Below are 72089 nucleotides of genomic sequence, written 5' to 3'. Positions count from 1 at the left end.
CATTTTCCTTGAAGGTCCGCATTTTGATGTGTCAATCGTGCCAATATTTTTCGCGTTCCTTCTGAACCTGCTGACGGAATCTAGCTAAAAATATGTCTTCCTCGAGCTCCATTAGCTGCGCGAGCCTTTCTTCTAAGGCTCCAGAGTCCACCATTCCTATGAAAGTCATGATGCATAGACTAGGCATGATAGCTTCGATGCCATGGACCAACCTAAAAGGTGTCTGGCCAGTAAGCTTTTTACAAGTAGTTTTGTATGCCCATAACACTACTGGTATGCGCACGTCCCAATCATTCTATTGCGTGTTGCAAACCTTTGTCAGTGTATTCTCCAATATCTTATTAAAAGCCTCAACCATTCCATTGGCCTAAGGATGATATGGCATACTCTTATGATGGTAAACCTGGAACTCATCTATCAGTGCGCTGATCGTTTCATTGAGAAATGCGTACTGCGATCACTCATCAGTACCTTTGGGAAACCAAACCTGGTAAACACATATTCAAATTGAAACTTTTTTGTTGTTACCCTAGTACAATCCTTCATAGGATGTGCCTCCACCCATCTGGTTAAATATTTGGTCATGGTAATGATACACCGCGCACCTGTCTTCTTGCCTGGAGGTTGAATCGGTCCTACAAAATCAATTGCCCATTTCTCAAATGGATGCAATGACACCTACGGATTCAAAGTCATCTCATCCCTCCATGATGGCCTGCCTATTCTCTGAAATGCATCGCATGCCCTACAATAGGCTTTAGAATCCTTATGCACCATCGGCCACCACAACCCAGCACACAAAATCTTTTGCGTTGTTGCTTTCCCTGCATAATGCGCAGTTCCTCCATGAGCTTCAGTGAGGATACTAGTACGTTCAAAATCAGGCACATAATGTCAAAGTATCTCATCCGATCCCATCCTATACAAATTCCCTACAATTACAAAGAAATCTTCCTCACCACCAATTCTTTCCTTTGTTGACTGGTGTATCCTTCTGGAGCCGTTCCTGTGGTCAAGAAATGGATAATATCTGTGAAGTGATTATCCACTACGTGCACCGTGAAGAGTTGTTTGTTAGGCAACCATTCCTCCAAATTGGTAGGTTCTTCTCCCGTTTCAATGCGCAACAGATGGTCTGGCCCTGCATTCAATCTTCCTGGCCTCACAATTACTTCAAAATCATATTCTTGAAACAACAACATCCATCTGCATATTTTCCCCGCTAACATAGGCTTATTAACTAGATATTTTAATGCAAAATGGTTTGTCTACATCTTGAAATGTCTGCCTAGTAGGTAATGTCTGAACTTCTGGAGTGTGTACACCATAGCCAAGCCTTCACACTTTGTCGTCGAATAATTCTTTTCAGTCTTTGACAACTTCCTTCTTGCAAACTCTATAGGGTGATCCAACTCTCCTTCACCGGCCTATGTCAGCACTACTCCTCCAGCACCCATCTCTAGACAATATCAATGCACTCACTGACAACTTCTTTCTTCAATTTAGGAATGGACTAGGATCAACGCGGTGACCATTTTCTCCTTTAATACATCCAGGTTGCACTGACATTCTTCATCCCAACAGAATGTAGCATCCTTCTTCAATAGATTTTCCATAGGTGCAGCAATCTGAGCATAACTTTTGATAGTACTCAGTGTGGCCCAGTGTTGTGCACAACTGTTTAACACTTCTTAGCACATCCAAATTAATTATTACTGTGGTCTTAGCAAGGTCCACCATAATTCCTTTCCTGCATACCACATGACCCAACAAGATTCTGAAAGGGATGCAGAACAAGCATTTCTTTATGTTTAGTGCAATCTGATACCTTTGGCATGTATCCAACATCAAGCGCAAATAGGCTAAATGGCACTTTACTAGTCCAAACATTGTCTAATCATCAAAATATACCTCTAAGAACTTGTGAATAAATTCTTTGAACGCCGCAGTGACTATGCGCGAGAAGATCGTTGCACATTCTTAAACCAAAAGGCATCACTGTATACTAAAAACATCCCCATTCTATCATGAAGGTGGTTTTACTCCTGTCTTCAGGCGCAATCTTAATCTAATGGTACCCAGAGAATCCATCAGTGAATGAATAGGCCTCCTACCCTCCAACATTATCCAGTACCTCATCTGTGAAAGGTGTTGGAAAAGGATCATGAACGCAATCATCGTTAAGCTTCCTAAGATTTACGCAAATCCTTATTTCATCTTTCTGATTCTTTTCTTGAACAACCATTGGACTCACCCAATAAGATTCCTCCACTGGTTCAATAATACCTACTGCAAGCATATTGTCCAACTCCAAGCAGACCTTTTCCTTGTATTTGGGATTAAGGCAATATGGCCTTTGCTTAACGGGCTTCGCATCCGGTTTCAAAGTTATTTTCATCACTCCCAAATCTCCTATGATGCCTTTTAAGTCAAAACATTTGGTAGGAAATAAGTCTTGATATTTACGGAGCAACTAAGAAACCTTATCTATTGTGGCATCGTCCTAGTAATCTCCAATCTTCGTAAACTTTGGCCCTGCCTCTGTGTCAATGTTCACTTGTCTAGTCTTCAACGGTGCGGTGATGTTTGGATTCTCCATCAGCAGTCCCTCAAGTTCGCGGTGGCATTCAACCTCTGGGATGTTAATATTCCTTGGATCCTCATCATCTTCTTCAATGGTCATATTATATCACTCTAGCGCATGGCATAGCTGGGTGATCCAATCTCATTGAATCAATTCTAAAGGATCCTGCAGTATTCTAAAGATTGTTGCCATAACCATTTGTAATGCTTCGTCGATGCTTTCAAACGCATCATCAAAGCTGAAGGTCATCAAAAATACTTCTTTTAAGATGTCCCACTTCGCGGTACTGTGGTGGAAATCTGTTTCCAGGTACCAATTCATAGGAATGATGTCCAAAGTATGACAGAAAATATGCACCCACTCTGGCTGCGGTTCCGTTCCATAAACCTTAGTGAATTTTACTAAATGATCGTGCAGATCATTTCTTCCATCATATTTTTCAGTTAACCGACATTTCTGTGACCAAACCACAATCACATCATTCTTCTCTACTTACACCATTCATCAAAATTTTCTTTACGCATACCCCACCACCGTGCAGGTGTAGCGCGCAAGTGCCAAATCCAGTGCTTGGAAGTGCTATTGCTCTAGTACTTCCCTTTCAAATGCATCCAGAAATTTATCTACATAGTTAAACCATCATAATAAGGTAAAATTGTTACCTTCGATGATACATAACGTAGTGATTTAGTCATCATATTAAAGCGCAACATAGATACTTCGTGCAACCTATTCTGCCAGTGTTCCAATTCCTCATCAGAATCTGATGTACTGGAACTTTCGAGGTCACTTGCAATACATTCATCTACTGTCGGATTAACCCAATCTCAGTTTTGCACTATGATGTTATAGATCTGGTCCAAATCATCATCGCTTTCTTCATAGTCGCGGACTGATTCAGTATAGTGTGGTCCTTCTGCAGGGTCCAATGGTACTACTACGCGGAGCGATTTCCTTTCAAACGACATCGTCTGCTTCTTCAAATTGATTGCCCCATTCATGTCGATATCCCAATCAATTTCCAGGAGCGCGGGGTATGGATTTATGTCATCAACAATCTCTATCACTTCAAAATCAGCCAACGCACTCACACCTTCTATATCTACAGTCACTCCATGCAATCTCCCCATAGGGATAATCTTTTGTTGATTTTTCATTCTCAATTGAATCGGAAAGCACTGCAACGCAGGTCTCCCCATTCTTTCCCATGTCTATTTAGGCAAAACATTTTCATCCGACCCTAGATCCAAAATAACTTGATCCATTTCGTACTCTCTTATTTACGCAGTAAGCCTCATCTCGTGCACTATTCTCATCTTGTATTTGCCTATCTCTCTGACTGTGCGGTGTCCTTCAGGAGCACCTTTCTTACCGACACACTTATTTATGAGTTCTTGTATCCCTTTTGCAGCCTCGTTGTCATGCAACAACTTCATACAAGTCTCTAAGAAAGTGGTAACCATGGAGGGGTCAACTTCTTCAGATAGCTTGTCTTGACTTCCTGAGGTAGAGGTCTTAGCGAAGCTTTTCTTTGCTTCCATGAATGTTTCCTTCACATGCTCCAGATCAAACCCAACCTCCTTTTCTGGAGCCTTGTGAACCCACTCACTTTCTTCAAGTTGCTTTCCTTTATCATCACCAGTTATCATTCTACTTTGCAGCACAATATTCACATTGGGATCCTCTTCGTGGGGCTCGACCCTCATCATCTGTAGATTCTGGGTAGGTTGATGAGGGTGCGCCTTGTTCTCCTACATCTTAGCTATTAGTATAGGGAATTCTTCTATTGTGTGGTCAAATGAGTGTAGTACCAGCATGATGGGTTTGTATGGCTCGTACATTCTTGCGCATAGTGTCCTGGCACTCCACAATTATAGAAAATAACTTGTCCTCGACCTCTACTAGGTCCTCCTCCTCCTCGGCCTCGTCTGTGCCCTGATATCCTCTGTGCGCTCCTCCAACGCCTTGATCTAGAGGTCGAGTTTCTATTTTCATTTGATATGCAGGCATTCTCTCCATCATCAATTCATAGCTATGACAGTTATGCTCATTGTGGCCCACCGATTTACAGAAATTGTAGAATAATTGTTGCAGAATTTGTACAAATTTCTATAGCAAATGAAATTTTTCCATTACATGTTTTCTAGCTACCTAACAGATAGTGCACCACAGCACAGGCCCTATACTTGGTCCCAAGAAAGCCTCCTGTCTCAGGGGCATTGGCACTCCCCCTGCAATATAATTCACAAAAATAGGGCTGTGATCTTTATCATGCCCCTAGCCTTTACATTTTAGGAACCAAAACTTCTTCGCACACCTCTGGCCGAGCGAATTTTTCCTTCTTCAAGCTTTGCAACTCCAAGTAGAGGTTTTGCAAATCTACATGGATCTGTTGAACTCCCAAAGCAGTGTCCTGGATAGGTGTCTCATGTAATCTCATCATGATCTCCAGTGCTTCTGCCCAAGTCCCTATCTTTTGCTTTGACAAAACAACCCTTAGGTGGGATAGGAGTGAAGCAACAAACCATTCATGGTGTTGACTATTTGCGCGATTCATGTTAGCTTCATGGATCTGGCAATTCAGTCTCTGATCCAGCTCCCAAGGTGTTTCGCCAGGACTCATCATGATTTCCTGAATGTAACAACTGATTGTGATTCAGACTTGGGCCTATCAAATTCCTTATTCAGAGTAGTCTGAGTGTCCGCTAACAATGCCAATGGGTTATCGTTGTAGTACTTAATGTACCATGTCAATGCATGATCTTGTAGAGAAGTAACAACTGTGCCTTATTTATATGATCATTTGTAATATTTTGTGCCATCCATACAACCTTCACAATGAACCAAAACTAATCTGGGTCCTCACTTCCCAAGCCCTTGAAAACGGGCAACTTCATGGTATTCGATGTATTGAATGGTGTCATAGGTGGAGGTGATGTGGGTGAAGGTGTATGTTGTGGAGGTGAAGGTGGAGGTGGTGTGAGCGGATGAGGTATTCGTGGAAAACCCTACTTTATCAACTGCACAGTGCTTCACAATGAGGCCTATACCATTCCTTCATCGTCACTCGAAGGAGGCTCTATCAATGGACTGTATTCAGGACCAGCACTTTCTTGATTTCTAAATATTTGTGCACTTTGTGTAGATCCAAACATCAAGGCAGTGGCATAACCCACTTTTCACACAAGAGCATTTTAATCCAAGTATTAAAGGATTTTAAATACTTACCTCGTAGTCCTTTGAAAAAGCGTTGCTCTACTTCACTGTAGCTAACTGAGGTATCGACCACAAATTCTATCACAAATCCTCCTATGACTCGATCCAGTGATTGACAACGTGCATGATCTTATCTTCAAAAGCTTCCAACCTTCACACTAGCTTCGGGTCCACACTATTAGACCGTGAAGCCTCCACCTTCCTTGGTTGTTTGCAAATCTAGCAATCCACTCATACAGCTCGATCGGGAAGGTGCAGAAGAAAATTTTATGTATTTATATGTATAGATACATGTCCAACCACTGTTCTTTTGTCAGGCGTGGATTTTATTTCTCTTGTGTCGCGAATTCGTGGATCTTTCTATCCAAACATTTCTCAATTTATTTCTTTTTCGGATTCCAGTGATGCGACATCACACATCCCCTTATGTAGATCTCGGTCCCAACAATAGAACCATTTGTTGGCTTAGTGGGTCCTGAACTAGGTTCAGAGTTAGTTGCACCAAACAAAACCCTACACTACTGGCGCTTTCGGCATCAATCCGTGGAGTGTGGACTGAAGTCTCACCCAAATCAGTATGGGGGGGATGCTGGAACCAAGTTTTCGCACCTAGAGATCAGTGTGATCTCGTTTTATGCCCTAAATCTGCCTTCACGCAAATCGATAAGACTTTATGGCTTATTGATATAACTCCCTTTAATCAGCCTCTAGACCTCTGCAAAGGTCTACAACTGTCTTTCACGGACCTTGAACAGACTAATATGCTACTTACACACCTTAAAGATTACTCTTGAACTAGTAATTACTTAGATCGGCTTAAGTGTTTGATAATTGCAGCAGACAACAAGGTAATCTTTGTGTAAACAGTTAACATCAATTGTGTTCATATAACAGTATAAATCGTGTAAAGTTGCACATCAGTACATCATTATTTTATAAACCCATCATTCATCACAACATAAAGGGTATTCATATAAAACAGAAGTAAAGAGATAAACACATGCATTTCTGCAACAATTTTCTTTATTAATATGTAGTTCAGCTTACAAACTCAAGAATTCCCTATGCACTCAGCTGCATGGGTCCGTGCACTCAGCTGTGGACTCTACTCGAGGCCTCTGCACACACAGTTGTAGAGCCTTTCTTCCTACTCAACTCTGCTAACTCTCTAGACTTCTCTGATAGACAAACTTCATTACTTTCCTTAGACATCCTAAGACACACCTATTTATACAATCCCATTGTCTGCGAACCATGGGTAGATCCTCAAAAGGCCAACTCAACTTACATAAAGAAGGGTAAAAAACTTTATGTTTCTTTAACTAACCATGCACTGCACAACCACCATTTGTGAAGACTTTACATCTTTATACAACAAAACTTGGGCTTTTGCCCCAAAATTGATCCTAAGGGACCCATCCCAACAATGGGTGTAATAGGTTTAATTGGTAATCGAACTATAACTAATATAGACTATCAAAGTTGAATCCATTAACTCTCCAATGCATTGATATTTTCTATTATTTTACATGCACACCAATAATTAATATTCAAATTTATTTGATGCCTTGTTCTTATATTTATTTTTTAGAAATTAAAATTTGATGGCTTCCTTAAATTTTTCCTTGACATTAGTTCTATCCCCATCATAGCAAACCTGAATGCCACAAAAAATAATGCTTGCAAAATCTAGTTGGCTCACTACCTATGCTAGTGCAGTCTTCTATTAAGATAATTTTAGGTCCAAGTCCAGGGGTATTTGAGTCCTAAGTGACTTTAAAAGAACAAATAGAAGGAATTGCTAGTCATAATTGGCCTGTTTCATCAATGGGGGCTTTCCTGGATGGTAAAAGTGGGGCACTGTTACTACCCTAATGAATTGCCTAACATAGTACAAAGCCCAAGAGTTCATTATGCATACCAACATGGCATTTTGTGTAGATAAAGCATGGTTAAAGTGCTAGATTAATTTAACAAAATAAATATGCCTCAACAACGTCCATTAATCAAATGTAACTTGTTTGTTGTGTAAATAATCTATGTAATTTTGTGCACTAAACAGGTAAGCATGACTTCTCTATTTCATAAACTAGGCCTTAGTTATTTGACATAATTCCCTAACAAAGGGTACATCCAACCATTGTCTAGTGGCAAGTTTGAACACCATGTTCAACAATGATTAGCAGGGATCAAAAACTATTAGTCTCACAAACTGTGCTCGCACAATCTTTCATTCAATTGTTTTCAGGTTCAAAGCCGAGTGTGACTTTGATATGAGAGGTACCCTCAAAAGAGGCTGCTAGTTAAAGCAGCTTGCTGGGTCAGTGAAAACAAGGTATTGTTATTACCCCACAGAGGCTCAAGTCATCCTACAACATTTCTGTTCAATGACAGCCATGGTTCTGGTTCACTACCTAGGATTGCTTCCACTTCTTTATCTGGGTTTTTGTTGGGGGTCAGGTACAAGTTTTTGGTAAAAATGTAGGAATAGATAGCCTCTCAGTTGAAGGATCACAATACTGTAATCTGACAACATGAATTTGTACTCTCCTAGACTGGGGTAAGTCGAAATTGTAAGATAAAACACTACCCAAAGAAATACCCCATTTGTAATACAGATCCTGTATGAAATTTTATAGTTTGAACAATAATTTAGTCTCTTTTATATCAAAGTCTGTTGATTAAAATGGAAAGAATATTTTATGGTTATTTAACAATAGAATGGAATTGGGTAGAATATCTGATGTGGCATTATCGGATGAGAACAAGAGCATGATGGATGTAATTGGCCATGCCTGATTTGAAGATGAGTTTGAAGGCAACGCTAGAGGAAGTTCTCAATGATGAGAGCTAGGACATAATGGAGGTTGCTTTGAGTCTCGTCTAGGAGACCACACCTATTCATATACTGCAACAGGGCTTCTCCTTTGAATATCTAGAGAGGGTTTTTCTTGTCCAGCGTCAGAAGCATACGTGAAACATTTCATATGTGGCTCAGTGTGTATTGAACCCTCTAAAGTTTTCTCTTGTTTCACCGCCCTTTTTGTCCCACCAATTTAAAATCTGCATCCAACTGCTCCTTCATGTAGGGCCCCAGGGCTTCTTGAACGTCTTCCCATATGAAAACATTTGAACAAATATACAAAATTAAAACATAAAAACAAAATGTTATGAAAGGAAAGGTGAATGAGGAATGAGGAACAAATATTGTTGAGTATTTATTAATTCTTTATTTCATGAATATGCATGATTGTTAAGTTTATTCACCTTTTATTTCATGAGTATGTGTGATTGTTAAGTTTATTCACCTTGTTTCCATCACTTATATTCCTATTGTGTTATTCCTTTCCAAAGAAAAATAAGCTCTCCTTGAAGGTTAATGATATAATGTGTTTTCTCATTCCATTGTAATAACACTCTAACCATGAAAATATTTGCATGTTGTGCACTATGTATTGCTAAATCCAATGATTGAATTATTACATTGTGAAGTGTTGAATAATATAGTATATTGATTGTATTTTCGATATTTTCTTATATGTTTTCATTTGAAATATGATATAACAAACCTACGGAAGTATAGGTATCATTGAAGAAAATGAAACAGAGATTTGGTTTATAGACAAATACTTGAACATTTAGAAATATCACGAGTGAAAGATTGCATTGTCTTCCCAATAAAATATTTTTCAAATTCACTAACCAATGAGTGATATTTTTGTAGCATCTTTAATTCTTTTGAGTTATCCTTTGTTGCAATAGTGTGTCAAAGTTTTTGATTATTTTCTCATAGATAAGATAGTTCACTAATGTCCTACAAATTTCGAATATAGTGTTAATATCTCATGACCTTGACAACCAGTGACGCATCTTCCATATCATCCCTCAATTTGAACCTATCACTTTGAAATATTTTCTCTACCTTGGTGTTAAGACTTTCACAGAATTTGTAACAAAGTGTTATCTCTTATGATATATGTAAGTGTTGACAATTTCTAGAACTTGATGTTCCTTTTTATAAATTATTTTGAGAAACACACTATCAGATAGCAAGTTGCAACAAATAATAGAGTTCCTACAGTTTATATGCCAAGTTTGAGATGTAAGTGCTTTGCAAATGCCACCCAATGTACGAAATACGCATTGTGAAAAATTAGAAGACCATTAAATCTTCTTCAAATATGAATGTCTAGCTAGCTATAAGGGAACTTATTGAACTTTATGAGGCTTGATTGAATGTCATTACACCTACAGAAAGCCAACAGATAGGACTTTTCAAATATACTTAGGCCCAACCCTTACTGCATGTGACACCCCTCTTCATAGACCACATCATTAATATAGATTGATTAGGGATGATAAGAAAATTTGTTGGGAAATTAAACTATCTTAAGAATCTGAAACAATAGAGTTGTATTCAAAAAGGCCAAAGCAGGGGGAAACCAACCATTCAACAAGCACCATGCTCTAATGCATCCACTAGATTAAACATAGCAATCAATCACTTTACTTTGCTGCTTGCAATAGATACATGGCCTTGACAACTGGTGACACATCTTCCATATCATCCCTCAATTTGAACCTATCACTTTGAAATATTTTCTCTCCCTTGGTATTAAGACTTTCACAGAATTTGTAATAATGTGTTATCTCTTATGATTTATGTAAGTTTCGACAATTTCCAGAACTCAATGTTCCTTTTTATAGATTATTTTGAGAAACACATGATGTGGTGGCAAGGTGAACCACATAATAGAGTTCTTGTTGTTTGTATGCCAAGTTTGAGATGTAGGTACTTTGCAAATGCCACCCAATGCTTTCACTTCACCCATCCCTTTTTTACATGCCATTCTAGTGGCCTAGACCACACATATGGACACTAGTGGATGGCTTAATAATGGTGAATATTAATTGTTCTACATTTTGACTTTTTTCGTTGGAATTTGACTATATAATTTTGATCAATATTCTGATTTTTCATTGTTTAAAATGTGATTTTTAATACATAAATGGATTTTGCACTCCGAAATACCTAAGTCACTCATATTGTTGTAGTGTACCAATCACTTATCGCTCCAAGGTTTGGAAACTTCTCACTGTTTTTGCAAAATTGTTGGTTTTGGCATTTCATCAAACAATTTGACTATTTGCTCTGTCTTTCTAATGTGGGCTTCAACTTATATTTTGGCATTTTTGACATGTAATGGCATTGCAAATACAAGATAAATAAAATCAAACAATAATAAAACAACACAACAGTAGTTTGCACAAAGATAATGGCCAAGTCTTTGTTATAAACCAATGCATTACAAGTTGTCCTCTTTTTTTTGTATGGATGTGGAAATATGGGCTATTGTAGATGACTATTATTGGTCCAAATCACAACCAAACTTGGAATAAAGTCATGTACCTCAATTCTCTACCACTTTCCATCCGTAAAACACAAGTATGTTCCTCCAACAATAGGTACCTTAGTTTTATTTGCAAATAGTGAGAAGCATGTGCTGATTTCCACTCTATTTCATATTTCCATGGCCCTCCAAAATCTTCTTTAGCCCTCATCTCATGAAATATTATTGATACCAGTTGGTGCAAACCTATCTCTTCTTCAAAGTGATCCCCTTTTTATGCTAAGGAAACCCCTCTAACTCGCTATTATTAACCAGGGACAGCTATAGCCTATAAGTTCACCCTCCTACCATAGCAACTCGACCCATATAGAAGATATAAACGATGTTAACATTCAGTAAATAACACATAGACATTCACCTTCTAAAACTTGACTAATACACTTTTCTTAGAGGGTAAAATCAATCCACAATTTATTCTTAGCAACATTAGTCAATACATCCAAGAGAATGTTCCTCTTTTGATGAACTTGTGTGCCATCCTTGATGGGATTTTACCCTTGTAAAACCTCTGTAATGAATCCCAGAGAATTCTTAGTGACTTACGTCCTCTAAGACAATGAGAACCAGTCTGCACTAAATTATGTTTCTTAATATTTCCTTCAGCAATTGTTGGGGACTAAACACCCTCAATGTAGCCTCCAATATCCCTTGCCATAATACATTTTGACCGTTATTTAACCGTAGGGAATTTCAGACACCAATAGAAGGAGAAGTGAACCCCAAAATCTCTAGAATTTCACTATTCAAATATTCCATTAAAAATATATCTCGTGGAACATTTATTTGTGGAAGAATTCAAGAGATTATTACCGTAGTGAGTCCCATGTTGGTCCTCAGTTTTGGTCAATTTTTGCTTAAGGAAACTTACTTAATCCTTATATTTTCCATCCATTTTCTATCACATCCATCTCATTTTGATGTATTTTATGCATATTCAAATATTTAATTTTAATTTTGCAATTTCTAGAAGTTTTTATGAAAATTGAGTTTCAAGTGCAATTTTGGACAGAATCCAAAATTCCCGTAATAGCTATGTGGATGACATATTTGTAGGAAACTTGGGCTCGAGTTGGATGCATGGATGGAAAGCTTGGTAACTAGGACTAAACTAATTCCACTTGGTTAAGTCAAAACAAGCTTTATTAGGCCCAGTCAAGGTTGGTCAAATATAACTAGTCACCCAGAAAATCCCTAGGAAATAGGGCAGTTTTGTGATTTCATGGGATTGTCCATATTTCGTGGGATGGATTGAATGAATTCAACTTAGATATATGGATATGAATAGTTATTATTGTTAGAGGGACTTTATATCATTTTGTTTCACAGATTTCTATTTAAGCCAAGACTTTGAAGGCTTATGATATGTGATTTTTATATAGCTCTATGCTGAGACATTTGAATATTGGAGATTAATTAGAAGAACTTGTTCTACTTTCATTTTGTTGTTCATTAGTGTGGATGAGTGCTTGAATTTTCAGCATTTGATAACAGCCTCAAGTGTGCAAGGCAAGGGTGGAGGGCCCCCACTCCAAGCTAAGTACACTTCATTGTTAAACTAGCTTAATTTTCATGAACTAGTTGCTTTAGATTTGTTTATTTGTTTTGTTTCAGATCTTCTTATTTGAATTAATGTGTGATGATTGTTGAATGGATACTAGTTTAATTCTAATCTACATATGAAGGGACACACAAGAATTTAAGCTAAATTCCCCTTCTATTTGATCTTGAACTAAAACTGAATTTGATTCTCCTTTTCTTATTTGAAGTTATTTATGCATTTCTGGTTTGAAGCAATGGTGATTACGGTATAGTAGAATTGTGAAGAAGGACAATCTCATCCTCCTTAGTTAGGAGCCTCTTATTTTACATCTTCTGCATCATAAACCATTGTTAATTATTTCTTTTAGATTTCTCTTCATGAAAGTAGTATTGTAGGGAAGGACAACCTGGTTCTCCTATGTTAGGAGCCTCATCCTTCACATATTACATAAGTGAATTAGAAATTGTTAAAATAGGTTTATATTTGTACTATGTACTTTCTTAACTCTCCAAATTTTATCTTCTAATCTTGGCTACATCTGATATCCATATACTGTAGACTTACCTCCAAGTTTTACAAACCCGGATTGATAAATACTTGTGTTAATTTATGTTAATAAATTAGCCCAACATTTTGGCACCGTTGCCAGGGAGGCAATTATCAACATACTCAAATAGAAGATAAACAAAAACACTAAAAATTTAGTAGGTATACATTTCTCTTAGTTATGTTTTTTTATGCCTAGAAATAGAGATCCTAAAAGTAAATTCCCAAAACAAAACCCCCAACAATAAATAAATAAAATAACTACAAAATCCATTTGCCAGACAAGATCTAAAAAATATGTTAAAGAATAGGTTACAACACTACTCCATTCTTCAACATTCTTTCTCATAAAATCTTTATGATCAAGTAAATTTTCATGTCCAAAAATTCATTAAAGTATATTTTTCAAATTTGGATGTGAGTTTACTCATGATCTTGTTACAAAAATGGATGTATTGGAAATTCTCTTATACTTGAGAGAATGAATTATTTTTCTAAAATAGAATATGATAGAATAGAATAAATAAACAAGTCAAATGAATTCAAAATAAGACTTCCATACTAAATTTGTTTCAAACTGTCATGAATATTTATTCAAATCATTGTTCAATATTCATTTGAAAGGACTACATGGAAAAATGCAGTAAGAACAATCCTATTTTGGGTAACCATATAGGATCATTTTGAAATCATGGTTTTTTTTACGTATCCCTTGAAATGTAGTTTTAGAATCCATTTTGAAGTTTTCAATATATATCACAAATAAAAATGTGATCAAAATCAAAACTAGGTCTCAAGTGAAATGTTGAGGACAGAGTTAGTACAGCCTATATTTTAGGTGTCTAATGGAAACATTTTTATCTGAAATTCATAGGGAAAATAGCCCTTGGAATCTAGTTTGAAAATCAATTTGAATCACTTCAATCAGATATCATATGAAAAAGTTATTCTTGAAATACTAATTATTTGTCAAAAAACCTGCATGGTGACAATTCTAGGTCATGACTGTTCATTGTCATATTTAACATACCAAATCATCTTCTTTTCAAAAACAGTTTATATGGGAGATTTATATTCAATTTTAGTTTAAGGCACAATTTGAATCATCCCATTTTGAGGTGAAATGAAAAAGATATGCCACATTTAATGACTGCATGTCTTCAAACCAGCATAGTAAAACTCTGCCTCCTAGGCCTATTCATCACCAATTTTGTGATATCAAGAATAAGAATTTTTAAAACCTGTTTATACTGAAAAGATAAAAATGAATATACTTTAATCTCCAAGTGGAATCACATTGATCCGATATTTATTGAAGAAGTTACACTTCAAATAGTGACTATTGGTCTAGTTAAAAATTGACAAACAACTCTATCAAACATGGCACTCCTTATAATTTTTACCAGATCATTTTAAGCCATTTTGAAAACCTATTTATATTGGCGGTAGCCAAATGAATTCACTTCAACGTGGCTTTGGAATCACTCTAATTGGATATCAAATGAATATTTTGTAAACAAAATACCATTACGAGGTCTAGGTTGGCCACCATTCCTCAAGGGTAAATAAATGCATTTTGTTTGTATATCATCTTTGGACTTGTTTTCTAGGCAATGCTTGCAATGATTTACATATTTATTGGAAGAAGAGAGACTGTACACCTCTCTTCCTCCATCATCTAATATCATATTGCAGGCAAGTGCTATGCTTTTGCAGGTCATAGGAAGAATGAAGGAGTGAACTCCATGGATGAAGTACTTCTCAAAGTAAATTTTAAATCATATTTAAGAATATGAATACAAATGTTTAAGTCAAAGTGAAGTGAAAATAAACCTGATGTTGTGTTCAGCCAATGAAACTCAAACTCTTGAAGATTGTCTTTAGTTATTGACCAACAACACAAACAAACCCTACAACATGATCGAGATCGAGGCAAAAAGACATGAAGCTAATCATCAGAAGAAGAAGTTAAGTTTTTTTTTTTTTTACCATGAAAGTCACATCCATTTCCAAATAAGTCTTTCATAAGCCATATTTTTCATGATTACGTCCATCATCCATATTGTATGTTAAGCTCCGCAATCATGCACGTTGAAGTCCAAACTTATTATTTATCCATTTAATACTAAATCATGACTTCAATATAACCTGCTTTCATAATATTTTCATAATTCCCTACTCCATTACACCCCACCCCCATCCAGAAAAGGAAAAAAAAAATAAAAAAATAGAAAAGATCATAAATAATAAAAGAGTTTGGTTGTGAAAATCTAGGAAACTGGTACAACACAAACTCGAATTCATATTGGAAAACCATCTTGTTTGGCCAATATGAATTCTCTATTTTGTTTTACCATTTCTTCAGTTTGAGTTTGAAGGAATCATCCTCCAGAATAAATAGGACTTGGAGACAAGTCTTCCCATCAATAAGGGGGAAGGTCACAAAAAGAAACTTAATTGTGCAGCTGATTTGACAACAGAACTTGTATTGTTGGCAGTTGGGACCTGAAATGTTAGCAAAAGCATGTATATATTACATAAAATAATGTACATGACAGAAGGGACCTGAGTTATTATGAATCAATTACAGAGGGATCTAAACGACATCGACAATCAATGGACTAGAATCAATGATGCTAGAACAGAAGGAAGAAATAAATTCTATATTTCAATCTATCTAAGACATTTGATCAGAGGACATCATCCAATATTGTCAGGGAGTACAAGTATTGTGAGTACAAAATTTTGCTCTTGCAAATTCGAAATTTTTAGAAATTTTTAGAGCTTGTTAAAATTAAGTTAATACCTGAATGCATATTTTATATTCATTACATTACCCTTATCCTATACCTATTATTTTATACCCATTATCCTAAGTATCATTTTACATTTACCTATGAACATCCTATATTTAATTCCTACATTCCATATTCATTTCATAACCCTAACATTCCGTAACCCTAAGTATTTTTCCTCAAAGAAAAAGGGATCAAATGGAATAAGTTGAAACCTACACAACCATATAAACATTAGTCCTATGGAAAAAAATTTAAGCATGACCTAAAAAATGGTAATTTTAAAATTAAGAAAATACATTGCTATAAATAGGAAACATGCGCATTATGAAAAGCCATTTAACAAATCAAATTGAAATGATTTATGTTATAGGGGGTGTAAGGTTATCAAAAGTGCAATACGATGGGGTGTATGGTTCATATGGTGGAAATACAATGCAAAGTGATGAATGATAAATGCAAACAGCTGTAGGTAATGGCGAAAGTGAAAAACAAAACCATTATTCAGACAACCAATGTGGAAATCAAAACATAGTATATGTGCTAGTCATAGTATATATGTTATATGGTATTGAGGGTTGGTTGCAAGACACCCACAACAAAATTGAAGGGTGGCTTAAAATAAATCAAACATAACCTGAGCTAAAGTCATGAATGCAAACAATAGACTAGATGGTGTTGACAGCATGGTGAAAATAATTATACACAGTTCCATTCAGTAGTTCAATGGTTATGCACGGTATCCAGTCAAAAGGACAGCAACTAAAAAATGAAACTGTCAAATATACATTCAAACTAACAGAGAAAACCCTGTTTGTTTATCGCTAAAGAGCTCCACCATTGTTGAAGCTCAGAACCATAAATTTCTTTTCCATCATAGCCGTTGGAGGCTCAGCGAGAATGGTAGAAGTTGTGAGCCATTAGCATATGGTCAAAGCAAGTAAAAAAACCTGTTTGACAGAAGAAACAAACCGAGGAAGGAGAAAGAGATATAACGTCGAGGAATTGGAGAGATAAGTAGGGTTAGCTGGGAAGATTAACAGAGAAGGAGGCGTTTAACAAAAATCTCATGAAGATCCAAGGTAAGAAAGAAACTTGATCTATTTTCTTTAATGCAATAGACAGTTTAGAGGAAGAGTCGGGATTTTTCATCGAGATTATGGATAGTCTGTGATTTGTTTAAAGTTTGTTTATGCCACCAGTCAACAAACGGAGGTGTTAAAACGCAGATAATTAGGCCACACTCAAAGAGATCTCAACACTTCTCTAACACATCAAGTAAATCGATTTAACTTCTCCATGAAATCGCCGAGTTTATTAAATGAAACAAAGTGTTTGCATAGTGAGATTGATTGCTTGCATGGTGACATATCTTCAGATTAACTGCATAGTGGGTTTGGTTGCACAAATAATGCAAAGTGATATAGCTTCAGGTTAATGAATGAGTTGTTAGTTGTAAGGTGGAGAAAATCAAAATAAATCATGACTGACAGATCTCAGTTCTCCACAAGATAGAGTGTTTATTATGGTTGACTGCATGTTGAAATAATGAATGAGAATTTTTGAGTGAAGTTTTGAAAGCATGTAGTTGTAAAAACGCATAGTCGAGAAGCCTAAAAACTACACCTGTACATGTGTTTTTATGAACAAACAATATGACAAGAAACTGAGATTTAGTTTGAATTACATGATGACAGTTGCAAAACACACAGGAAATTAATTTCTTCCCTAAATCTGATTTTCTGAAGAAGCAGTAAACTCAGAAAATTGATTTCAATATTGAAAAAGCCAATGGATAAATTCAGAAAATCGATTTCATTTTTTTTAAAAGTGAGAGTGGCAGTAATTTTTTCAGAAGATTGATTTCAAGACAAAGAAGGTAATAAAATTTTTCTTCATTCTTAGAATTTTCAATTTGATTTCAATTTCCGAAGAGACAAAGGTTAATTGTTCATTTCTCCAACATTCAATTTCTGAAGAGACGATCTTTGGTAATGTCACGTGTAGAATGATGTAAGTCCCCAGATTCAATTCTGAATAGATATATGGTGGTGATAATTAGTAAAAATTGGAAGCAGTTGTTCAGAACTTTTCAAATTTCATTTTCAGAATTCAGGGGCAGTGATTCAGAGGTCATTTTCTGAAGGAAGAGATGGTATTTTCCAAAACATTAATAGAGGTTTTTTTCTTCCAGTCATCAAAATAGAGCTTTTTATGTGAATCAAAACGTCCAATTCTAAAATTCGAAATTTTTAAGAAGTCACTATTTTCATTGCTTTTTCTGGGCAAATGAAAATGAAATTTTAAAAACGAAAACATGAGTTTTCTTCAGAACGAGCCTAGTTAGGCTCCACGTGGGCAGTTTTCTCAAATTCATTTCTATTTGGGATATTTTTATGGTTCTTTCAACCCCTATTTTGTAAATTGCGTGGGAAATTGATAAAGTCAACTCTGAGCTTAATGGCTCTCCTGGTTTGGTTAATGGAAGACCATATGATGATGGATGGATAGAAAAAAGTACACTTGAATAATGTTGCAAACATGGAATCATTGTTGGATGTAGATCAATATACGACAATCTGTGAAAAGGGGGGACTCTAGGCATTAAGCAGCGACTTCTCTCTTTGATGAACCATAATGATTTTTGGAAGTCCTCTGATTCATTGTTTCAGTGGGTTAGAGTCCAGAATTAAAGAATATTGACTTGAGAATGTTTTTCTCAGAGAAGAGTTTGTTAAAAAATCTTCAAAATCAATTTTAAGGACAGAGAATTTTATATTTCTAAAATTGATTTTGAGAACAGAGATTAATTTAAAAAAAATCAATTTTGAAGGATAAAGAGCAGTATTTAAAAAAAAAAAGGAGCATTTTTTATTTCAAAATTTAAGTATCTTTGAAGGCAAAATAAGATTTGATTTGCAAGTATGGTGTTAATTAAAAGCAGAGAAGGTTAAAATTCGATTTTTGAAACAAATATGGGTTTGATTTTAAAAGTTGAAGGCATAGATATCCTTTTACAGGTAGCTCAAGAGAAAACTTCATCTTCAAGGATCAAAGCCATAGGTACATCAGCAGGCTAGTCAGCATATAGAAGTAAAAGGTCAAAAGGAAGAAACAAGCATGAGGACATGCTTGAATATCAGTAAGGGGGAGATGTTGGCCCTCAATTTTGGTCTATTTTTGCTTAAGGAAACTTAATCCTTATATTTTCCATCCATTTTCCATCACATCCATCTCATTTTGATGTATTTTATGAATATTCAGGTATTTAATTTTAATTTTGCAATTTCTAGAAGTTTTTATGAAAATTGAGTTTCAAGTGTAATTTTGGACAGAATACAAAATTCCCGTAATAGCTATGTGGATGACATATTTGCAGGACACTTGGGCTCAAGCTGGATGCATGGATGGAAATCTTGGGAACTAGGACTGAACTAATTCCACTTCGTTCGGTCTGGTCAAGGTTGGTCAAACATGACTAGTCACCCAGAAAATCCCTAGGAAATAGGGCAGTTATGTGATTTCATGGGATTGTCCATATTTCTTGGGATGGATTGAATAAATTCGACTTAGATAGATGGATATGAATAGATAAGATTGCTAAAGGAACTTTATATCAGTTTTTTTCACAAACTTCTATTTAAGCCAAGACTTTGAAGGCTTATGATATGTAATTTTTATATAACTTTATGCTGAGACATTTGAATATTGGAGATTAATTAGAAGAACTTGTTCTACTTTCATTTTTCTATTCATTAGTGTGGATGAGTGCTCGAAGTTTCAGCATTTGATAATAGCCTCAAATGTGCAAGGCGAGGGTGGAGGGCCCCCACTCCAAGCTAAGTACACTTCATTGTTAAACTAGCTTAAGTTTCATGAACTAGTTGCTTTAGATTTGCTTATTTGAATTAATGTTGATGGTTGTTGAATGGATATTGTTTAATTCTAATCTACATATGAAGGGACACACAGGAATTTAAGTTAAATTCCCCTTCTATTTGATCTTGAACTAAAATTGAATTTCATTTTCCTTTTGTTATTTGAAGTTATTTATGCATTTCTGATTTGAAGCAATGGTGATTACGGTATAGTAGAATTGTGAAGAAGGACAATCTCGTCCTCCTTATTTAGGAGCCTCTTCTTTTACATCTTCTACATCATAAACCATTGTTAATTAGTTCTTTTAGATTTCTCTTCATGAAAGTAGTATTATAGGGAAGGACAACCTGGTTCTCTTATGTTAGGAGCCTCATCCCTCACATATTACATAAGTGAATTATAAATTGTTAAAATAGGTTTATATTTGTAACATGTACTTCCTTAACTCTTCAAATTTTATCTTCTAAGCTTGGCTACATCTGATATCCATATACTGTGGACTTGCCTCCAAGTTTTACAAACTCGGATTGATAATTCAATACTTGTGTTAATTTATGTTAATAAATTAGCCCAACATCCCAAATCCTCCCTAGTCTGCATCAATGTGAAATTTTTATTCTACAACAATGCATCTTGTCACCCATCATTTTGTGGGTGATATTCCCAGGAGAAATTTTTTCTCCATAATGAGTCTTAGTTGACAGCCCCTTTATGCCTCCTACTAGCTCGTTGTCTCATTTCTCTACCACCTGAGCCAACCATGTGGTCCCTCCCCCACCTGTATTGATCATATGTTTGAAGGTGGGCCTCCCGAATTTAAAGGTATGTCTTGCTATTTGATAATTGAATATTGGGTTTAGTTAACGTGGATACCTCTGGGTATGGATTGATGGGGGGTGTTGTAGCCTATACTGTGATTTAAATTTTCAATATTATTTAAAATTAAAAAAAAGAATGAAATAATTTTGAAAATCAAAAGAAAATTTGAAAATTTGAAATATTAGTTGCACTAACAGTGGTATTGAAGGTGTTATGAAAGTGGACCCGATACATCTATTAGATGTTGAGTACGTTTGTGAAGCGCGATCAAAAGGTTTGCAGAGGAGACACGTTAAGTGCTTTGTGGGGGAATAAGGAGCACGGATTATCATTCATAGCCCAACCCCCGTAGTTAACCCTGACATCAACACGGTTCACTGAGATCTATGGCCCATGATCATTGTGGGGGTTCAACCTTGATCAACCTCCCATACACTCCCTACCCCCACAACAGGCTACCCAACATCGTTTTGATCCACCTCACCTCTGCCATGCCATTATCCACTCCCATTCATTTCCATCCACCTCATCCATCGTACCACGTCACCTCATCTTCCATTCCATTAATTAGTTACATTGATTAAATGTTTTCCTCCATTTGATTATCATATATAGAAAAGACAAGCAAAACCTCGTTACATTAGTCTTTTGTTTTAGCACTAAGAAAACTTACATCCAGTTCAGTAGTCTGAGTCAGCAATCGTCTCGGCAACTGTCCTCAGTGACTGTCACCAGCAACTGTCACCTACAGTCACCATGGCCAAACAAATCACAGAAAATAATTTAGAGACAGACTAAACTTGGCAGAAGTGCTAAATCTTGGCGGAACAAGGAAACCTGACAAATTCATGAGGAACCCAAAAGAAGAGCGGAAACTGTTGGATCGTCCAAATCGACGGATAATATCGATGAAAGAGGAATGTTAGATATTAAAACCACGTGTAGAATAGTAGAGCGGTCTTCGTAGGTTTAAGAAGTATCTCGCACGGTCTCAAAGTGGTAAATGGTATTTTGGCAAATTCATGTGATTAACCTGAGGGGTGCACACGTAGCACAGGAAAACCACTTTTCTCGCATGCTCTCAACTTGATAGCTGTTGGATCAAGCGAGATTGATCGACGGCGAAGATCAGCCAAGCTAGTTGGCGAGCAGGTGACGCGATAGCCATTCGCTTAGACCAGTTAGATCTGATGGTGATCACGTCGGAAGATGAATAGGATTTAATTTAAATTTTAGACACAATAAGGTTATGAACTGGGGTTTTAATTCCTTTTGGGTCCATGGAAAATTTGAATTCTTTCCATATACCGGGAAAATTAATCAGGTCTGCTATTTTAGCAAGATAACTAAATTTGGAGGTTGATGACTGATACTGCAAAGAAAACCCGAGAAGAAGTTCCAACTGAACTTGAAGAAATAGTTTCTCATTTTGAACAATTATTCTTAACACCTACAACCAACCCACCAAATATCGTGTTTGATAAAAGAGTCAGAGTTGGACTGCCTTCTTGCTGGAATCTACAAGGAAACCTGCTGCCATGGAAGACATATGAGACTTTTCTAGTTGAGACAAAGAGCAAAGTTGATAACACTCATGAAAAGACAACAATATTAAAGGGGGCCACCATTGTAAACTACCTTAACAAAGATTTTAAGCTTCTCTGGATGGTGAAGACTCTGTTTATAGATAAGCCTACTTATGGTAGGATCACAGCTTGCAGAATAGCACTTGATAAGTTAGAGGAAGTACCAAAGTGAAATGTACCATTATGGGGAAAGTGCAAGGAATGTATGATGGAACAGAGATGCATCAACAGAACCACATACTCAAGCCACAAATTCAAACAACGAGCATCAATCACCAATAATACTCTAATTTCTGTTACTTCTTGTTATTTTGTTTTCTTGAGAAGAATGAGGTGTCTTTTACCCTCCAATGTAATATTCTGTAATGACTTTTACTTTAGACAGCTAAGAGGTAGTTAAGCAGTTTGACAGTTTTGGTAGTTACCAACTGTCCCATGATGTATAAAAAGAGGCAAAATTATAGGAAAATGGTCTAAATTTTGAAGAAGCTGGAGACTATGCTGTTGTATTCTTGATAAATTAATGATTAATGAAAGAATCAAAAGTTTCCACACATTGTTGGGTATGATTTTGTAATTTCTCTATTATGTGTCATCATGTTTCTTCCTTTCTTTAAATATGGTAATGAAGATACATGTCTTTGTTTACTTATGTGAATGAAGTTAAAGTTCCTTAAAAGAGCAGTCCTATATTGAAAGTTCCTACCTCTATATTTCTTCTAAGTTACAGATAATAGTTCCTGTCAAACACAACATATTATCTTTAACTTCTCAAGACATTCTTCACACAGCATTCATATTCAACATCACATGGCATTCTGATATTTTCATGTCAGCTAATTATTAAGGGTTAAAATTCAGGTCCTTCAGGCCCTTCATATGAGGATACATTATATAAATAAGTGACATGCATAAATAGAATTAATGTCTTAAGCACAATTTATACACACACAGGAAATAGGTTTCTTTAAGGGACAACATTAATTGGCACCGTTGCCATGGAACAAAATCAGGAACATTTTTCCTTGGGTTTTCAATATTTTCCTTTTGTTTTTCAGTGAGGAGCGAATATTTGGCTTTATTGAAAAGAAAGCAATAACTTTAGCTTCAAAGAGGCCTTATATGAGGTCAGATACCTCCCAACAAAAAGCTCAAGCCCTTTCAATCTTGAGAGACTAGTTTCCAAGAGGGTTGGAAGGCCAAAAATTCCATTTACACCAAGTCCTACACTGTTTGCACCTTGCAGTAGTTCAACACATCTTTCATCCAAACATTCTCCTTTTATTGACCAAGAACTACCTTTTACATCCACTTCATTTCAAGAACCCAACTGTCAAGAATAGTCTTTAGAGTCTGTTTCTTTCTCAGTATCCAAAAATATATCTGTTATAGTTGTTCAACCTAAACCTATACCTACATTGCCACCTTCTTATACTCCATTTAATCCTTAGACATATTTTACATCTGGTGGTACTCAAGGTTTAGTAAGTTCAGGAGAAAACATGGCAGCACCTACATTCTTGTTGAATAGGTATGCACCTATGCAGTTTCCACAACAGTTGAATCCAATGCCTCAAGAATACTTGAAAATTATTCCTCGTTTCTCATGGGAGGATGAACAAACAACAGAAAGGCATATAGGAGTGTTTTGTAATTTTGCAAAAAATCTCAATTTTGAACACCTGGATGTTGTTTTAAGACCTTTTTTGCAATCCTTGGATGGTGAAGCAAGAAAGTGGTTTAAAGGGCTTCCTAATAACTCTATTCCTACATGGGAAGAGATGGAGCACCAGTTCACCCAGACATAGGGAGAGAAACGAGACCATGCGTATTCACTTACAGAGTCTAATGCTACTAAAAAAATCTGATGAAAGTGTTGTTGAGTTCATTAGAAGGTTCAATAAACTTTACAACAGCCTTCTAGTGGAGATCAAGCCCCCTCCTACTGGTGCAAAAATAACTTTTGCAGGGGCATTTGAATCAGATTTTGGGTTCACATTGAGGGAGAGAAGATCCACAACCCTTGATCAGATCCAAACTAATGCTTTAGAAATAGAAGCAAATCTGGTGGCTGCAGGTAAAGTAGCAGAGACATAGCCTACCCAAGATAAGGGAAAGGCTAAAGTGGAATCCTCTCAAAATCAAACATTATAGGATATGAATAATGTGATTAAAAATTTGTCTAGTAAATGGATTAAATTGAAATTGGAGAGTAAGAATTCTCAGAGGCAAGTACAAAAAAATAGAAACTTTAATCCTCAATATAGAAGAAAACCTCTGCAAATTTTGCAGAAGGAGAGAAAAGACCAAGATCAGGTTCAAGCACCACTTTACTTAGAGGAAGATCCTGGTGAAGTACCAGAGCATTCCAAGGATCATGATGATCATATTTCCACATTATATGTAGGAGATGACTATGAAATAGGTGTTGAGGGAGAAGGATATGCTAAAATAAATGCCATTTAATATGAGGATGAAATTGATGAATATTGGAAGCAGTTTACTAATTTTATGTTGGCATAATTACATAAGAAATATGACTTGAGATCAAGAAAAAGATCTAGAATTCAAGAAAATGAAGGTGAGCAGCAAGTTCCAGCTCCCTTACAAAAGGCAACTCCACAAGAACCATAGCCTGCAAAACAATTAAATAAAGGAAAGAAATAACAGAATACAAATAGCAAAACTCAAATACTTCAAGGTGAGTCTTCTCAAGATAAAAGTGATAAAATTCCTTTAGAAAAAAATGTTTCATTCCACAAGAGATTTCGGTGATGAAGAAAAGTGAAGATGAAAATGAAAGGAATACTAAATAGGTCCATGTATTTAGTCTCACTAAAGAGTTAGAAAAAATCAGAATTCAGGTGCCCCTCACAGAGTTGGTCAAAACACTAGTTTATCAAAGAGAGATTGTTGAGTTTATCAACCTATCTCAAAATGTGAATATAAATGACACTGTGAATCTACAAGAAGATAAACTAGTAGTGGTTTTTGGTCCACATGTGGAGGAGGTAGATTCTTCAACACCTCCTTTCTACATTTCTTTATTGACTCATGATTTCCTCCTGCATAATTTTATGTTTGATTCAGGAGCTTCACATAACCTTATGCCACTATTAGTAATGAAACAACTGAACCTACTTGTCACTAAACCTTACAAAGACCTTTATTCTTTTGATTCAAATAAAGTCAAGTGTCTCGGGGCTATTAAAGATATGGTGGTGTCATTAGCCCAGATCCTAGCTAAAAGCTTGGTAATGGATGTAGTGGTAGCAGATATCCCTATTAGGTTTGGAATGTTGCTATCTAGGTCACGAGGGGCTCAATTGGGTAGTGTTCTAAAATTGGATTTTACTTATTCTATTATACCAATTTTTGGTGGAGAAGAAAGAAGGTTGTACATAGAAACAATATTTGTTAAAATAATCACAAAGAATGGAGCAAGTAATTCACCTATGTATAGCCAAGAAAAAGATGACTTTTCTTGCTTCATGCTGCATGACAATGCAAAGCTAGCTGAAGATAACTAGGGGAAGCTTACTTCAGCCTGTGTAAATACAGAGCTGCAAACGGAAGGGGTGTGGAAGTGCTTCTTTGATAGAGCCTATTCTAAAGAAGGAATAGGTGTTAGTTTCCTTTTAATTACACCTGGAGGTAATATGATCCCATTTTCTTTTAAATTGGAGTTCGAGGCAACTAATAATGTGACAGAGTATGAATCCTTGATCATTGCTCTGCAAATAAAAAAACAAATGGGAGTCCAGTCAATTTCCATTTTTGCAGATCCAAAGCTGATTATAAAGAAAATTAAGAACCATTGTCAAACAAAACACCCTAGGCTTAGGGCATATAGAAATGAAGTGTGGGATTTAGTTGAGAATTTCTTTGAGGATTTCAACATACAGTTCATTCCAAGAGATGGGAACAGATTAGTAGACTCCTTAGCTGTAGCTGCCGGTGCTTTTAGGCCTCCTATAAATCTAAAGTTAAGATATGAGGTTGAAATGAGGCATAGGTCTTCTATTCTGGATAATTTAAAACACTGGCAGGTTTTTAAGGATGATCAACAGATTAAGGAATTCTTGACTATGCTTGAAGATTTTCAGGGCACCAAGATTGATCAAGATGGAGATGGAACAACAGAAGGTGCATAAGTAAGTGGTTTTAAAAATTCCATAGTTAATCAAAAAATTATTCAATTGAAAGATAATATTCTACCAAGGGGACTTGTCCCTCTTGAAAGAATTTTTAACTCCAATGATGTTGTTGTTAGTTCAGCAAAAGTTTCACATGATGAGCAGATTCAAGATCACAATATTGGAACCCAGAAGGAGCCCAAGTTAATCAATTTGTTTAAAGGAGTTCCACTTAATTATAACGAGATATATTGAGCTTTTCAAGAAGTACATTGATTTTTTTGCTTGGTCCTATGAGGATCTTAAGACATATGATATAAACATTATTCAGCACAAGATCCCCTTGAAAGAAGGAATGAAACCATTTAAGCAGAAACTAACGCAGATTAATCCTTTGCTTTTACCATTGATTGAGAAAGAAGCCAAAAATCTTCTTGATGCCAAGAGCAATGTAAACTTTGAAACGAGAAATATAAACTCAAAACGGGAACTCTGGACAAAAAACCCCATAAAAGCATCAAAAATAGTGCTAAAAACGAAAAGTGTTGATGCTGGAATAACACCTTTTTTTTTTCTAGGGTAAATTTTCAACATGTTTTAACACTGGCGGTGAAAACCAATTTTTTGTGCAAAAATTGTCCAAAAAACACCTTCAAAACGAAAAGTGTTGATGTTTGAATAACACCTTTTTTTTTCAATGGTAAATTTTGTGCAAAAAACACCCTCAAAACGAAAAGTGTTGACGCTCAGATAACACTTTTTTTTCAAGGGTAAAATTTCAACATTTCGAAATAATGGCGTAAAATATTTTATCATGACCCCAAAAAACATTAAAATTTCAAAAAAATAATGAAAACATAAAATAAAATAAAAAATTAAAACAATGAAAAAATACAAAACAAAAAAAAATAATAAAAACTAAATTAAAGTATATACTAAAAACAAAACATAAAAAAAAAAAAAAAAATCAAATATATAAAAAAAGACAAAAAAAAAATCAATCATGAAAATAAATAAATAAATAAAATAAAAACTACTAAAATTAAGATTAAAATGTTGATTACTTAAAAAAACAAATATAAAGATATATACAAAAAAGACAAAAAAAAAAAATTATCTCATAAACCATAAAAGGATTTCGAAAAAAAAAACAAAATAGAAAAAAAATAAAATATATAAATAAATATATATATATATATAAAATTAAGTAAGTAAAAAAAAAAAAAAAAACTAAATTCAAAAAATAGAAAATAAAAAAAAAAATTAATAAACTAGTAAAATTAATGTTAAAAACATTAAAAAAAAAAAAAAAACCCCAAAAAAATATGAAAATTTTAAAAATATATATGTTTTTTCAAATTAAAAAAAAAAAATTAAAACACATTTAAAATTTATAAACAAATATGTATTTTTGATTTAAAAAAAAACAAAAACAAATATTTTTTATTAAGCTTACATTTTTTATTTAAAAACACAAAAATAGAAAATAAAAAATATATATATATATATATATATATATATTTTAACAATTTTTCATATTTTTTTTTTTAATTTAATTTTTTTTTTTAAACAAGTTATTTATTTTTTATTTTAAAAAAATGATTATTAAAAAAAAAATTAAACAATTATTTTTTTTAAACATTATTAAAAAAAAATAAGTAAACAAATTTTTTTTTTAATTATTATAAAATTATTAAAATGTTTTAAAAAAAATCAAAAAAACCCTCCGGTCGCCTGTGATGGCACGGCCCTGGGCGGAGGGGTGATTCCCAAGGGGCGATTCTGGTCACGATTTTACCACCCCTATGAAATGGGTAATCGTATCAGTTATTTAAAGTGCTAAAAGCTATGTCCTAAAAAAAATTTGTGTGTTCTGCATCGCCCCTTTCCATAATCGGGTCAATTTTTTGCTATCTCTATGAAACGGGTAATAGTAACGGTTCCTGTTTCAAAGTTTACATTGTTCAAGATAATAGTTCCACTCTGATACTCTGACTGGGTGGCCAATTTAGTACCTATAAGAAAGAAAATGGAGAAATAAGGTTATGTGTGGATTTTAGAAATCTAAATAGGGCTTCCTTAAAAGATAACTATCCATTACCTAAAATGGATCATGTGCTGCAGAAGGTAACTAGATCATTCAGAATGTCAATGCTGGATGGGTTCTCTAGGTATAACCAGGTGGTTGTTGATAAAGAAGATCAGAAAAAGACTGCATTCACAACTCCTTGGGGAACCTTCATATATGCTCGAATTCCTTTTGGGTTGATGAATGCAGGTGCAACATTTCAGAGGGCTATGGACATTGTATTTGTGGGTGATAAGTTTGTAGTGATATACTTAGATGACATCACTATTTTCTCTAAGTCAGATGAGGAGCATCTGGACCATCAAAAAAAGACTTTTGAGAAATGTAGGAAATTTGGGCTTTCTTTGAAACTTAAGAAGTCTAATTTTTATCTAGAAGAAGGCAAACTACTGGGGCACATTGTTTCTAGAGATGGAGTGAAGATAAATCCAGTAAGGGTGCAAGTTGTGCAGAAAATACCCCTACCCAGGAGTAAGTAAGACATTCAAAAATTTCTGGGAAAAATAAATTTTCTAAGGAGGTTTGTGTCCAATTATGTTGAAATTGTAAAACAGATTACCAATATGTGTTGGCATTTTGATGTATGTGTTGTACTTGATGGCAACCCACTTGTAGCAAAACAACTCACTTATATATAACTAGATGAATCTACGAAAGTGATATGAGATGTGACAGAATACATGGTAGTTGTGTTAACAAATATGATGCAGGACAGTTTAAAGGAATCAGTTCAGAAGTAATGTACAATGGCAACTCACTCAGATGAAAGATCTAAGTACTACAAGTTAACAGCAAAGAATTACAGTTCAGGCCACACAGAATGAAGAAAGAAAGGTATATGCAGGTTCACCTTAACTAATTAGCGTATACACACGGTTTCACTGTATAAAAGAAGCATATACGTACACACGCACTTTCATAGAAAGAAAAGCGCGTATATATTGGGAAAACAAGTTCTTAGGTCCAAGGTATCCGACCCAAGGTATTTGGTCTGTGGTATTGGTCCAAGGTATTGGTTCGTGGTATTGGTCCAAGGTATTGGTCCTAAGTGGTTTTGGTCCATGGTATTGAGAGAGGCCTAAAACTATATAAGGATGAGAAGATCATTAGGCCAAGGGATTCAAGTATTGAATATCTGATGAAGTATGAGATCAAGTATTCAGGTTATGGGTTTGGGATGCTTTGCTTGATCTGAACTAAGGAGGCACCTATATGGCTGATGAATGTTGATGGATTGGGATCATGAAGACTTATATGTATTATTATTATGTGGTTTGATATTGAAAATTCTAGATCTGAATACTAACGCATGTTATTATTATGTAAATGTGATGATCTGGGTCTAAATGAAGCCTGAAATAGTTGAGATGCTTTAAGTTAGCATTTCCAGATCTGTACATAGGTTGACCTTGGTAAAATAGCATATACACGCTGGTTCGACTTATGGAAGCGTATATCTTCTGAAGTATGATCTATAAGGGTTTTGTATTATGTTCTGGTGATTGTTTTTTTGGTGACAGAATTCTGCATATTCAGATTGGTTGATTGTGATTAGCTTCAGTGTTGATGGATGAAATCTAATGATGAATTAGGATCATAATGACTTATCATTATGTGATCTGATAATGAATGGACTAGATCTGATCACTAACACATGTTTTATCCTCTATGTGTGATTATGTCTGAAGTCTGGAAGTGCAACAAAGTGTTTGCAGATCTACACGTTGGTTTGCTTTAGGGAAGTTGCGTATACACATAGGTTGGCTTCTGCCAAATAGCGTATATAATATGAAGCATGGTTTTAAGATGGCAACTAATTCTGAATGATAATGTAACTCAGATCTATGGACTGGTTATAGTAATCTATCAAGTGATCTATCTGTTGCAGTTGATTGGTTAAAGTATGAATGAATGATTTATTTAGTTGTGTCAGAGGTTCAGAGGTTGTCTGTGATTGATTGAGTTTGGTTGATTCAGATTGAGTTTCAGTAATTGGTTGATGCAGATATAGTTGATGGATATATTGCACTGGTGATTGATTTTGACTTTCAATGTTGTGGATGGGTCCAGTATGAAAATTGGATGAAATGTGGCCTTCAGAGTATGGTGTTGTGTTCCAGGAGTATCCAGTATGGAAATTTATGAAACAAGGTCCCTGGAGGAAGAGAGAAGGTTGTAGCCTTCTGTAGGTCTGTCCCTACATACTAGTAAACATATCAACTAGTACAAGAGCTAGGGTGTTGTAGCTCCCTTCCAGTAGAAGCTAGAGAATGAGATAAGGTTGTAGCCTTATGCAGGTAGAAGCCTGCGTACTGGTATGAGTCTGCACCAGTACATTGTTGTAAACAGATTTTCTTATTATTAAAAGAAGACAGAGACGACAACAGCAGGTGGTTTTTACCCACATTGGGTTTCCACCTTACATCTTGGTGTTCATGTGTGTTGCTTATGTGTGATGGTTCTTTCTGTTATTAACTACACATGGTTACTGTTTAATGTTTAAAGTCTTGATGCTCAGATTAAAGATCAACATATGATAATTAATTGAATCATGAGTTTACTGGGTATACGCTTGTTTCTTTAAACACAGTTGCGTGCACACGCGGGTTACCTTCATTGAAGTAGCGTATATAAAATTGAGTATGAAAAGAAAAAGATTATTGATTTGATAATATTGATTCACCTCCCCGCAGTATTATTTCCAACAATTGGTATCAAAGCAAGTCCTTTAGTAGAAGCTTCATCGCTTGAAGGAGATCTGTAGAACAGTGGGAAAGAAGCTAAAGAAGAAAGCGCCTAAGAAGAAGAAGACATCTCATAGGAACTATGACAGTGGGAGAATCGATTGGGGAATATGTGGAAGCAACACTTTAGAATCACCTCAGAATGAAGATGAACAAGCAAAAGAACTATCAGGTATGAATTTGTTATCCTATGGTGATACATTTCTCCATTCATTTGAAGATGATGAAAGTGATAGCGAAACAACTGAATTTACTCTTATGGCTGAGGAAGAAAGATATCAAATAGAGGCAGAATTTAAAAGGCTTATGGACAAAATTAGAAATCAACAAGATCTATTGGACAAAAGGGAATGTTCCCCTAAAGAAGAAGCTACTAAACTAAAAGCTCAACTAGAGGAAGGAAACAAGGTAAGGAAGCAATTCAAGGAAAGGAAGATCAATGTCAGAAGCTACAGGATGAAGTAATATCATTAAGAAATGAAGTAAATGAAAGGAGCACAACAATCAAGAAACTCAGAGATAGATCTAGTTACTATGAAAGTCTTGAAGCTAAGATCCTCTCACTAAAAGAAGATCTTGAAGAATCAAATAAGCATAATAAAGAACAACAAGCTCTTGAAAAACAAGAAAACGAAGTTGTTGAATTAAGACATCAGTTGGAAAAAGGAACAAAAGCTGAAGGGATCATGAAGAAGCAGTATCTTGAAAAGGAAGAGCAACATCAGGTTGAGGTAAAAATTCTAAAAGATAAATTAGAAGAAAAGGATAAGCTCTTACGATTTCAAGATAGTACTAAGATCTTGGATGATATTCTTAGTAGTCAAAGGTCTCCTACTATCAAAATTGGTCTTGGTTTCCATGAATCTGTTGAAGGTGAATCTAGTTCAAAAAGTAAGACAAATGCAAAATCTAAAATACTCAACAAGGAGATGAGAGGTCAATCCCATCAACAACCAAGGAAAGAAATTCTTCAAAGAAAATATTTTACTCCTAACTATGGAAGTGATAATCGATTATTTCCTCAAATGAATAATGTTGAATGTTATGTATGTCATAATTTTGGACATGTTGCAGCCAGATGTAGAAGTAGAATGGTTCAAGACCATCACACAGAAAGATCATCACGTTCCAGGTACTTTAAGGGATATTGTTTTGCTTGCAATATGTTTGGTCATGTTGATGCCTCGAAAATCGCTGCAACAACATTGGGGGATAACCACCCGGTCCAGACCTTAAAAGCAGCTCCTTTTCCGTTTGGTGTGGTGGCTCCGACTGTTCATCTAGGTCCAGTTACCTTCTCCCTATTGCTATTGGTTTATAATGTACCTTTAACTACCAATAGACAGGGACATCAGATCACTTCTTCTTGCTGATCAGGCAAGAGAATGACCCTTAAGCTGATTTGGGTTCAGCCAAGCCATAACTAAAGTTTTGCCTCTTTGAGGAGAGGACTTAACAGAATGTAGAATTTACTCTAAATGCAAGCTTATTCTATGATGCAAGCAAAAGAAACTAATCTAAATCCTATCTTAATTAGGTAGATATAGATCTAACCCAACTAAGAGCAAGATAATTAAAGTATTGGGATTTAGATATGTCTTGTTTATAATGAATATCAAGTTAATGAAGTAGTTCAATTAACTGATATTATGGATATCAAAACACATCCTATTGAGACATTTTTACTGAAATAATAAACCAACAACACTCAGGAAGTAGTTCACATAAATGATATTGATTATCAAATCAGCAAACCCAATAACTAAACAATAATATGTGGAAATAGTTCACAACATATTACCACTCAATAAATCAGTTTTAATAAGACAGATTTCTGAGTAAATAGTTACTCAGAAATCAGAAATTAATCCATAAAAAACAGAGATACATAATAACAAGATTGAGACAAATTACCCATATTGACAATAGTGCACAAACATGAATAAAATGAGACATCCCTGTCACTATAAAAATGAAATTGATATTTGAAACAGTAGTATTAGAAATACCAATTTATTGCATCCATTTCTCTGTTCTTGGTATTAGAAATACCAATTTATTGCATCCATTTCTCTGTTCTTGGTCTCCAACAGCCCTTTACATTGCTTGAACTTCTGCCTTCAAAACTAGAGCCACAATAGTGCAAGCTTTGTTCTTCATGCATAATTCAATATACATAGGGAAAATCCTCAATAATCCCCAGATCTGAGATTTTTCACTCCTCCCTCCTACAACTCTAAATTCCAATTACAATAGTGCTTTTAGAAGCTCTAAAATTGCAGAGGAGAGCAGCCCCTTGTTCCTTTCTGCAATCTGTTATTTATAATATTTGTAAAAGAATTTTTTGGAGAGGAGAGTTTGTTGAAGAGAAATCTGCCAAATATAATTTTAATTGCTCCAGATTCTAATCTTCAATTGCTAGAGCATTCTCATTGCTTGAAATCCTTTTCTTCATATCTTCTCCACTGTTTTCTTGCAAAAGAAATCAAAATAAATTAAAATGCAATCAAAATATCATTTCTGGCAATTAAATCAAACCCAATCAAATTCTATTTAAATAAATAATTAAAAACAAAATATAAGCTCTGTATTGATGCTTGGAACGGTTTGATTGGTAAATGATATTATTGACCAATGGATCTGCAATTAGAAGAGGTTTTGGACAAATGAAATTGAAAACAATAACTCAGAAAATTGATTTTGTTTTCAAAATTCGGAGCCTGATCTTCTGCCTGATTTTTGGCCCAATAAATGATCAAATCTGTTGGTGAAACCTCCTTCAAAATGTTCTCCTTGATTTTCTCTTTCCAATGAGCCATCCTGGGCCTCATTTGGCCAAGTATAACTCATCTTATGAGGCTTCCAAAGTTGATGAGTCAAATTTGGCATGAATCTGGAAATTCTGTTGCTGGGCTAAAAAATTGTAATTAAAAACTAATTCTAAATTAGTCTCTAATTAATTCTAATTTAATTGCTAATTATTAATCTAACTAACTAATATCTAATTAATTATTTATAAACAAATTAAATCTAATTAAAAACTAATTAATATTAATTTAAATGATATTTAAATTAATTAATTAAATATTACATATTAATTTAAATAATATAATATATTACATATTATTAATTAATTAAATTAATATAATACATATTAAAATTCAAACTAATATACTAACCTATATAATAACCTACACTATTATTTATTTACTCCTATAGTAAGATACTCACACAAATCGTTTTTAAAAATATGAATTAATACGTGAGCCATTTGAAATGAATACCAAGTTTTTAAACAAAACCTTGAATTAATGCACCATGCTTCATGCTTTATCGGCACTTCACTTCGCGTCGGGGATGGGTAATCGGCATCAGGAGTGAGTGTATGAGTTTTTCAAAAGTGTTACAAGGCCAAAGTCCCCGATGCGATATCGGCCATCGGCGTCGGGGTATGGGTCCATCGGGGTTTTTAAAAACATGTCATTTGAAAGCTCCCGATGCGATCATAATTTATTTATTTATTTTATTTATTTTTTATATATTAAATTCCAATTTAATTAAATTAATTATATATTAATATAATTAAATTAAGATTTAATATCAATTTTTTTTTTTTGGTTTTATTTGTATGAAGTTAGTTATTTATAAACTACAGCCACTTTAAAAAATGAAAATTAAACTATAGCTATTTTGAAAATAAATGAAAAAATAAATTACAGCCACTTTGAAATTATGATTTTCGATATTAGTAATTTATTGGAGTAGATTACTAAAATCCCGCTGCTTAATGATTTGGCCGCATAACTAAAAATAAAAAAAATGTTAGTAAAAACTCGCTACGGGTTAATATTTAAAATGAATGCCTTATTGAACTAATTTATTTACAAAATGCAATATTGTACATTTTATGCATTTTTAACCCAGGCTAGATAAATGATGAGACTTCAAAGGAGTGCCATTTTCAAACCGGTTGACCAAATGAGGCGAAACAAGCGTCAATGTGAAGCTTATAGAAAATCGATTCTAACAAAGCAATCAAAATAAGAATCCAAACAAAACTAAAAATTAATGAAAGCGTAGGGCAATTAACTAAAATAAAAATCCAAAAAGTCGCTTAGCCAAATTTTATAGAAAGGGTCCCCATTATTCGAAGCGGACGCATCAATAATGGGGGGTGTTGTATTTTTACCACAACAATTGGCGACACACGGGAGAAGAACCAGTTATCTCTGTTATGAATGAAATTTTCCTAAAATTAAAGCAAAAATAATTAAAGAAGAGAAGATTATGCTTGAAATGCTTGACTTAGTTCATTAGTCTGAATAAAAACCAAAATCATCTAACTGTAATTTTTCTTAAAATTCCTCATAAATTAAAATATTTCAAAACTCTATATCAGTCCTTAATTAGTTGTAGAGATCAAGCAAGGGTCACTTTACAGCTTAGCTTTTAAAATATACTCATTTGTCACAGGTAGAGCCACTGTTGCCAGCAAACATCTAAAGTTTCGACAGGGTTACCTTTTAATCATAAATGATTCAGAATCCTATCTGTTTAAGAATTATTGACCTAGGGATAAATCCATTTATATATGTATTTTTTTTTATTTTTTTTTTTATTAAATCTTAAAAGCCATTGTCCTAGTATGGTAGCCAGATAGTTGACAATGCCATTCACTGGTTAAAATTGGATTGAACAAGCTGGCTCGTGATGAGACCCCTTGTCTTATAATTGTTTGCAATCATAAGCCATTACCCTGGTTTGTTTAGCAGTGTTGGTAATGTCAGCATATTTTTCCCCTATGATCATGGTAAGCAGGCTCACGATGAGACCTCTTATCTTTTAAGTTTAAATATATTTCTGGATTATTCTCTAGAAAAATAAGACTCTTTGGGACAGGGAGAATCATTGACTCCTTAAGAGTTAAGAATGACAATTTCAGAGTTAAAGGTGCTTTGTTGTAAAGTATCTTTACTTGGTTAAAAATAACTTTTCTTGACTGATAATAAAACTTTGAAAGATTCTAATAAAATTTTGAAATCTCAAAATGATTACAATTTTGATGAAAAATGAATTTTTGCAGATTTTATGATACTTTGCCAACTTCTCTTGATGGATAATCTCTTCCTTAAGTATATCTACTTTAATAATAAGAAAATCAAACTTTACTAAGAGATTTAAGAAAAAGCTAATAGGTGACTATTAACAATTTTTCTCCATGTATGCTGACCATTGTTAGGTAACAAGTAGGCCTTTCATATGAATAATGGCAAAGTCACCAAAATCAAAACTAAAAACTAAAAGAAAAGAATTCTTATGCTAAAGTGAGAAAAGAAATCAGCGAACAAAAATAAAAACAAAGAAATCTCTAAAAATGGAAAGGGAAATCCAAGTCTCGAAAGATAAACTCAAACAAGAATGTTTATACCAATGTCTCCAACAATATGAAGAAAAAGAAAATAAGCATGTAATCATTCCTTCTTATGTTGAGATTTAGAAAAAAAAACATACCTTGCAGAGTTGTGAATGCTTTAGGCTTTTAGATAACAGTGATCGTAAAATTCAGCCACAATGAATAATTTCTATTTGATATGAGTCTTCTTGTTCCCAAGCATCATCTTAATTGTTTTCCAATAAAAGGAATGCTTAGAAAAACAAACTAAAGGTTCAGAAACTTCCTGGTGTAGCTGTTTCATGGAAGATCATCGCTGCTTCTTGAAATAAAGCTAGCAGAAGAGTATGGACTTTCGAAAATATGATCTGGCAGAGGATTGAAAGATTTTAAATGGAGAGCTGCAAAACAGAGTTTTATATCAGCATAATTTAAAAACAAAAATGAAACTAGAGTGATGAAATGGAAATTAATGAAAGTGGGCACATGAATCTTATCATTGGATAATTGCTTTTGATCTTACCTGAAAGGTATTAATTTCTCCAAACTAGCTGACTCCTTATTTTAATTATCATTAAAAACATGAAGAAGTCACACTAACCAAAATCTTGTAACCCAAAATCATTATTTATTTTATTTACACTAAAGCAAGCAGTAAAACGTAAAAATGAAATGCCTAGTGTTCAAGGGAGTTGAAATTAAAGCAAATGCATAAAAAATGAGGATGAGAATTTGCAGCAATGACGGTTTCTCAAAATATCACAAGTTTCATATAAATTCCATGATTTTATAAATAGTTCGGAATCAAGACCAAATTTACGATAATAAAATTTAAATATGAAGATAGAGAGGTCTTGAATTCCATTTTTAATTATGGAATTATATATTTAAACTAAAATGTATGAGAAATTGAAATAATTTGGATATGCTGCAAATTGGTCATTAACTGCTTTCTTACCATAGTGGTTACCCAAGCTCGCTTTTAAAATAACACATTGCCGTATCGGATGATTCACATAACATGTTTCTTCACCATGCTTCAAATTTAATCTGCAGAACTTCGCCTTTATTGCTATGCCATATATCGATTAAATGTTAATGGCTCATAGGCATGCATTGGAAGCTATTGCATCGGAGATTGCAATGGCAAATTGCCGATAAGAACATGTGCAATGAAATGAAGCGATCGCATCATTAAAGAAATATTATATCGGGGATCAGAGAATAAATTGCATCGTGCTTCCCATATTGCAAAATTTTGGGTACCCGATGTAACACAATATATTTTTTGCGATGCCGATATGCGATGAAGAGCGGACCCGATAACTTTTTATGATGGGATTTTAATAACATATCGGATCCGAGGTATCGGCCATAAATAAAACTGCAAGAAAGCGATTGCGATATCGGCGATGCGATGGATGACGTAAATCGGCGATCGGCAATCTTAAGCACCCGATGTAACACAATATGATTGTTGCGACGCTGATATTCGATGAATGACATGGCTAATCGGCGATTGCGATCAGCAATGTTATGCGCATGATTTAACAATTCTTAATATGCCGATATGTGATGAAGAGCGGACCCGATAATTTTATGTTGAAAATTTGATAACATATCGGATCCGAAACATCGGCCTCCTTTAAAGTTATACTCCTACCATTATTGCGATTGAACGAACGCGATATTTTATGAATTTGATTTGAATTTCATATCGGGTCCGGAATTATGTGTTTATCGCAATATCGGTAAAGTCGATTATCGGAGATAGGCGATTCATGTTCATGGAAGTATACTTCACTTGGAAAGCTCCGATAAGCGAAATGCAATATGACATATGAGTAAGATAATACATCGGAGGTCTTTAATGAACAATTTGTGATCAAAAGGAATGCTAAGAGCTACTTCCGATGAAATGTTGTGATGCGAATGGTCTTATGATATTTCTTGAAATTTCAATTGGGTTTTCTAATGAATGAAAGCAAAGCTAAAAAATGCTTAAACTCTAATGAATCAGAATTGAATTTCCCTGAACCTGTTTGCAAATTTAAAATGAGTTTGCTGCTTACTTCAGATTTTGAAAAGAAATAAAAACCTGCAAATAAAACAGAACATAAATCAAAAATAAGCTAAGAAAAACAGAACTAATAATGGATGAAAATAAAGTTGTAAATGCGTACCTGAAAAGAATTTGTCTGTAAATTTTACCTGATAAATCTTCAAATTCTTCCTTTGATTAAAATCATCTCATTATTTATTTTAAATCTAAGTGCACAATCAGCCTAAATGAAATCAATCATTCATGTTCATGGAATATAAAATTTACCAGAAATAAATATGAAACTATGCTTCCCTTTCGAAGTGAAGTAACAATTTATTACCTCTGCTCATTCCGAATTAATCTTGAGAAAAATCTGTATTGTTATAGTGACTTTTTAATAATGCCTTTAGTAAATAGACATGATGCGTTTTTACAGCATCAGATAATAAACTAAAGATTAGAATGAGATTAAGCCACTAATTGTAGAAAAATGTCAAAACAGATTTAAATGTGTGCACTTGGCAAAATGGGCATCCTTAAGATCAGCTTTTGGCAAATTCCGAGGAATATAATATGAACTTCATATGATTGCTGTGACAGGTTAGATTAACTGATAATGATTGAATTAGAATTAGGCTTATCATAGTCAATCATACATCTCATAGGATAATGGGATCATGAAGCTTTTATATCCTCAAATCCTTACCATATAAATTTCAAAAGAAAATCTTAGAAAGAAATCCCAAAATGAAGAAAAGTGGCTTTGAGGCAATCGATGCCAAGTGCAATTTTAATTGACTTTGATCAAGACATTATTCAAAATAGACAGAGTAGAGAAATCGCTATAAGAAATTTCAAAAAGGAAAGCAAGAATTAAAATCTTCTGATAAGGAAAATGTTTCCACTGAACATGTATGAGGAGGCTGATTGCTTTGTTTTATTTTTTAATCTACAGAACTATTGCAAATAAATTAACTATATAAGACAAGCTAACTAAATTAATTCTACTCCTATTTTAACCATATACATGAAAATGACTAGGTATAGTCATATTTCCAGTGTAACCATTCTCTCATTTTTATTCCCGCGTTTATGTACAGTTCAAATGTTAGCAATAAGAATAAAAATCTAACTAAACCAAGGAAAATAAATCTGAAATAAGAATGTACAGTTATTGTTAGCAACTTAATTAAAATCTCTTTCTCATGAAATTTCCTTTCCAATTCGATACCAATTGGATCGCAAAAATCTGGATGGATTTCCATTAAGGATGGGGAAATGTTCAAGGAAAGAGATAACAGGCCAAATTGTGGATATGAGTTTTGAAATTCAAAGGCCTGGAAAGAATTGTTAGTATTATGTACAAATGTTAAATCATTGACAATTTTCCTTGAAGGAAAAACTTCCAAATAATCTTCAAATGAGTCAATGAAAAATGAATGGAAGTTTGTCAAATGACATGGAAAATTATTAATTAAATTGAATAGCTGGCCAAATTGCAAAAATACATTCTCTTGTTGATATTGCCTTTGAAAAAATAGAAGCTTCTGATGAAACATTAGCATTGATTTAAATTGGAATATTAATATCTTTTGATGCTGATGATTATAATATGAAACTTGAATTTCCCAATTGGGCAATGCATCGATTGAGTGTTTGATAGTAAGGCGCTCAATATGCCAGCGAAGAGTGTGAAAATTTTGCAAAATAAAATCAGAAAATAAATCTAAGTTTAAACAAAATAGTTGTGAAAGAAAAACTAAAATGAAATCACTATCTGTACAACTAATGTTACAACACATTTGGGATCGTTTTGAAATGATTTCATTTTCACAAGGATTGACCAGAATTATGGAATTTGAAAAATTTGGAATTCCAACTTGTGAATTAGAAAACGAATTATGGTCATGAATAGGAATGGGAGTTTGATCCTCATGTGAATCATAAATTGGAATGTTTTCTTGAATGGTGAAATCATGAAGATAATTTGCTGCTCTAAAATGAGGATTAGTTGGAATAATTCCTAAATTGAAGCGTTCCTCATTTTCAAATGTTATTTGAATTTTATCATGAGGATTCTCTTGAGAAAAATTGAAATCAACATCCTCAATATCAGAGTAATCATCATAAATGACCTCACAAAACTCTCTAGAATTCCCTTCAATCTCATCCAATATATCCAAACAAGGAGGATCAAGCATTTCGTGTTCATTAATGGCAAAAGAATGATCGATTATTATTTCTTTATCTTGATAAAAATTTAATGGCAATTCATTTAAATCATCCTCTTTAATTTCTGAAATATCATCAATACCAGGAGGAAAAATATTACCATTATTGAAAATATCAGGATAAAGGGAAAAATGTGAACCTGAAACAATGCATTTAAAACTGTCTCTGTTTGAGAACTTTTGTGCATTGTGCTCATTGTAAATTTCAGATTGCAGATCATTCCTTTGCGTGAGTATGCTTTCTTGAAGAACGCTGCTTTGCTTCTCTAATTTTGGCATTTGCTCATCATGGAGAAATTCAGAAATTTGTACAGCAGTTTGCATTTTATTTACTTTGATTGCTGCTTATACTTGCTGATTTGCGATTTGATTTTCCGAATTTACTTCAAAGTAGCTTTCATATTTCAAGGCGGCTTTTCCTCCAAAATTTTTGTTGTTGTCTTCTTGCATTTGAATGGAAATATTTTTCAAGCTTTGTGAAACCACTTCATCACCATTTATTTGCACATCCAAATTGGGATTCTCATTTGTATTGGAAGGGGATGGAACAAAGCTTGAATCAATTTTATATGGATTGGGAATGGTTGGAAGAGAACAAATATATTTAAACCAATCTAATGATTCTTCTTCCGTAGGTTTATCTTCGTCTTTAAATTTTAAGCAATTCAAATGAAATCGCATATTAAAATCATTAACAGACTCATTTTCAAACCTACGTAGATATTCAATTTTTTCACATACATGTTCATAATCATAGCTGTCGAATTTACAAATGAAAATTGTAACAAATTGATCCCAGCTATGGATTGAAGCAACTGGAAGAGTTTTGCACCAGTTTCTGGCTTTTGCCGCAAATGTGAGAGTAAAAATTCTGCATAAAATGCCTTCATCAATTCCTTGAAAATCATAATTTGAAACATTTTGAATAAATTGAAAGACATGGTTAAAAGCAGAAGAATTTCTCTTACCATTAAACTTTGCCTGAGACAAGAGTCTTACCACTTCGGATGGAGTATTAGAGGATGCACGTCCATGGATACAACTCCAAATTGGAAGTTTAAGAGGAGCCATCACAATAAATAAAATATTAAAATTGAAAAGACTCCAATAGACAAAAATCTCAGGCCCTCCTTCTAGCGCCAAAAATGTTGATGCCTCGAAAATCGCTGCAACAACGTTGGGGGATAACCACTCGGTCCGGACCTTAAAAGCAGCTCCTTTTCCGTTTGGTGTGGTGGCTCCGACTATTCATCTAGGTCCAGTTACCTTCTCCCTATTGCTATTGGTTTATAATGTACCTTTAACTACCAATAGACAGGGACATCAGATCACTTCTTCTTGCTGATCAGGCAAGAGAATGACCCTTAAGCTGATTTGGGTTCAGCCAAGCCATAACTAAAGTTTTGCCTCTTTGAGGAGAGGACTTAACAGAATGTAGAATTTACTCTAAATGCAAGCTTATTCTATGATGCAAGCAAAAGAAACTAATCTAAATCCTATCTTAATTAGGTAGATATAGATCTAACCCAACTAAGAGCAAGATAATTAAAGTATTGGGATTTAGATATGTCTTGTTTATAATGAATATCAAGTTAATGAAGTAGTTCAATTAACTGATATTATGGATATCAAAACACATCCTATTGAGACCTTTTTACTGAAATAATAAACCAACACTCAGGAAGTAGTTCACATAAATGATATTGATTATCAAATCAGCGAACCCAATAACTAAACAATAATATGTGGAAATAGTTCACAACATATTACCACTCAATAAATCAGTTTTAATAAGACAGATTTCTGAGTAAATAGTTACTCAGAAATCAGAAATTAATCCATAAAAAACAGAGATACATAATAACAAGATTGAGACAAATTACCCATATTGACAATAGTGCACAAACATGAATAAAATGAGACATCCCTGTCACTATAAAAATGAAACTGATATTTGAAACAGTGGTATTAGAAATACCAATTTATTGCATCCATTTCTCTGTTCTTGGTCTCCAACAGCCCTTTACATTGCTTGAACTTCTGCCTTCAAAACTAGAGCCACAATAGTGCAAGCTTTGTTCTTCATGCATAATTCAATATACATAGGGAAAATCCTCAATAATCCCCAGATCTGAGATTTTTCACTCCTCCCTCCTACAACTCTAAATTCCAATTACAATAGTGCTTTTAGAAGCTCTAAAATTGCAGAGGAGAGCAGCCCCTTGTTCCTTTCTGCAATCTGTTATTTATAATATTTGTAAAAGAATTTTTTGGAGAGGAGAGTTTGTTGAAGAGAAATCTGCCAAATATAATTTTAATTGCTCCAGATTCTAATCTTCAATTGCTGGAGCATTCTCATTGCTTGAAATCATTTTCTTCATATCTTCTCCACTGTTTTCTTGCAAAAGAAATCAAAATAAATTAAAATGCAATCAAAATATCATTTCTGGCAATTAAATCAAACCCAATCAAATTCTATTTAAATAAATAATTAAAAACAAAATATATGCTCTGTATTGATGCTTGGAACGGTTTGATTGGTAAATGATATTATTGACCAATGGATCTGCAATTAGAAGAGGTTTTGGACAAATGAAATTGAAAACAATAACTCAGAAAATTGATTTTGTTTTCAAAATTCGGAGCCTGATCTTCTGCCTGATTTTTGGCCCAATAAATGATCAAATCTATTGGTGAAACCTCCTTCAAAATGTTCTCCTTGATTTTCTCTTTCCAATGAGCCGTCCTGGGCCTCATTTGGCCAAGTATAACTCATCTTATGAGCTTCCAAAGTTGATGAGTCAAATCTGGCATGAATCTGGAAATTCTGTTGCTGGGCTAAAAAATTGTAATTAAAAACTAATTCTAAATTAGTCTCTAATTAATTCTAATTTAATTGCTAATTATTAATCTAACTAACTAATATCTAATTAATTATTTATAAACAAATTAAATCTAACTAAAAACTAATTAATATTAATTTAAATGATATTTAAATTAATTAATTAAATATTACATATTAATTTAAATAATATAATATATTACATATTATTAATTAATTAAATTAATATAATACATATTAAAATTCAAACTAATATACTAACCTATATAATAACCTACACTATTATTTATTTACTCCTATAGTAAGATACTCACACAAATCGTTTTTAAAAATATGAATTAATACGTGAGCCATTTGAAATGAATACCAAGTTTTTAAATAAAACCTTGAATTAATGCACCATGCTTCATGCTTTATCGGCACTTCACTTCGCGTCGGGGATGGGTAATCGGCATCGGGAGTGAGTGTATGAGTTTTTCAAAAGTGTTACAAGGCCAAAGTCCCCGATGCGATATCGGCCATCGGCGTCGGGGTATGGGTCCATCGGGGTTTTAAAAACATGTCATTTGAAAGCTCCCGATGCGATCAATGTTTCCGATGCGATCATAATTTATTTATTTATTTTATTTATTTTTTATATATTAAATTCCAATTTAATTAAATTAATTATATATTAATATAATTAAATTAAGATTTAATATCATTTTTTTTTTTTTTTATTTTGGTTTTATTTCTATGAAGTTAGTTATTTATAAACTACAGCCACTTTAAAAAATGAAAATTAAACTATGGCTATTTTGAAAATAAATGAAAAAATAAATTACAGCCACTTTGAAATTATGATTTTCGATATTAGTAATTTATTGGAGTAGAATACTAAAATCCCGCTGCTTAATGATTTGGCCGCATAACTAAAAATAAAAAAAATGTTAAAAAAAAACTCGCTACGGGTTAATATTTAAAATGAATGCCTTATTGAACTAATTTATTTACAAAATGCAATATTGTACATTTTATGCATTTTTAACCCAGGCTAGATAAATGATGAGACTTCAAAGGAGTGCCATTTTCAAACCGGTTGACCAAATGAGGCGAAACAAGCGTCAATGTGAAGCTTATAGAAAATCGATTCTAACAAAGCAATCAAAATAAGAATCCAAACAAAACTAAAAATTAATGAAAGCGTAGGGCAATTAACTAAAATAAAAATCCAAAAAGTCGCTTAGCCAAATTTTATAGAAAGGGTCCCCATTATTCGAAGCGGACGCATCAATAATGGGGGGTGTTGTATTTTTACCACAACAGGTCACAAAGCCATGGACTGCTATAGAAGGAATATGAAACATATGAGATGTTATGCATGTAACAAGCTTGGACATATAGCAAAGGAATGCAGGAACAAAGTACGAGCACCATACCAAAAGGAGACAACATCATCACACTTGAAGATATGGAAGAAGAAGGAAGTTCAGTCAGAAAGATGTGGCACAGCACAATGTACAGACATGACAGACTCAGAGGGAGCTGAAAGTGTGAAACTTTAGTCTTCTAAATCTCATACGTAAGTTTCATGAAGAGAAGTCGCATATATACACGATTTAGACACTGCACAGTCGCATATATGTTAATTTGAGGAAAATAAATGGGACAGACTCAGGAAAAAGGGTTTGATATGGTTCAATCAATTATTTACTCTGTTTGATGATGGTTACAATCTACTGATAATGTGTGGAAATGTATTGATACTCTTAATATGTTGTTTTTGATCCTCACAAGTTAACTTGATGTATATCTGATTGATGATGATGCCTTGATACTTCTTGTTGATATATGCATGATCAGATCTGATAGTGAACAGATGGAACAGGTTCAGGGGGAGAACATGCTATGCTTCTAATAAAGCATTGTTGGCATTATCAATGATAATGATGCTTATATGGCTAAATGATACATCTTGGTATGATATGGTTATGAGTTGGCCATGACAAAATCTCATATGATCCTTGGGGTCACATAGTTGGTGTTTAGATCAGATTTGTGGATGATTCTTTGATGATGCATATATGTTGCTTACATGGTGATCTTCATAAGGATAAGGAGAAATACAAAGCTTGAATACACAACTTCATTATTTGATGAGTCATTCATATGCTACTGTCGTCATGCCTTCAAAGATGCATAAAGATCATATAATACAGTTATGATGCAGGATTCCTATAGTTCTTGGCTCTCACATGGTTGAGGATTGTTGCTGTTGATGATATCAAGAAGTCTTGACAAAATATCTTGAGCTCAAAGTTTGCTAGATACATAGTGCTATATACAGTATGCTAGATACATGGATGATTACTCAAAGTTGCATTGTTGGTTGGCCAAGATAATGGAGTTATTGCAGGTCACATGAAGACATAGCTATTTGAAGACATGATGATGATGAGTTCTTACCTATATGATGATAGGTTCATACTCACATGTGTTGATTGATGCTTATCAGATGTGGGATGTTCCCGAGTGATGATACATGGATGGTATAAATGATCATGTAGATCTTGATGATGATGTGATGACTATGGTGTTTTTCACATATGATATAATGTGAAAAATTTTATATGACATATGCAGAATTGATTCATGGAAGGTTATGATAATGATCAAGATCAAGAGGATGAGTTAATATCTATATGCAGACATACCTTGTCACAGGTTGATGATATCTATACGAATGGACATATACAGGTTGTTGGTCTGGATGCTATTGACAGATACTTATGGAGCAGATCATACATTATGTATGATAGTTGCTGATGACTATCATGGTATTCTTTAGATATTTGGTCTATGTTATAAATATCATGTATATCATTCGATGTAAAGGTCATATCAAGACCCATGATGTAATAGTTGTCTCTATCTATTGTAGTCTTTTGATGAATCCCTTTTGGTCATATGATGAGTCAAGTTTATCCCCACTTGGTTGGGAGAATGAATGTATGTATGAGTCATTGGTGATAGGAAGGTCAAACTCACATTGTTAAGTTATCGAGTCATGTTATTTTTCTTGAAAATATTTGCAGACTTTGCATATTCTCAGGGGGAGCATGGATGATATAGTACATATCAACATGAACAAAGGGGGAGCTCTATCAAAGAATTCAGCATGCACTTAGGGGGAGCATGACCCTTTGCCCTTGATGTCAAAGGGGGAGAGTGACTTGGTGTGGTTGTTGCCATCAAGTCCAAAGGGGGAGATTGTTGGCATTATGATGTATGTGTTGTACTTGATGGCAACCCACTTGTAGTAGAACAACTGACTTATATATAACTAGATGAATCTACAAAAGAGATATCAGATGTGATAAAATACATGGTAGTTGTGTTAACAGATATGATGCATGGCAGTTCAAAGGAATCAGTTCAGAAGTAATGTACAATGGCAACTCACTCAGATGAAAGATCTAAGTACTACAGGTTAACAACAAAGAATTACAGTTCAGGCCACATAGAATGAAGAAAGAAAGGTATACACAAGTTCACCTTGACCAAGCCGCATATACACGTGGGTTCACTGTATAAAAGAAGCGTATACGTACACACGCACTTTCACAGAAAGAAAAGCACGTATATCTTGGGAAAACAAGTTTTTAGGTCCAAGGTATTTCTTTGGTCCAAGGTATTTGACCCAAGGTATTTGGTCCGTGGTATTGGTCCTAAGTGGTTTTGGTCCATGGTATTGAGAAAGGCCTAAAACTATATAAGGAGGAGAAGTTCATTAGGCCAAGGGATTCAAGTATTGAACATCTAATGAAGTATGAGATCAAGTATGCAAGTTATGGGTTTGTGATGCTTTGCTTGATCTGAACTAAGGAGGCACCTATATGGTTGATGAATGTTGATGGATTGGGATCATGAATACTTATATGTATTATCATTATGTGGTTTGATCTTGAACATCCTAGATCTGAATACTGATGCATGTTATTATTATGTAAATGTGATGATTTGGGTCTGAATGAAGTCTGAAATAGTTGAGATGCTTTAAGTTAGCATTTCCAGATCTGTACATAGGTTGACCTTGGTAAAATAGCGTATACACGTTGGTTCAGCTTATGGATGTAGCATATATATTTTGAAGTATGATCTATAAGGGTTTTGTTTAATGTTGCAGTATTCTGGGTTTTGTATTGTGTTCTGGTGACAGTATTCTGCATATTCAGATTGGTTGATTGTGATTAGCTTCAGTGTTGATGGATGAAATCTAATGATGAATTGGGATCATAATAACTTATCATTATGTGATCTGATAATGAATGGACTAGATCTGATCACTAACACATGTTTTATCCTCTATGTGTGATTATGTCTGAAGTCTGGAAGTGCAGCAAAGTGTTTGCAGATCTACACGCTGGTTTGCTTCAGGGAAGCTGCGTATACACGCAGGTTGGCTTCTGCCAAATAGCGTATACAATATGAAGCATGGTTTTAACATGGAAATTGATTCTGAATGATAACGTAACTCAGATTTGTGTACTGGTTACAGTAATCTATCAAGTGATCTATCTGTTGTAGTTGATTGGTTAAAGTATGAATGAATGATTTATTCAGTTGTGTCAGAGGTTTAGAGGTTGTCAGTGATTGATTGAGTTTGGTTGATTCAGATTGAGTTTCAGTAATTGGTTGATGTAGATATAGTTGATGGATATATTGCAGTGGTGATTGATTTTGAGCTTCAATGTTGTTGATGGGTCCAGTATGAAAATTGGATGAAACGTGGCCTTCAGAGTATGGTGTTGTGTTCCAAGAGTATCCAGTATGAAAATTTATGAAATGAGGTCCCTGGAGGAAGAAAGAAGGTTGTAGCCTTCTGTAGGTCTGTGCCTACATACTAGTAAACATATCAACTAGTACAAGAGCTAGGGGGTTGTAGCTCCCTTCCAGTAGAAGTTGGAGAATGAGAGAAGGTTGTAGCCTTCTGCAGGTAGATGCCTACGTACTAGTATGAGTCTACACCAGCACATTGTTGTAAACAGATTTTCTTATTATTAAAAGAAGATAGAGACGGCAGTAGTAGGTGGTTTTTAGGCACATTGGGTTTCCACCTTACATATTGGTGTTCATGTGTGTTGCTTATGTGTGATGGTTCTTTCTATTATTAACTACACGTGGTTACTGTTTAATGTTTAAAGTCCCGATGCTCAGATTAAAGATGAACATAATTAACTAAATCATGAGTTTACTGGGTATACGGTTGTTTATTTAAACACAGTTGTGTGCACACGCGGGTTACCTTCATTGAAGTATCGTATATAAAATTGAGTATGAAAAGAAAAAGATTATTGATTTGCTAATACTGATTCACCCCCCCCGCCTCTCAGTATTATTTCCAATAATATGTTGAAGAAGGAAAATGAGGTACATTGGACCAAGGAATCCAGAGAGTCATTCTCCAGGATCAAAGAAGCATTACATGTAGCTCCAGTTTTAATTAGCCCTGATTATCAAAATCCCTTTCAAATTTTTTCATTTGCATCACTTAATTCAATAGCTTCTATTTTGTTATAGAAAAATGATGAAGGAAAAGAGAATTGAGTTGCTTTCTTTAGCAAGATTCTCAGAGATGCTGAACTCAAATAGGATATCCTTGAAAAACAAGCATATGCTTTGGTAAAATCCCTAAGTGCCTTCAGGGCTTTTGTACTACAGTCAAAAATCATTGCTTATGTGCCAAATGCTAGAGTAAAGGATGTCTTAGTCTAGAGTGATGTGGAAAGCAAAAGAGGAAAATGGATAGTTAAGATTCAAGAGTATGACTTGGACATAAAGCCCACAAAGCTGGTGAAAGGGTAGGGCTTGGCAAAGATGTTGACATAGTCAAATTTTCAAGCATTGGGAATCAACTTGCTAACACCTGTAAATGAGGAAATACTTGAAGAAGGTGAAGAAAATTCAAGCCCAGGTATGAAGATTGTTAAGGGAAATGTTCCCCTAGGGCTTTTGGGTTGAAACCCTGGCAGACTGAGAGTTGTCTATACAGAGAAACACACATTCACACAGCCATTATGCTATTATAAGCAAATTCTATGATAAGGGGCGTGTTATCACCCCAAGAAACTCACCTAGGTTGTAAATCAGTGATGCTCAGGAACATTACAAATTCAACAATTATGGTTGGATAAGATGATGGATAAATGGAGATATGCTGCACATTTAAGCCAAATAACCACTCCTACTATGATTATCCCCAGACATGGGTGAAGACTCCCAAACTACAAGGCTTTCAACTACCAACTGCTCACAGTTTAAGGCAAAGGTGATGATGGAGAAGACTAATTACACCAGCAGATGCACAGGACCCTGTGATGGCCAACTGCAACCAGTTAGAAGATCTGTAGAACTATTGTTTAATACACAGACAGGATGACAGCTCCCTGATGTTAAACAACAGTAATCTGCAAGCAATTTCAATGAACCACTAAATTATAATACAGAGGTGGGATGACAATCCCTCTGATATTAAACATTCACAACACATCAAATAAATGCAAGCAGGCACAGCCTAGAAGAAGAAAGAGAAGTGGAAAGTGAGATGGTGACAGCAAAAGAAGCTTGTATTAGATGAAAATCAAGACTAGAAGTTGTAGGTCTCATAGTATTTACAGTCTCCAGAAGTTAAAGGCAACAACAAAACTATCATTCATCAAACACTCATCAATCTCACTACATCTGTTTTTCAGTATATATGGTGTCTCATTACACAATCTCCCTGTTAGCTATGCGTGGAGGAGCCCATAAATGGTCACCAACCACATTTACATTCAGAAATGGGGCTGCTGATACAACTCTGGCTGTGTTGTAAATGGATTTGACCCCTCTGGTGCTCTACAGTCCCCCTTTGAGTAGGTGGCGTGAAATACCAATGGAACCATAACCATTGAATGCTCTGAACTCCCCAGAGGTGTCCTGCTTCCTTCTCGGCCATACTGCTGATTAATTTCTACTGCTAATCATTAAAAACGGCTCCATTATGACTGTGCTGCTTTAAAACAGTGAAACGCTACCCAAACTGTTCATTCCCGCCCATCATTGCTTCAATTTTGACTTTTAAGAGGTGCATGCATGGTTCATTCAACTATCGGGTCTGCCTTTAGGGTCGCAATTCATATTAAAACAGGCCCATCCTTTGTTTTTTAATATTTCCTTATATACAGAAAATGCGCTCAAAACCATTGAAAATGGCTTAAACGCGGATTTGAAATTTTATAAGAAATGATTCATAAAATATTGGGTCCGACCCATCAAGTCTGAACATATATGTGCGAAAGGCCCTGCCCCCTTTCAAAGCGCCGATAGCGATATCACTGCGGACCCGATAATCTATCAGAAATAACGTATAACGCCATCGGGTTTGGCTTATCGGGTCGGAAGCATATCATATGTGAAGGCCCTATCCCTTTGGCAACCCTGATAGCAAAATGCAACATGATCTTGGCCATTGATCCGGATACGCGATCGACGGTCCTCACAAAATCGCCGATCACCATCTCCATTGCCCCTTTTAAAAGTGCCGATACGATACGCCGATGTGATATCGGCGATCGCTCATCGGCAAGGTCTCCTTTGTCGTTGCCACTGCTCGCCTGTTCCGACTGCAATATGCCGATGCGATCTGGACCGTTGATCAGCCAGATCCAACGGATCAGATTAATTCAGTCCTTTATGCCTGTAATTTTGATTTTTACATGGTTTTTGGGGTATTTCCACCTCCCGATAGTGTATTTCTGCCCTCCAAAGGGCTTTCCTCTTGCAATTTTTTTTATCGGTGGAAAGCTTTTAGCCATAATTTGAGGATTTCAACAGCAACCATGAATCCTTTGGCATAAATATAAGTGTAATTGCAGCCTTTGAGAGTGTTTGAATCCATTTTTGATTCTTTTGCACAGCAAAGCTAACACTGGCTCCTTCTGGGGATGAGATCCTCCCTGTGAGGTCTCAAGAACCTGCAGATCAATGCCTTTCCAGCAACAAACAGATTAGCCAAAATTCCTAGCATTCCATTGGGCATGGAGACTACTACAGCTATACTAAAAACTAATAAAAGCACAATATTTACAGCTTTTAAGGCCAAAAGACCTTAAATCACATAGTTCTTCAAAAACCGCCCATTCACTGGGCCATCAAAGACTGGTTCTCCTCCCATACTTTTCAGTATGAAGGTGTTGTTTCCTTGAATCTGTGAAATGATGAAAGGGCCGGTCCAGAGAGCATCAAATTTCCCATGATTGCCTTTCTTTTCTTTAAATGCATCCCATTTTAGAACCAAATCCCCAACTTGCAAATTATTTATTTTTGCCTTCTTGTCAAAGACTTCCTTGATTTTGTTCTGATGTGCTGTAGCTTTTTCAATCAACTGCTCTCTGGTCTGATACAATTATGTTAAATCAATGATTCTATTGGCCATATCATCTTCTTCATTCCACGCTGTTTGGAGCAACTTTCCCACATGGAGGGTAAGTTGAATTGGAAAAACAACATCGGTACCATATACTAGCTTGAAAGGAGAGCAGCCTGTAGATCTCTTGATGGTCACTCTATCTGCCCAAAGCGCATACTTGAGCTTGGCATCCCAATTCTTCTTATTTTCCTCTAACATCTTCTTAATTATCCTGATCAGACTTTTATTAGAGGATTCTGCTAGACCATTCCCTTGGGGGTAATAGGAGGTGGAATGAACAAGTTTAATGCCCATTGAATCACACATTTCCACCAACTCTTTTGCCCTAAAGGCTGCTGCATTATCTGTTATAAGCTTATGTGGGCAACCAAATCTGCTGAAAATGTTTTCTGATAAGAATTTCATGACCATATTATGATCAACTTTCCTTGTTGGGATTGCTTCAATCCATTTTGTAAAATAATCAGTGGCAACTAATATCCACCTGTGCTGGCCACTGGAGTGTGGGTTGATTTCACCAATGAAATCCAAGCCCCACTGCTGAAAAGGTCCTTTTGCAATTATTGGCTTTAGGGGCAGGGATTTTAACTGCTGCTTACCTTCAAATCTTTGGCACCTGTCACAAGATTTAACAAAAGCAAATACATCAGAAAATAAAGAGGGCCAATAGTACCCAGCTCTGAGAATCTTATGGGCTGTAGTTCTCCAATAATGATGTCCTCCACACATGTTGTTATGGAATTGCTGCACAACTTCTATTGAGTGTTCTGTATCCAGGTATCTTAAAAGCACTCCAGATGGATCCCTCCAATAAAGCAAGCTATCATTGATGCAATATTTCATTGCCTTGAGCTTTAACGTTCTTGCTTGACTTTGAGACAATTCTGAAGGAACTTCTAGCTTTAGAAGGAAATTAATTATCACAGCATACCAGCTACATGAAGCTAGGTTCTCGGCCACTGACTGTCCTCTCTGCGTTTCAGTTGTTTCATGCTCTTCTATTTGACCATTTTCTGCTACATTGAACAAGAAATCAATGTCTAAGGACCTGCAATTTTCTTCAACCAACAGTTTAGCAAGGCCCTGACCTCTTACCAAATTGATGGGCTTCAGCTCTATGTTGAATTCTATCATTTTTGCAATCCATTTCGCTCTTTTTCCATCAGCATCAGGCTGCGTTAAGACATCCTTTATTGCAGCAGAAGGCACATATGCAACTATTTTGGAATGCAAGATGTATACTCTGAAAGCTTTCAAAGATTTGATAAGAGCATAAGCCTGCTTTTCAATAATATCATACCTTAGTTCAGCATCCCTCAGATTCTTGCTGAAAAAGGCCACTAGATGCTCTTGACCTACTTCATCTTGCTGCAACAAGACAGCTGCAATGGTATCCTTAGAGGCAAATGAAAATAGGTGAAACTCCTTGCTATAGTCAGGGCTTATTAAAGTAGGGGCTTCCACAATAGCCATCTTAATGGACTCAAAAGATTTTATGGCTGCATCAATCCACTTTACCTCTGCTCATTTTTTCAACATGGAGGTTATGTGCTTAACTAGCTCAGCAAAATTAGGAATGAACCTCCTTACAAAGTTAATTTTGCCAAGAAAAGACTGTATGTCTTTCTTTAATCTTGGGAGAGCCAGGGCCTGAATTGCTTTGACTCTTTCTGGGTCAATTTGAACACCTGCAGCAGACACTATATGCCCCAACAGTGTACCTTCTTCCAAAGCAAATTGAGATTTTTTGGGATTGAGTGAAATTCCAAATTTCCTGCACTTTAAAAACACCTTTCTTAAATGTTGTAGATGATCATGATGGCTACCAGAATAAACAGTTATGTCATCAAGATATATTAGCACGAATTTATCCTTTTCACCCACAAAAGCAATATCCATAGTGCGCTGAAAGGCGGCTCCAACATTCATCAGCCCAAATGGCATTTTGGCATATATGAACGTGCCCCAAGGAGTGGTAAATGTTGTCTTCTCTTGATCATCTAGATGCACAGCGATTTGATTAAAGCCTGAAAATCCATCTATAAAAGACATTACTTTGGCACCTGAGACTTGCTGCAACAAATGCTCCATTTTTGGCAGGGGATAATTATCCTTTTTAGAGCATTTATTTAGATTCCTGAAATCAACGCACAGTCTAATTTCTCCATTCTTCTTCCTCACAACAACCAGATTGGCCACCCATTTAGAATATCTGAGAGGCACTATAATCTTAGCAGCCAACAACTTTTTAATTTCCTTCTCAACCAGAGGAAGGAGCATAGGATTCATTGGTCTCAGCTTCTGTTTGAAAGGAATAGTGTCTTTCTCAAGCAGAATTTTATGCTGAATTATATTCCTGTCATATGTTTTCAGATCACTGTACTCCCAAGCGAACACATCAGCAAATTGCCTCATTAATTTGCAGTATTCAGCACTCTGGTCAGCAGATAGATTAGTAGACAGATTTATAAATTTGGGCTGACCTGGACCTTCTATATCATGCTTGCAAACTACAGATTGATCTTCTTTTTGGGCGGCTTTGTAAGGCACATCATTGTGGTCAAACAATCTCTCAAGCGGAATCAGACCCTTAGGAATATGGTTACTAGGAAGCTGGACTATGCTATTCTTGCCAATCTTATTTCTAAGTTGGGACTTGGGATGTTCTAACAAAGCATCATTATTTTGGTCAATTTGCATTTCAGAGAACTCATCAATGACTTGAAGGAACCTATTTAACTCATCATCATCATCAAAAACCTTCCAATGGTGGACATTATCAGGCAAGGAGGGTCTATACTTTACTTGTACCTCATAAACTAGTTTGGGAGGCGATGGAGGGATGAACAGACTAGTTGAAACAGCAAGGGAATCAACAAGCTGATTTTGGGCTCTAGGAATATATGAAATGCAGAAAAAATCAAAGAACTCTTTGACTCTCCATACCTCATCTCTGTAAGCTCTCAGCCTTGGATGCTTTGCTTGGAACGTTTTATTTACTTACTGAATTATCAGATCAGCATCTCCAAACACCTTCAGATTTTTTATTCCTCTATCTTTGGCTGCATGAAGGCCCAACAATAGTGCTTCATATTCTGCTATGTCGTTTGTCACCTGAAAAAACAGCTTTAGAGACAACTGAACTGTTTCTTGTTGTGGAGATACTAGCACCACCCCTGCTCCTGCAGTCTCCTTGGTACATGCTCCATCAAAGAACATCTCCCAAATCTGACCTCCTGTATCATGCTCATCCTGAGCTGTTGGTTTCCTGATCTGCAATGCAGCCTTCTGAGATTCTTCTATTTGAAGAATGCAAGCTCCAAAATCAATGTCCACTGCATATATGGGATGGTTTGTAGGATTCTTCTCATCACTAATGATATATGCCAACTGTGCTTCTCTATATAACCTCCTGCTTTCTCCTCCAAACACTGGAAAAGTTGCATAATATAAATCATTTTGCAATGTCCCTCCTAGTCTCTTAATCCACCCTCTAGACAACAGCATACCAAACTTAGGAGGAACATCGGCCACCACTATGTCCATCATCATACTTTTCATGGGCAGCTGGGTTAAGGTAATGGCCATATCCTTAATTAATCCAAGGCATTTTACCTTCCTTGAATCAAAAGAGAACAAATCATGATAAGGTCTAGTGATATCAAGGCCTAACTCTTCCATGACAGTTTTAGGCATTAGATTGTGGCTGGCCCCGGTGTCTAGCAGGAAATTGTGGAGGATTTTATCATGGATAGTTAATGAAACATAGAAAGATGGAGAACTATTATCAGTAGGTTCAATCATGGGGCTAAGCACAATAGCAAGCTTGTCATCTTGCAAATTGACAGAGTCAATAGAGGTTTGTTTATATTCTAGTTCAAGGGCCTCAAGGATGGGTTTTCTAAATAATTCACTCTTCACCAACTCAGCCAGAGGCATGGATATTTTCAATTTCTGAATTTCTGACTCAAAACTAAAAGAAGAGAATACTTTATCAGTAGTTTTTACCTCTTGAACTGGAGCATTGAGGGTGACAGGATCAGTGGTTGGTCTTCTTTGCTTGCTATTCTGTGGCATTGTTTGAGCAGCTGCTTCTTGTGCAACAGTTTCTTTGACATTCTTTGCATTCGATCTTAGATTATATTTTTCTTGCTGCTCACCAGATTGTAGAACAACACCACTGTCCCACCTCTGACTATTTTGCTCTTGCAGCAATGACTCTTCATATTCGGCCAATGTTAAAAATGCAGCGTTGCCTTTATCTTCCAAGCAGTGAATTTCATCCTCATCTTCTTCAAATTTTTCCCCCTCCATGACTACATTTTGAAAGGGAGCTTTAACTTTATGATCTTCTTTCGTTTCTTCACCCCTTTGCATAATTTGTAACTACTCATTTGCTTTTCTGAAAAGGTTTGGATTTCTTGGAGCAAATGCGTTTTGCTACCATGTTTTCCCTGAAGTCTGCTCAACCTTTAACTTAGAAATTTTAGCAGCCAATGACTCGATCATCTTAGTCATTTTGTCTAATTTAGGCTTTGAAGTTGAGGCAGGGGAAGAAGAAGCCTCACCTCTCAGCCTTCTTCTATCAACTTGACTCTTTAACTTCTCTGCTGCCATAATATTGGATTCCACCTCCAGGGCTGCATCTTGCATATCACCCAGAGTAGCGCATCGTCTTTCTCTCAACAATAAGCAAAAATCAGAGTCAAAAGCATTGGCATATGTGAGTTTGGCGGCAGTGGGGGTGGGCTTCACCTCAGCTATTATTTTACTATACATTCTATTAAATCTTTTATTGAAGTCAGGCAAAGACTCACCCTTTTCTCTTTTCAAGTTTCCAAATTATGTATGATAATACAGCAAGTCCTTCTTATCTCCCCATTGCTTCAAAAATGCATCATATAATGCTTCAATATCTATTATAGATCTTTGGGGTAATTCTCTAAACCACTTCCTAGCCTCTCCATCAAGGCTTTGGACAAAAACTCTCATCCATACATCATTCTAATTTTTATCTAAATTATCATCATAACTATAAAAGGCTTCAAGATGTTCTTCTGATGTCACTCCAATTTTCGATATTCTCCCACAAACAAAGGATTTAGAGGCATAGGCAATACCAAAGGTCCATATCTAGCAGCAACAATCATCTCAATTCTAGTAGGTGCTTGTTGTCCTGCCATGTTTGGAATATGTGGAAGAATACTAGCAGATGGAGCAGTATGAAATAATGCGATGGATGGCAGAGATATTGGGATGTTTTGGATAGTATGGGAAGCTTTCTTTGGACTGAGATTCAAAGGGGAACAAACTGCACAAGGAGCTGAACTAATCTCTGAAGGAATTTCTTTATTAACAGTGCTGGGCTCTAAGACTTCAAGCTGTAATTCTTCAGTTATGAATTCATCTTTCAGAGATAAATCGTAGTTTTTAGGCTTACCTGATCCTGATGCCCCTTTCTGTGATGATTTCTTCGATTTAACAATTTTCTCAGGGTCATGCAACAGTTCAGCTGGAGACTTCTGCGGATTTCTTCTAGTATGCCTCACAAACTGAGCCAGAACTTCAAAGTGGAGTCGCCAAAGGATGGTCTTCCACCAATGGAGTCGCCAGACAGATGATAAAAACCAATATCTGTGTTCAAACCTTGTCTGTCATCAAAGCTTGAAACTATGTCATTCTCCCAGGGAAGCTTGAGCTTTGATTCTCCTCTCCCCGGCAACGGCGCCAATTAATGTTATCACCCCAAGAAACTCACCTAGGTTGTAAATCAGTGATGCTCAGGAACATTACAAATTCAACAAATATGGTTGGACAAGATGATGGATAAATGGAGATATGCTGCACATTTAAGCCAGATAACCACTCCTACTATGATTAACCCCAAACATGGGTGAAGACTCCCAAACTACAAGGCTTTCAACTACCAACTGCTCACAGTTTAAAGCAAAGGTGATGATGGAGAAGACTAATTACACCAGCAGATGCACAGGACCCTGTGATGGCCAACTGCAACCAGTTAGAAGATCTGTAGAACTATTGTTTAATACACAGACAGGATGACAGCTCCCTGATGTTAAACAACAGTAATCTGCAAGCAATTTCAATGAACCACTAAATTATAATACAGAGGTGGTATGACAGCCCCTCTGATATTAAACATTCACAACACATAAAATAAATGCAAGCAGGCACAGCCTAGAACAAGAAAGAGAAGTGGAAAGTGAGCTGGTGACAGCAAAATAAGCTTGTATTAGATGAAAATCAAGACCAAAAGCTGCAAGTCTCATAGTATTTACAGTCTCCAGAAGTTAAAGGCAACAACAAAACTATCATTCATCAAACACTCATCAATCTCACTACATCTATTTTTTCAGTATATATGGTGTCTCATTACACAATCTCCCTGTTAGCTATGCGTGGAGGAGCCCATAAATGGCCACCAACCACATTTACATTCAGAAATGGGGCTGCTGATGCAACTCTGGCTGTGTTGTAAATGGATTTGACCCCTCTGGTGCTCTGCAGTCCTCCTTTGAGCAGGTGGCGTGAAATACCAATGGAACCATAACCATTGAATTGTTAGGGTCCCACCCTAACCCCCTTATTTATGTCATGGGATCACGTCATAGTCAAGAGTCAATAAAGCCCATATTAATAATTGTAAGTGGTTAACCCGCAATTAATGAAGGGACCACAGTTAGTTGCAAATGGGCGGAAGTATTAGTTAGATGGTAAATGGGCGGTAGTATTAGATAGATGGTATTAATAAAATCCACGATATTGGCTCGTGGTATTGCATGTATGAGTCATATATAAAGGATAGAGACTCCCTGCGAGGAGTATTGTGTCTTGTTTTGTAATCGAGCTCTGCTCTATTGGAGGTTGCCCCCTCGAAGAGGCCTGTGAACATTTCTCTCTGGATAATAAAATCATTGCTATTCTGTGCTCTGGGTATCTTTTCTTCGCATATTTTGTGTTCTCGGTATCTTTTCTTCGCAAATTCTCTGTTTGGGTATCGCTTTGCAGGTTAAGAGCATAACAAGTGGTATCAGAGCACTTTCCAGGGCTCGGTGGGATCTCCAAATTTTAGCAAAAATTTTTTAGGCTAGAGACGTGTTCCGGCGTCTTTAAACCACGGGATCTGTCGTTAAGCGCATAAACCTGCGGATTTGGGGAGGCATGCACGCAGGAAATACAAGAGGTGGTCATCTCTGTTGGACTTCCTTGTAACCCCTGTGGGTACCCCTTCGAGTAGTAGTGCATTAGACAGAACCGCGCACGGACTGTCTTCCATGTACCCTCTGGGTATATAGGAAGCCCCCTAGCTCCCTTGAAACCTCGCCATAGATAAAAACTTCGGCCGTCTTGTGGCTATAGTACACCGAGAACAGCACTTGGAGAGATTACTCGCCTGTACGATAAGGTAGTCGGGTTGTACGGCTAAGGGTACGGTCGATCCTCCTTAGTTAGAGCCCTGAAACATTGGGCCGAGTACTACTGTCAGACCCTTATGTATATTGCGATCTGTAGCACCTGACACTCCCCAAGACCATAGTTCCCTTTCTCTCGAGGGATCACACATCATCTCCAGATCAGCGGCAGCAGTTGTTCCACCATTCAGATCTCTCAGATCCACCAGATCGGACATTCCAGATCAGCAGCAGCAGTTGTTCCACCATTCAGATCTCCCAGATTCGCCAGATCGGAGTAGTGGGAAAGGGTTACTGTACCTGGATATAATTTTCGCAGGACTTTTGATGGCATTGACATTTTGAGGATTTGGCGACTGCAGTATTGATCAGAAAGGAGTAAAACTCCGTTAGGAGTTTTCAAAAAAAAAAGGTCTGAGATCTTCCAGGGCGCTTATTGGTGACCTAGCCCATCAGAATCAGGACGACGAGCTGAGCAAGGTGGTACCATTCAATTCTTAGTAAAAAAAATTTCGGCGGTCCCAAATTTTCGTCAGACGGGTGTATGGTAGAAACTCGCGCTCAAGCAATGGCCAATGAAAGGGTAGAAAAACTAGAAGAAGAGGCGCACTCCCTCCACTCTGTGGTGGAAAGGATCGAAAATCATCTTAAAGGATTAGATTGCCTACTACAGGACAAGGGCAAGGAGCCAGCCCACGAGGAGGCGTATAAGGGTCATGAATACCATGAGGGGGAGTCTAGCCACTCTCCTCACATCTGGCACACCCATCCACCACCCAATCAGAGACCTCCCAAGTTGGATATGCATAAATTTGATGGTTCTCACACGTCCGCATGGCTAGCACAAATAGAGCAGTATTTTCAATTGAATCATATCATAGATGAGGGGACTAAGCTTATGGTGGGCACCATGTACTTGGACAGTGAACGATGGCAATGGAAGGAATGGTATCAGCATTGCAATGGACAATTTAAGAATTGGGGCCAATTTACCAAAGCTCTTCGAAATCGCTTTGAACAGGAAGACTCTTTTTTGGGGCGTCTCACTAAGCTCCGACAGACGGGTACAGTGGATGAATATATTACCGCTTTTGAAGCCTTAGCCTTCCTCACTAAGGGTCTCAGAGATGAATTCTACATGGAATGCTTTATCAGCGGTCTTAAAGAAGCCATCAAAGCTCAGGTTCTACTCCACCATCCCCCCACATGGAACGAGGCTTGCCAGGTAGCCCGTAAGGTGGAACAGGCATTAGCAGCTCAATCCAGCCGCCCCAACTTTCCCGCTAAAGGTCGTCCCTCACAGGCTCCCAATATGACCCAAACACTTAAGATTCAAAAGGTGTCACCTGCAGAAATGGCCGAAAGAAGGAAGCAAGGACTATGTTACTACTGTGATGAAAAATATTCCCCGGGTCATAAATGCAAAGAGCACAAGTTTTTTCAAATAGATGCCACTGACTACAGCTCCACCGAGGAAGATCCACCACTTGAGGAACCAGAGGCGACCGAAGAAGATAACCAACAGGAGATGGTATCTGATGAACCAATGATTTCGCTACATGCATTGGCAGGAATTTCTTCACCTCAAACTCTCAAAATCAGGGGTTTTCTTAAACATCGGCCAGTAATAGTTTTGATTGATAGTGGAAGTACCCATAATTTCATCCACCAAAAGATCGCTGAAGCAGCACATTGTTATGTCCGAGCAGTTTCTAACTTCCAAGTCCAGATTGCAGATGGAGGCACAATGAAATGTGAAGGTCGCTGTGAAAATGTCAAAATTCAAATGGGGGATTATCAATTGAAAACCCACATGTTTGCAATACACATGGGGGGTTGCGACATTGTCCTAGGTGCAGAATGGCTCCGCACTCTTGGGCCAATCACAATGGATTTCCAGGAGTTATATATGAGTTTTAAGCAGAACGACTACACACATACCCTCCGTGGGCTACAAGCGGGAGCCCCTTCTATCATAAGCTCGCATCGTATGGAAAAATTGTTAAAAAAGGGCCATCATGGAGTAGTAGCTCAATTTAATGCCATCCAGGTAGTAGATACCATGTCCTCGCCAATTCATCCTGAGATGCAACAGATTTTGAATAAACATCGGACGGTCTTTGACAAACCTCATGAACTTCCACCCTCGCGAGGGGAACATGATCATAGCATCACATTGGTCCCAGGGGCCCAACCCCCAAATGTGCGGCCATACAGACATCCGTTCACCCAAAAGAATGAAATAGAAAAAATCATCAAGGAATTGTTGGAAGCAGGTGTCATTCGTCCTAGTATTAGTCCTTACTCATCTCCAGTCGTCATGGTCCTCAAGAAAGATGGGGAGTGGCGGATGTGTCCAAACTTCAGGGCCCTCAATAAGTTAACAGTCAAAGATAAATTTCCCATCCCAGTGGTTGACGATTTGCTGGACGAACTCAATGGGGCTCAATTCTTCACTAAATTGGATCTTCGCTTAGGCTACCACCAAATTCGCATGAAGGAAGTTGACATTCCCAAGATAGCTTTCAGAACTCATGAAGGCCATTATGAGTTCTTGGTCATGCCATTTGGTCTCTGTAATGCTCCCTCTACTTTTCAGAGCCTTATGAACCACCTCCTCAGACCATATCTCAGAAAATTTGTCCTGGTCTTCTTCGATGACATCCTCATCTATAGTGGCACTTGGGCGGCACATCTTAAGCATGTAGATATCCTCTTGCAATTGCTCAGCAAGCATAAACTATTTGTCAAAATGTCTAAGTGTGCGTTTGGCATGGAAGAAGTTGAGTATTTAGGCCACATTGTGGGCCGTGAAGGTGTCAAGGTTGATCCCAAAAAGATCCAGGAAATGCAAGAATGGCCTCAACCTAAGACCTTGAAAAGCTTGAGAGGATTTTTGGGTCTCACAGGCTATTATCATAAATTTGTCCGCAACTATGGCCGCATAGCGAAGCCCCTGACGCAACTTCTCAAGAAAAATTCCTTCTTCTGGAACGAAGAAGCACAACAGGCATTTACCGCTCTCAAAACCGCCATGTGTTCCACTCCGGTCTTAGCACTACCGAACTTCACCAAAACATTTGTCATTGAATCTGATGCTTCGGGAACAGGTATTGGAGCAGTCTTAATGCAGGAAGGGCGACCATTGGCCTTCACCAGCCAACAACTAAGTGGGAAGAACTTGGGCCAATCTACCTATGAGAAGGAAATGATGGCCATCTTACATGCAGTTGAGACCTGGCGACCTTACTTGTTGGGGCGACGTTTCCAAATCCGCACAGATCATCACAGTCTTAAATATTTTTTGGAGCAACGCCTATCTTCCCCCCAACAAAATAAATGGTTAGCCAAAATGCTGGGTTATGATTATGAGATCATTTACAAGAAAGGGAAAGACAACAGGGTAGCAGATGCATTGTCACACCAATTTGAGGAGGAAAGTACTCTGCTCGCAATATCCCTCCCCATTCCAGACTGGATTGAAGAGGCTCGCGGGGAATGGTTTTCACATCCTGAGCTCTCCCAACTCATTTCTCAATTACAGGAAGATCCTAATTCCAGCAAGGGCTACTTGTGGCAGAATGATATTCTTCGCTACAAGGACAGAGTCGTCATATCACCAACATCCACCCTCAAAAGTCGCATTTTGGCAGAATTGCACTCCTCTCCCATTGCAGGACATTCGGGCTTTCAGAAGACATACGCTCACACCAGAAGATCATTTTTTTGGACCGGCATGAAATAGGACATCCTTACTTTTGTAGTAGAATGTGACGTCTGTCAACGCCACAAGGGGGAAACCGTCAACACACCAGGCACATTACAACCATTGCCCATTCCGGCATCAATTTGGATGGAGGTCTCCATGGATTTCATTACAGGTCTTCCAAAGTCTGGGAACAAATCAGTCATCATGGTGGTTGTGGACCGACTATCGAAGTATGCTCATTTCTGCGCTCTACCCCAACCATTCACACCTACTTTGGTTGCTCAAACTTTCATGGATCAAATCTTCAAATTGCATGGCATGCCCACTTCGATTGTGTCCGACCGCGACCCAATCTTCACCAGTAATTTTTGGCAGGAGCTCTTCAGACTACAAGGCACTCAACTCAAACTCAGTACTTCATATCATCCGCAAACAGATGGTCAAACCGAAGCCGTCAACAAATGCCTAGAAACCTACCTGAGGTGTTTCACTTCAGAAAAACAACACCTTTGGGCACAGTGGTTACCTCTGGCGGAATGGTGGTATAACACCAACTATCATGCCACCACCAAAATGACTCCCTATGAAGTAGTCTATGGACAACTTCCGCCATCCCCTACTTCTTATCTCACGGGGTGCTCCAAAGTACAAGCAGTGGATCAACTCTTACAACACCGTGCAACCATGCTGGCCCAATTGCGCGAGAATCTTCATCAAGCTCAGAACCGTATGAAGCAACAGGCTGACCAACATCGCTCAGAGCGCCAATTTCAAGAAGGGGATCAGGTCTTTTTGAAGCTACAACCATATAAGCAAACATCACTCAAAGACAAGGGCTGTCAAAAGCTCTCTCCAAAATTCTACGGACCATATCAAGTACTTCAGCGCATTGGAGAAGTGGCTTACAAGCTGGCTTTGCCACCTACAGCAAAAATCCACCCAGTTTTCCATGTATCATGCCTCAAGAAAGTGATTGGGAACAATTGCCGAGTTCAAACCAGTGTACCTAAATTGGATGAAGAAGGATCAATCTGGCTTCAACCTGAACAGGTTCTAGACACACGAGACAAGCACCTGCGTGGCCGCGTGATTAAGGAGGTCCTAGTCAAATGGAAAGACACCTCGCCAGAAGATGCAACTTGGGAACCAGCCGCTATTCTTCAGCAGTTTCCGCAGCTTCAGCCTTGAGGACAAGGCTAGTCTTAAGGGGGAGGGCATGTTAGGGTCCCACCCTAGCCCCCTTATTTATGTCATGGGATCACGTCATAGTCAAGAGTCAATAAAGCCCATATTAATAATTGTAAGTGGTTAACCCGCAATTAATGAAGGGACCACAGTTAGTTGCAAATGGGCGGAAGTATTAGTTAGATGGTAAATGGGCAGTAGTATTAGATAGATGGTATTAATAAAATCCACGATATTGGCTCGTGGTATTGCATGTATGAGTCATATATAAAGGATAGAGACTCCCTGCGAGGAGTATTGTGTCTATTTTTGTAATCGAGCTCTGCTCTATTGGAGGTTGCCCCCTCGAAGAGGCCTGTGAACATTTCTCTCTGGATAATAAAATCATTGCTATTCTGTGCTCTGGGTATCTTTTCTTCGCATATTTTGTGTTCTCGGTATCTTTTCTTCGCAAATTCTCTGTTTGGGTATCGCTTTGCAGGTTAAGAGCATAACAGAATGCTCTGAACTCCCCAGAGGTGTCCTGCTTCCTTCTCGGCCATATTGCTGATTAATTTCTGTTGCTGATAATTAAAAACGGCTCCATTATGACTGTGCTGCTTTAAAACAGTGAAACGATGCCCAAACTGTTCATTCCCGCCCATCATTGCTTCAATTTTGACTTTTAAGAGGTGCATGCATGGTTCATTCAACTATCGGGTCTGCCTTTAGGGTCGCAATTCATATTAAAACAGGCCCATCCTTTGTTTTTTAATATTTCCTTATATACAGAAAATGCGCTCAAAACCATTGAAAATGGCTTAAACGCGGATTTGAATTTTTATAAGAAATGATTCATAAAATATCAGGTCCGACCCATCGGGTCCGAACATATATGTGCGAAAGGCCCTTCCCTCTTTGAAAGTTCCGATAGCGATATCACTGCGGACTTGATAATCTATCAGAAATAACTTATAACGCCATCGGGTCTGGCTTATCAGGTCGGAAGCATATCATATCTGAAGGCCCTGTCCCTTTGGCAACTCCGATAGCGAAATGCGACATGATCTTGGCCATTGATCTGGATACGCGATCGATGGTCCTCACAAAATCACCGATCACCATCTCCATTGCCCCTTTTAAAAGTGCCGATACGATACGCCGATGCGATATCGGCAATCGCTCATCGGCGAGGTCTCCTTTGTCGCTGCCACTGCCCGCATATTCCGACTGCGATATGTCGACGCGATCTAGACCGTTGATCGGCCAGATCCAACGGCTGAGATTAATTCAGTCCTTTATGCCTGTAATTTTGATTTTTACATGGTTTTTGGGGTATTTCCGCCTCTTGATAGTGTATTTCTGCCCTCCAAAGGGCTTTCCTCTTGTAATTTTTTTCGATCGCTGGGAAGCTTTTAGCCATAATTTGAGGATTTCAACAGCAACCATGAATCCTTTGGCATAATTATAAGTGTAATTGTAGCCTTTGAGAGTGTTTGAATCCATTTTTGATTCTTTTGCACAGCAAAGCTAACAGGGCGTACCTAAGGTCCTATGTTTGAGAAGGTCCTTTGGGGTCCAAACCCTTCTTCGAGTTCCTTTTCTGTTCCTTTGATCTGCAAAACAACCAATTCAAGAGAGCACAATAGTATATGGACAAAACCTTATAAAGAAACCATCTTCATGTTATAAAGAAAGGTAGTTAGTTATGAAATTTAAACAACCATTCACATATGAATTCTAACATGAATATCAGAAACATGAAGAAGATTTATATCAGGAACCAAGACATGTGTTTCTTTTATTATAGACAAATAAAGTACAGAAAAGGAATAATTTCACCTGAGTCGTCCTTTCACAGGCTCCAAGCAAAGCTTTCTTCCAGATTTTTCCAGCCTCAAGCCTTTAAAAAACTCCTTCCATGACTTACTCCATGATGTCACAAGTAGTGGATGAACATCAACACACAAGGAAACAAAGGTTTCCTATACAAATGGGGGAAGTGCAGGAGGCTCAAGGATCTTCAGACCTGGTTAGGGAAAAATCTCAGCATAATAACCTTTCTCTCTCTTCTCTCCTCCTTTAGGCCTTCCCATTGAGGTCTTTTTATACCTCTCCCAAAGTAGTTTTTTAGTTGGGAGTTGGTTGGGAACAGTTAGGCCACGGGCACTAACAGGTGATCATTAGGTAAAACCCGCGATCTCCGCCCGAAATTAAGGAGTTTTATATATTTTTAAGTGTTTTAATACATATACGCGGGTTGGGTATATGCCTACCCACGTATACAGGTGTTTAACTCAGGGCGATGTCATGTATAAGGGATAAAACATTGTTTTTTAAAATTTGGACCAGGTCTGGAAGGAGGGGTTGCCCTAGGCCATGAGTGCAGCATCACAAACCATAAGAGTGAGATTTGGAGCTATAACAGATGCCCCCTAATATATGAGGTCAGAAGGGGTACATGATGGCTGAAATGTTTTAAGCAAGTACATGGAAAGGAAATCTGTCAAAAAATGAGGAGGACTTCACCAGAATTCAGCCTGCCAAGGCACAAAAGGAGATCAGAAAGAAACAATGTCTGAGGCGGGCATACCCATGCTCAGAAAAAGTAAAGCATGTCCGCATATCAAGTACAAGTGGATCCACTAAGTATACAAGTATAAATGACTGGAAAATACATAATGGATCATCTGATCATGATCGAACAAGTACATGTCTAAATATCACATATAAGACTGTCAATGATGCTGAAAGATGAAACGGATCACTGATATCAAAGACTGATCCCAAAAGGTACCAACTAAACATGATGGAATAGGATGGTAATACACTGCAAACTCAGGTGCCAGCATATAGAATATCACCATGACTTACTGCAACATATAAAGTGGAGTGGTATCAACTAGCAGCAATAGGAGCAACTATCAAGTGAACCAATGAATGCTGATACAACCTGAGGTCTTCACCGACCACCATGGTACATTTCTACACCATGGGAATAAATGATCTGAAGTTGACCATGTGAGAAATTGTTTGATTACCCGTCATTGATGTATACCGTTAACAAACGCGAGACTACTCACCGATAATGATAATGAGCATCAAGGTACCCAGTACAATCTAACAAGTGTGAATAGATGAGCTGGAGTCGAACACCTGTAAGAATCTATCGATCAGGAGACAATGATGGTTTCCCACTATCGATAGTGAAGGATCTGCCACTAATGACTATAAACCCCAAGGTACTGCCAAATGGACTCTAGATCTTTGCCCCAGAGCAATGAGTCAGAGTCGATAGGGAAAGATCCGCTAGAAGGAAGGCATTAAGGCATCCTTCATCAATCTAGCACGAGTGTAACCCATAGGCCAATAATGTGGAAGGAATCAGATGAAAGAGATGTAGTAACCCAACCGAAGTACGTTTCCGGCGTACACAAGATGTGGCTAGCGCACGACAGAAACCCTCTGAACCAACCAATAATGGAAGCTGACACAGAGGCGAGGTATCCACCAATAGGGTCAAATGGAAACCAAGGTACTACACGAATCCCAATGTGTGATAATGTAAGCTGATGTCGAACACAAGGGAAACCACTTAGTCAAAGACCCATGATACTGATTGATGCTGAGCACAAGGCGACCTATCAATAATGAAAATAGGGCCAGGGTGCAGCTCTAGGCTTGTCCTCAGAGAAAGATGTCGTCATCAATAAGGACAAGACCCGCCAGCGAGAAGTCAATGGAGACCTTCTCAAACTGGCACGAGTAAAGGACCAATATAGCTGATGTGATGATAGAAATGATACTGACAACCAGGGATGGCTGACTGAAAAATGAGTCAAGAGACACCGCAGAGAGGCCGACTCAGGCTAACTTCCCTTGAACAAAAGCACGACTAATTGTGACTATGTGGCAGCATATGATGACTCTGTATAAGTTCGTCATGCAGGAGGCACGAACGAACCCTCCATATGATTGGAAGAGATAGCCAATCGAGGGATAACTGACTCAATAACAAGGTTAAGGCATACCTAAGTCAAACTAAATCCCGCCCAAATGGAGGAGACTTTGCTTTGAGTGCTTTGTTCAAGGGCAACACGACTGACTCTAGCTACCGATAATAAATGGAAATACTATCCCGTTCCCGCTCTTTTTTGGAATATTTAATTTTTTTTGTCTTTTTTTGTTAAGCTTGAAAAAGAATAAAAGAATGCTAGGGTATAGTGGAAAGAACGAGTGTCGGTGAAACAAATGATCTAGTTCCTGAGAATGGAACGTTCCTATGCCCAATGCAGGGAGGTGAAAACTGGTTAGTGACACTCAAAGGTGCGTTCCTTCCATGGGTCAAGGTGTGTCAAGTTGCAGAAATCAAAGGTATGCAAGGATGATTTTGCAGTCATCATGGTCAAAAGTTGGCTTAAACACGAGTCCAAGTGAAGCTGGCTCTAGGCCAAAAGGTGCAAATAGTCAACATGCAATGCAGTAGTACAACTCAACACAAAGGACCCTCTAGGGTATAAGGCCAGAATGAAGCGAAGAAGAAAAGAGGAATGAGTCTTGATCGCATAAGTCATGGCGGGACTACAAAGGACTCCCAAACCTAAGGACAAAAAATCTGCATGAGTGCCAAGTGACAACAAGGTACTAACTAGGGCACCCATGATAAGGTAGGCTCTACCACACAAGTCATGATACTTCTAAGCAATGAGAAGGTCCCGCACCATAACTTGGTGGGGTCGATCCTAAGGCCAAAATGGGAAAGGAAACTGATAAGTGCACAATGCAGGTGGAAAAACCTAACCTATATGCCAGTTTCGAGAACCAATACCTATCGGAACAAACCAACCATAAAAGTTTCCAAAGGAGAAATCTTCCAAGTTCTATATACATAAAGAGGAACACTAGACAAGAAGTTAATATGTCCCACATATAAACTTCATATAAAATAATCTTGTGTTATAGAATACAAAACTTGAAAATGTGTACCTTATATATACAATATGGTACAGGGAACCACACAACCTTGCGGCTTATGTATAATAGCTTTTCTGGACAAACCCCTTGCAGGGATCAGACCAAGGACCCCTTTGGTAGTCAAGACTCATGGCTTCAAAGAGTTCCTCCTGTGAAGGCAAAACAAGTTCTAAGAAATCATGAGAAATACAAGGATCAAAAGAGGGAATTAAAGGGTCCCATGTCCCTATAGGATGAATCTCTTGGTCAACTGTCGGGACCAAGTCCTAAGAAGGAGAATAATAAGTCAAAGGATCCTTCTCAGAAGCGATTGAACATTAAGGACTCAATGCCACATAATTCACCCGTGGCGGGGTAGAGTCTACTTAAACACTTGGAACAAACCAAGGGGCATTTTGCAGTAAAGTCGAATTAGGGTGGTGATTATCAGATGCAAACTGATCAATAGTGACAATATTCCCGTTATGAGGAAAGCACATTACTTGAAAGAGTGAAGACACCACAACATTCATAGCATAGACATAATCATGCCCAAGTAGCATATTAAAGTCTAAAGGGCTATCAACCACCATCATATCGATTAAGACAGTCTTCCCACCTAAAGTGATAGGTAATTGAGGAAGAACACCCATAGATTCACCAGGTCTTCTATCATAGGCTAACAACTGACTCTGAGCTGTCAACAACTTTGGGGAACCCAAATCTTTCCAAGTCAAAGAGGATATAATACTTGCAAAGGATCCTTCATCCACCATACATCGATAGACATTTGTGGAATTCACTCTGACCTTTATTTGGAAAGGTGCAACAGAAGGAAGACGAGGCTCAACAAGACTATCCCAATCAAAGGAAACACTCTTAGAACTTGGAGGGGGGAACATTTGAAGAAACCGGAATGCCCCCTATACCAGAAGACTCTCTACTAGAGATCAAATAGACTCTTTTGTAGGCACTTCACCCCCCAAAAGAGGAGTGTAATCAGCCAGCGATTGCACTGTTTCTACCATATTATCAACCAATGGTTGATGGGATTTGTTAACACCCAGGTTGTTCCCTATGACTCCCAAGGGAATACGGCCGGGGTAACCACTAACCAATCTTTGGATCATAGTTTCTAGCCAAACTGTAATCAGAGAGGGCTCTCTCTTTATGATTTGTCTCTGTTATGATGGTGTTTTAGGCTAGGTATTATGCTCAGGTTTTGGTTTATGTTTGGTTGAAGGATTTCTTTCAGGGCTTAGGATGTAGCGTTTAGAGAGTAATATATCATTGGGCAATGGAGTCTGGAGTTGAGAAATGCTCTGAAATGCAGGATTGGTGGTGTTCAAACTGGAGGGCCGATTGTGTATCTCAGACAAACAAATTTAACTTGAATGGTGAAGCATGTCAGCCAACAGAAAGCAATTAAGAATTTTCTATTAAGCTGGTGAGGTGAAAGTGAAGCACATCGCACAGGAGCAAACTTGAATTCCTGTGACGAAGGTCACTGTGAAAGATGCATTCTGAAAGTGCAGCAATTAAGAATTACACTTATCAAGAGTACAGCTGAAGAAAACATTAATTAACAACACAGATTGAACTCAGGGTATTCATTGAATAAATCCTGAAAGTTATTCTTTTTCCTTGTTGCTAAATATTCAAAATTATAAACATATATGGATCGAAAATACATAACAGAGAGAGTTATGGAAACTTATTGTATTGTGTGATACACAGGAATCCAGCAGTTTTCAACAAACACCAGAACGCATTCACCACCTCAGAAATCCGAGAAATTCCATCACTTTCTTTATTAAACTTCTGAAAGGATTACAGCATAAGAACTTCTTCAGGAGAAATCAACAACAACCCTTGCAAACTCATGCGAAGGGGACTTTATAGGAAAACTTACACAAAATATCTCAGGCATTGAGTCATCTGAGGGAGAAATATCTTCATTACTTTGTTCAGAAAGTAGAAAAGAAGTTATTATAGCTTTGAATGCAACATAAATGCTCTTTAAGTCTGTCAGAGGATATTTTGACCTTTGGAGGTCACTGAGTCAGTTGAAACGCTTTGCTTTAATGCTGATAAATGCGCTTTTGGAGCTGCACTGCTGTAGCTTCTCGGCCTGGACACTTGTAGCTTTATACTTTGCTTTTTTGGCCGAAATTTCTGCTGAGTTGGCTCAGCTTTAATCTTGAATGTATGCTGATCTTTTTTAAGCTGTCCTTTGCTCAACAATTTAAATTTTCAAAAAAAAAAATTTGGTGAACTGCTCACTGTCTATAAAATTCTCTGTATTGCATCTGTCCACCAGTCTTGTGTAGGGAGTTGATGCCTGAGAATTGCATCCATAGTCTCCTCTGCTTCTGTATATTTATAAAAATTTGGGGCCACATCAAACAAGTGCGTGATTTCATTATATATAAAAAATAGATTTTCTATCTTACTGTAGAAAATCTGTCCTGTAATAGGCCCTGTATCATCTGAAGTACTAGCCTTCTCATTGATCTGGGTTGAAGCA

Source organism: Pinus tabuliformis, chromosome 8 (genome assembly GCF_031772625.1).
Source record: "Pinus tabuliformis cultivar Carrire ecotype Pingquan chromosome 8, CPIR1, whole genome shotgun sequence".
Classification (NCBI taxonomy): Eukaryota; Viridiplantae; Streptophyta; class Pinopsida; order Pinales; family Pinaceae; genus Pinus; species Pinus tabuliformis.
The sequence above is the reverse complement of the archived record's forward strand: the minus strand, read 5'-3'. Positions refer to the sequence as shown.